The sequence below is a fragment of the Scardinius erythrophthalmus genome (genome assembly GCF_964197995.2).
Source record: "Scardinius erythrophthalmus genome assembly, chromosome: 5".
In the NCBI taxonomy this organism is placed as follows: Eukaryota; Metazoa; Chordata; class Actinopteri; order Cypriniformes; family Leuciscidae; genus Scardinius; species Scardinius erythrophthalmus.
The window spans coordinates 1,943,162-2,006,150 of NC_138225.1; the positions used below are offsets into that span (position 1 = coordinate 1,943,162).

General features: G+C 38.0%; 2 protein-coding genes across 8 annotated transcripts; both read right to left on the bottom strand.

The window, feature by feature from the left end:
• Positions 1-4,414: 4,414 nt before the first annotated feature.
• Positions 4,415-39,325, bottom strand: golga2 (golgin A2). 6 transcript variants are annotated; one of them, XM_081366571.1, is made up of 27 exons: positions 39,207-39,325; positions 35,432-35,551; positions 32,932-33,066; positions 32,623-32,672; positions 30,703-30,766; positions 30,140-30,199; positions 27,963-28,043; positions 27,053-27,091; positions 26,904-26,966; positions 25,744-25,837; positions 24,783-24,889; positions 24,644-24,702; positions 24,139-24,280; positions 20,081-20,170; positions 19,863-19,970; positions 19,049-19,136; positions 18,676-18,812; positions 17,660-17,878; positions 16,107-16,220; positions 13,037-13,261; positions 11,778-11,877; positions 11,613-11,701; positions 10,849-11,023; positions 9,478-9,645; positions 8,346-8,452; positions 8,092-8,260; positions 4,415-6,213 (listed from the first exon to the last, which is right to left on the bottom strand). In XM_081366571.1, exons 1-27 carry the CDS (start codon positions 39,252-39,254, stop codon positions 5,951-5,953), a joined length of 3,114 nt encoding a protein of 1,037 aa, XP_081222697.1. In that variant the 5' UTR covers positions 39,255-39,325; the 3' UTR covers positions 4,415-5,950. The 6 variants fall into 6 exon arrangements, with proteins under 6 accessions (XP_081222697.1, XP_081222696.1, XP_081222699.1 ...); XM_081366570.1 differs by having other exon boundaries at positions 32,623-32,675; XM_081366573.1 differs by lacking the exon at positions 32,932-33,066 and adding an exon at positions 34,163-34,246.
• Positions 39,326-49,889: 10,564 nt separating this feature from the next.
• On the bottom strand, positions 49,890-55,405 carry LOC308690491 (cytosolic phospholipase A2 gamma-like). Of its 2 annotated transcripts, none has more exons than XM_081364973.1 (15): positions 55,128-55,405; positions 54,920-54,945; positions 54,695-54,803; positions 54,459-54,601; positions 54,177-54,378; positions 53,745-53,847; positions 53,528-53,668; positions 52,756-52,821; positions 52,614-52,667; positions 52,342-52,470; positions 52,057-52,191; positions 51,682-51,759; positions 51,451-51,605; positions 50,327-50,492; positions 49,890-50,247 (listed from the first exon to the last, which is right to left on the bottom strand). In XM_081364973.1, exons 2-15 carry the CDS (start codon positions 54,943-54,945, stop codon positions 50,081-50,083), a joined length of 1,674 nt encoding a protein of 557 aa, XP_081221099.1. In that variant the 5' UTR covers positions 55,128-55,405; the 3' UTR covers positions 49,890-50,080. The 2 variants fall into 2 exon arrangements, with proteins under 2 accessions (XP_081221099.1, XP_081221100.1); XM_081364974.1 differs by having other exon boundaries at positions 49,912-50,247; positions 52,342-52,446; positions 55,128-55,353.
• Between the last annotated feature and the right edge of the window lie 7,584 nt (positions 55,406-62,989).

The following is a 62,989-nucleotide window of genomic DNA, read 5'->3' on the forward strand; positions in this document are numbered from 1 at the left end:
TGTTTGTTAAGAATGAAAGTTATATTGTAAACAGTACACTTGATAGTGATGAGGGAACGTGGGGTTTGTCTTCTCAGCGTGTGGACTCTGAGGACACTTTCTAGGGTTGATTTGTCTCAATTCTAACTGTGTTTTTCCCCTTTTCTGCTTCCATGGCTCAGCCGTTCAAACACGAGCAGCCCCGACGGTCCCCTTCGCTCCACGTGACCCTTAAAACACTCTTCTTTCCCGCTTTCTTCTTCTCGGTTTTCCCCCCACTTTGAGTAAAACAACCACAAACCCACCAGCAACACGAGCAAAAAGAACAAGACGAGATGTTTCCTGAATCCTCGGCTCATCGTCCGGTTGAGCGCTTGAGAAACGAGTTCATCTCTTTGGTTAAATCCTCTAGAAACTAGAGGCCTTCCCTGGAACAAATCCTTCAAATGACTTCCTCATAGTATTCAAAAGCCATTTATTCCTACACTGCAGAAAAAAGAAATCTGTATTTTTGTCTCATTTTCCAGTAAAAAAGATGTCTAAGCACTGGAAAACTAGAGTTTTTTTTTGCAGTGTAAACGTTGTTGTGATGATGTAAAGCTTTCAGGTACGAGGACGTGTGCTCACCCTTCGTGATCATGCACAGAAATCATTCGTTCGCTTAGTTAAATCTGAACTTTTAGTGGGGCTGGATTGAATTTGAGAGTGCAATATAATCGGTATCTACATGCATGTCATCAAAAACATAATAGTGCAGTTTAAGGGTGAACACACGCTTAAAACCTGTTTAATTTATTTCACAAAGAAGTCGGTGTCTCTATAATATTTCATGTCGGGAAGGTTTTCCACACACAGACTGTATGGAATTGAATACTATACTGTATACTGCATACTATTTTCAATAAACAGCATGTGAAAGTGCACTATTCAATGCTAAACAGTAGTAGGCAACAATGTTGTCAAGTAATTAGGAGCATTTGCATACTATTGCGCATACTATATAGTGCAGAAATACTAACTAGTATGATGTTCTGAACATATCCACATATGATTAAAGGTGCTGTAAAATGCACATGTCCTTCTCAAAGACATGTCAACATGTATCTACATGCATCTGGATTTAAAAAAAAATCATTATTTACATTTTATGGCATGAAAAACATTAAAAGCACCTTTTACTTTTTTTTTTTTCAGTGTGTGGACAAACTTTCCCAAAATATGTGCTGTGCATTGAAATTATGCACATTTATTTTCCTGTCTGTAATTTAGTGTTCATTATGAAAGCAAAAATGAAGTCAAATATCACTGCAGGTCTATGCATAGAAATCATTATAGTTTGTTTGGTTGAAAAAATGAGAAAATATGAACGCAACGTTCCACACCACCAGTGGACTGTATTTCGTGATTCTGTGGTTTGCTGTAATAATAATAATAATAATAATAATAATAATAATAATGATGATGAAGCCCCTGTTGCTAATAGTTGACGTTGTGTGGCATGACCAGACCGTCTGCGGTGTCAACTGTGCCGTTGTTTCTGTCTTCAACATTCACACCAAACCTTCCCCGAATCCACTCCGAGTCTTAGTTAAACCCACTTATGATGAGAAAAGCATTACTGTTATTTAAGAGTTCAAATGTGTGTCATGGGCATACTGTATTTTAAGTGTGTCGCGTATCTTTGTGGTGCATTTATGCAAATTGTGACTAGTGTAGTCCCACGTGTATGATTATTGAATATTAAATTATTATGGTTAAGTGATTTATTTAAATTAAGCTTATTATCATGTGAAAAGTGAGAGTCTAGAGGAATAAACCGGGCCTCTTTCTGTGTTTGGACAGAAAGGTGTAACTATACTGAGTGTGTAACGTGTGAATGAATGAATGAAAGTGTGTAACGTGTCCTCTGCTCACACCAGTTTGCCTGGCAGGGCTGTCGTTATTAAAGTTAAGTGTAACAAAACCTTGCTTTTGTGCTGTTTTTCTTGTCGTCAGACGGTCTAAACTCTTAAAAATAAAGAGAATTTGTTTTAGCATATTAATATGCCATGCAGTTTTTCTTATGTTTGTATTTCTCTGGGCGGCCATTTTGGCCACATAAGAAAAAAAAAAAACTTTGGTAAATCATAATTATGAAGTGTCAGTAGACAAAAAGTCATAATTATGAGATAAAAAGGCATAATGACGTGAAGTTGATAAAGAGATCTCAAAATGTGAGTCAATTTAGAGATAAAAAGTAAAAATTATGGCATGCCAATTTTGACTATTATTTACCAAAGCATGATTTTTTTTTTTCTTACACGACAGGCATATTTTCGACAGAGTGCAAATAATTTTCGAGGTTGTTAATCTATGATATTTGCGTCAGCCTGCATTATTTCAGTTTATTCTGTGTTTAACAGCAGAATTCACGGTGAAAAACTACATTAACCATGATGCAGTACAAAACATTCCACCAATCAGAGTCGAAAAAAGTAAAATTGGCCAAAAGATCTCATTAGCTCCGCCCACTCCCATGAATCACTGCGAAAGACGTAATCGAGACGATCTCCACAGTGGCTGAGAGGTGCAAAACAAATCACAATTATAAAAACAAAATAACAAATCCAAAAACAAATCAAAATGTTTTCTGACTTATTTTGTTTTTAGACTTGCCATTGTGTTTATAATTTGTTGTTTTGTTTACTCTCAGCCACCGTGGATCTCTACGCTCATAGACATTATAAATGTCTATGTCTACGCTCTTTAAATACTTAATGTGCATATATATATATATATACATATACAGGGTGAGCCATTTATATGGATACACCGTAATAACATGGGAATGGTTGGTGATATTAAAGTCCTGTTTGTGGCACATTAGTATATGTGAGGGGGCAAACTCCTCAAGATGGGTGGTGACCATGGTGGCCATTTAGAAGTCGGCCATCTTGGATACAACTTTTGTTTTTTCAATAGGAAGAGGGCCATGTGACACATCAAACTTATTGGTAATGTCACAAGAAAAACAATGGTGTGCTTGGTTTCAACGTAACTTTATTCGTTCATGAGTTATTTACAAGTTTCTGACCACTTATAAAATGTGTTCAATGTGCTGCCCATTGTGTTGGATTGTCAATGCAACCCTGTTCTCCCACTCTTCACACACTGAATGGCCCCCAAGGTCTCCCGATCTGACCCCCTTAGACTTTTATCTTTGGGGTCATCTGAAGGCAATTGTCTATGGTGTGAAGATACGAGATGTGCAGCACCTGAAACTACGGATACTGGATGCCTGTGCTGGCATTTCTCCTGCGGTGTTGCTATCAGTGTGTGAAGAGTGGGAGAACAGGGTTGCATTGACAATCCGACACAATGGGCAGCACATTGAACACATTTTATAAGTGGTCAGAAACTTGTAAATAACTCATGAACGAATAAAGTTACGTTGAAACCAAGCACACCATTGTTTTTCTTGTGACATTACCAATAAGTTTGATGTGTCACATGGCCCTCTTCCTATTGAAAAAACAAAAGTTGTATCCAAGATGGCCGACTTCTAAATGGCCACCATGGTCACCACCCATCTAGAGGAGTTTGCCCCCTCACATATACTAATGTGCCACAAACAGGACTTTAATATCACCAACCATTCCCATGTTATTACGGTGTATCCATATAAATGGCCCACCCTGTATATATATATACACACACACACATAAATATACATACATATATACATGCACACACACATATATACACATATATGCATATTTTTGCAATAAACTTTACATAAGGTTTTGTTTTTAATTGGATTGTGCTGTTTGCAATGCCTCATGGGATTGTAGTTTCCCTCACTAAAGCCGTTGTCTCAAACTTTTGTCTTTTCAAATACTTTTCTGCTTCATATCGAAGTCTGTAGTGCTGTGATTCACCTCAGCTGGTCAGCAGTGTAGTTTCTCAGCGAGATCATTAAAAGAAAGTTGAATAAAATCGTACATTATGCCATTATAAACACAAACGCTTGAAATCACAATCAAAAAAGCGTGAAATCATGTGACCCTGGATCACGTCACCAGTCACATGGGTTTATCTGTGGCAATAGCCAACAATACATTGTATGGGTCAAAATTATCCATTTTTCTTTTATACCAAAAATCATTAGGATATTAAGTAAAGATCATGATCCATGAAGATATTTTGTACATTTCCTACTGTAAATATATCAAACATGTATTTGTGTGAGTGAATGCAGCACAATCGCCAACATAAATGAACAACTTTAAAGGAGATTTTCTCAATGTTTCGATTTTTTTGCAGATTTACAATAGTTGTATTTCAGCCAAATATTGTTGTTATGAAGTTAAATTATGAAGCTAAAAACAAAACAAAAAGTGACTGGTTTTGTGGTCACATTTATGAGTCCCACATCATTAACTTCAGACGCTGAACAGGTTTTGTTTTGCTCGATCAGGTTTATTTAGGAGGAAAATCACCACATGAAACAACTCATTATTCCTTCATTGTGTTCCATCGGTCGTAATTAAAACAGATTAGTGTGTAATTCATCATTATCCCAAATAAATAGAATTCTCCTGTAGTTCGGCTGTCGTATGAAACCACACAAACGGCGCGTCCTTTTTCTTCCCACAAGACACCTCTCTTCTTCAGCAGGCAAACGCAAGCATCACATCCACTCTTCTCCCCCCCATGAATATACAGTATGATACACAGTTACATTATTTACACATCTGGTACATCAACAAGCTCTGCAAAATAATCTACTTGATCTGAAAATATCGGATTAAAGCCCACGCCCCCAAAATAATCACTGTAAAATATATTCATACACGCAGAACGCAGATATAAATGCATAAAGCTTGACGTCTACAGATGTGGCCAATAAAAGTGCTTTAAGGGTCAAATACCCCGGTACTTCAGACCAAACACAGTATTCAGATGTGAACTCTTATCAACATTCCAGGTACACGCTCACATTCGGTGAATATAGATATGCTAACACTTTCTATGAAGCATGTGTGTAAATATTCATTCTACTTAATAACGTGTGGAGTGTTTTTGTAAATACCTGTAAGCAGATTGTGATATGCATATACTTCTAAAGAGATTAATGCATTTAAAAACAGCCTTATGCGACGCATTCACTCTTTAAAGGTGTAGCCGTGAAAGAAACGGGTTAAACTGCATTGCAATTATGTACAAAAACACAAGAGAACGGCGTCATAGAAAGTGTTATCAAATCCATCTGACAAACACCCATAATGCTCTTGAAAGTGTGTGACTGTGGAGGATGTTGTTTAGAGATGAACCAGGAGGAATATTAATTTCATTTCTGTACAGCTCTCATAAACTCGCACTCACTCGACATCAACGAACGACTCTGAACTCTCAGCCGACGGCGTCATACGAGTTCGCCGCAAACAATCTCAGGAACATCTGGAACGCTGGTTCTGGGAAAAACACAAGGTGCTCGTGTGTTTGTGGGGAATAAAATATGATTACATCTTTCAACAAATCCCAATAATGGCCAAAGAGAAGCAAAAACAACTGTTTCCAACTCGAATGATCTTTCTAATACATTACCGTCTCAATGCTCTCTGCCCTACATGCTTTACAAGCGAACAAACACTTCACCTTATTCTTTCAGGAAACACTTCATCTTCTTAGTCCAGACCTGCTCTAATCATATCGTATAATGTTACATGTATGAGATTATTATGTAACGAGTGATATGACTCGTCACTGATTGGTCTATTGCACTTATGTTTGATAAAGTGAAGTAATCGCACGGATTGATCAGGGAGACACAAGAGCAGCAAGAACTGATATTCTTATGGATTAACTGGTTTACACACAAACCAAAAATGGAGAGTTTCAGAATCAAGATTTCTCTAGAAACCAGAGAAACGAAGAGTCCATGTCGCCGAACGTCCCGAAGCCGAGCAGGAAAACAGATTCAGACACGCTTTCAGACCACCAGGATCTTGACCTCGTCGTGTTCGTCGGGCCGGTAGAAGAACGGGATGCAGGGGTTTTCCCCCAGGAATGGAGCCGGCCTGGCCTGAGGATTCTGGATCTCCTGCAGGAGCTGCATGATCTGACGGGCCGTCCCGTCTTCTCTGGGTCTCAGGGACGGGTCCGCTGTGGATCCGGGTCTCTCTGAACTCTCGGGGTCTGTGCTGGACTGGGCCGATGAAGACACGTCCACCACCGTGCTCATGTCCAGAACCGCTGGGGGAACAGGGAGGAGTTTAGGATTAAACTGACACAGGACTCGGAAAATAAATAACATTGTTTAATCTGATTATGCAAAAACTGTCTCCCTCAGATCCACCGTCTCCTGCATTATTCAATTGACCGTTCGCAAAGACCCGCCCCCTCTAGTTACTGTTGCTATGTCCGACAAGCCACGCCTCTCTCACGCCACACCATGTTCTCACACAGTGAAACACACATCTCGGAGCAGAGAGGACACTGACAACACACTGATACACAGGACAGACCAGCTTACTTGTGATATGAAACAAAGTCTAAACTTTCAAATTTGGTAATTTTTTAAAGACATTTCAACAATAAATAGCGTTTTGTGGCTCTTTAATGTGTAATGTGCTGGTGAACCGATCATCTCTTCCTTCTAGTTCATTTATAGCATCAAATAAACATGAATGAACATCAGAAGGAATGTTGTTTAAACCGTGGAAAGACGTCAGTACACTCCGTTTCTCAAGTTCAAATCCTCCAGCGTTAATCTACTAACTCTCCTCACTGCTTTGTCGGACAACAATGGCGGATTATGATTGGTCAGATCGCCTGTCAATCAACCTCCCTGCGAAGGGTCAAATCAGTTCAATAATACTGTTGATGTAGCAAAAATCATCAATTATTAAACAAAGTAGCATCTGTGGAAGTGGAGGAAACAAGCTTCCATATGAGTCAGCTGTAAACACTTCAAGCACTACTTCTTTGGTTTTCAAGCACTACAATCAGCGATCTCACTTATCAAACGATATCTTTTCAAACTCTAAAAAAGAAAGAAAAATAACCTAATAAAACAAAATGGTACAAATAAAGTGCAGCAATGGGTAACTTTAACTACTGAAAGGACACTATGACAAAGATATCACTTTCTTTATTCAAACTGATTTTTTTCCCTCATGAATATATGACTGACCTGAATAATGAAAGCAGTATCATATACTTGGATATTTATGAGCAATATCTCGCTCATAGCCATGCGAAATGGCTCTATATCTATATCAAATGGGCTGCAGTTCATTTTGTGTGAAAAGATTGTTTTTATCAATAAAATGTATATTGTCTTTCAATAATTCAAGCACTTTTCAAGTACCTTTTCATAAAAATGTCTGTTTTCAAAGGTTTTCCACGAATTAAATTTCCAGTACTTTAAACACCTTGTACAAACCCCTGTATTCATTGCTTCATCAAACAGCTTCGTCATCTAGCTCAATTCAGTTCAAGTTTTGAAGATAAAGTTTCCACAATGAATCAAATCATCCGAACGAACTAAACCACAGATCCTGATGCTCGTGTGTGTGTGTGTGCCATAGACTGTAAAACAATATTAGAAGTAGTGTCTGTGAAGTCACTTGTAATGTTTCTGAAGAGCATTTTTAAAGCCCAAAGTGGGCGGAGCCGGCCGTCGCCATCTTGGTTGAGCGTCACTCCCGGATAAACGAAAATGTGCAAAAAGGTGTATTAGCTGAAGTGACGTGACGCTAACAGACAGCAGACAAACGGCTAGCAGTGACATCAGCGACAATCCACCTGTCACTCAAGTGGCCACGCCCTTAATTATGCAGAACTTTAAGGCTTAATATCATTTAAACAGATGAGTTGTAAAAAAATTCACCCCCCTCACAGTCGTCATGAAGGGCAAAATTAGCTTTATAGACCAAAACCAGTTTTTGTTTCAGGCTGTAAACATGTTTTTTTCTGCTGTAAAGTTGGGCATTTTAACATGGAGGTCTATGGGATTGAGTCTCTTCTGCAGCCGGTCTCTAGTGGCCAGTCGATGAACTGCAGTTTAAGTCTCTTCAAGAGAGAGAGACAGGAAGGTTGCCGCTTGGTTTGCACGAGTGTGACTGTTACCTGGACTGTCCACACTGTCGCTGTCCATGTTTTGGTCAGCAGGTCGAGGCTGGTCTCCTCCAGACGGCAGGAGGTCAGGGTTACTGACGGCGCTCATGTATCTGCTGTACCACTCGTTACGCTCCCCCACCAAACGCATGACCAGGTCCTGCAGCTCGGCTAACTTCACCTGAACAACACACACACACACGTACGTACACGTCAAACATCACGCCGCAGACCTCACACCATCATCACAGAGATGCTCCTCGTACCTTCATCTCCTCCTTGTCTTTGGCCAGCATGTTGATGTATTGCTCCTTTTCAAAGTGTCTTTGTTTCATGATGGCTCTCTGGTTCTGATACAGCGCGATGTATTCACCTACACACACAGAAAACACATTTTCTGTAAAGAGAAACTCCCTCCAATGCTGATAAACTCAAATGGTCAAACACAAACAGATATCACTAATATGCTGATATAAGCTGTTTTTCTTCTAGCACGCATTCGCAGAAATCTAATTTTCACATCACGATAATTGCTGAAGCTTTGTTGAATTATGATAAAAAGATATGAAACCTAAATAGCAATGTTTAAAAAAAAAAAAAAAACGAAAATTACTAAAAATTAAACAAGCATATTCAAAATATTAATAAAACTATACTCTAAAATACCAGTGAATATTATAAGTACTTGGTGTTGTTTGATAAACAAGCAGTTTGATAGCATTGATAGCAGACTAATGCAGTTATTAATACTGTTATTAATGAGAGAGAGAGAGAGAGAGAATAATAGTGAAACTAAGTTTATCTGCTTCAAGACAGCGCCGTTATTGCCTCGCTAGTGAGAAATGTCATGTAACTAAAGTTGTTAAAACTATTTTACAGATGAAATCATCAGAGAGGCGCTAATAACGTGTTTCTGTGTGAGTGTGTGTCTGTACTGTATGTGTGTGCGTTTGAGCTTGAGAAAGAGTGTGTGTGCTGTCTGTACATAATAAAACGTAATTTTGTGGCAAAAAACATGGAAATAATTTGTCTTTTTTTTATCCCATTGTTTACTATATTTATTTGTTATATTTCTTTGCTTGGCTGTGTCGCTGTGGGTTTTGGTTCTGTCGGCTGTAAGGACCTTTGAAATAACAGAAATCATTTGGCGAGGTAATATGGAACTGTAATGCGGTCAAAACCTGCTGAAACTACTTTAGTTGTGCGGTTATTGCAAAATAATTGCACACCTCAGAACGTTCATCAACCAATCAGAATCAAGCATTCAACAGCCACATACTATAAATGAAAAATGATGCATTTTTCAAGCAATTAAGAAACATTCTGCACTTTATGCATTTTGACACGCAGTGATACCGATCCGCTGACCGTGTGTGTGTGTGTGCAGCAGCGTCTCACCGATGGTGTCCGTTTCTCCGGACAGCTGAATGCAGCGGTGCTCCAGCTCCTCCAGTCGCTCCCTCAGGTCCACCTTCTCCTGCATGAGTTTGGTGAAACGCTCCTGGAGTTTGTCCATGGCAGCACGCAGAGCCTCGTGCACCTCCACTGGAACCCCGTCAGAGCCTCCTACACACACACACACACACACACACACACACACACACACACACACACACACACAGACACAGACACAATCAGCAGTGTAGCAAAGAGAGCAAAAGCTGTAGTAAATAGTCAAGTTGTTAAATAGTAAAATTCTAGAAAAATATGAAGCAGCACAACGGTTTTCAACACTGATAATAATCATAAATGTTTCTTGATCATCAGATCCTCATATTAGAGTGATTTCTGAAGGATCATGTGACACTGAAGACTGGAGTAATGATGCTGAACATTCAGCTTTGATCACAGGAATAAATTATTTTACTAATATATTCACATAGAAAACACTTTCTAAATTGTAATAATATTTCACATTTTTACTGTATTTTTTTTTTTATTTGAATTTTTACTTAAAACTAATATTCAAATTATATACAAATTTAAAAGGCATAATTTCAGGAATGTGGAAAAAAGATTTTGGCTTGTCTCCTGAGGCCATTATTATCAATATTATATTTTTTATTTTACATATAAAATATCAACGCACCGCAATTAAATTGTTTATTAAAAGCAATGACATAACATGAATGTCGGTAAAAAAAAGTGCATTATGTTTAAACTAACATTTATAAATCAAATATAATTTTGTAAATTGCATAAAAACTTGTGAATAAAACAGCTTCATGTATTTATGCATACTTTGATTCACACAGACGACTTTTTGCATTTAAAAACGGGAAAAAAGTGTCAACTTTTAAAAATGTTTTTTAAAAGTTGAATTTCTTTTAACTTTACACGACATTCTAAACATGCAGCTTTCTAGTGCGAGACGTGAGTGTATCGGTCAAAGATGTCCGTCTAGCGCATGTTTACATGAAAAACAATGGAAAAGCAGCGCAGAGAAATTGTGTTCTCTATTTCTGCAATGTTTCAAATAAAAAAAACAGCAGCACCAAATCTAGTGGATTCCACTATTAAGACAAACAAAAACATTAAAACACAACAAATTACTTTTAAATCATCATCACATCTCGTTAGGCCACTGATAAGGCTGCCCGACGCACACCTAAAATTAGATTGGACCGCTTTGCATTGAAATGCGGAATTTTATTTTTTAATTTTAATTTGACGGACCTAAAACCAAACGTGTGAATGAGTTTTCACAAAAGTGTGTAGACGTCTGAGGGATTTCAGCGCAGTGAATGTCTGCTCATGATGAAGCCACACCTGTCTCTTCACTTGTGTTCTGATGATGATGATGATGATGATTAAGATGCTCGTGGCTCATGGCCGTCATCTGTTGCCGGGCGGCGTGATGAAGCCTCCTCTCCTCCTCGAACCGACGGCTCATCTCATCCCTCTCATCCTCCAGACGGGACAGGGCGGAATGAATAAACTCCTCCTGAAATTATCAGAGGGAAAGAACAATTCACCACAGAGAGGAAATTAATATTTAATGAGGAGAACATGTTGGGTGGAGGTTGAGTTTTTGCATGAAAAGAAAGTTTTTATTTATTTATACATTTTAAAATAATATTGCCATTATTATTATTATTTATTAATACAATTTAATACAATACAATATATTAATATAATATAGAAAATAATATATATTTAACCCTTATTATAAAATATAAATTATAAAAATGATAAAATATAAGATAATTATAAAAATACTTATTTTTACACTACAAGTCACAAAGCTAATATTAAATTCCATTTATAATATTAAATTAAATGTATATTTAAGTCTTAAATTCTGCACTTTGAAATGCTCATGATTCTATAATTTGATATAACATAATAAAATATAATATATAATTATCTCCTGCTTTGAAGGTCTCAACAGATGAGAAAAGTCCTTTCAAAAGGTGAAATCAAACTATTTTTTCACAAAAAATTAACTGACTGAATAGTGCATTTTGACTGTAAATCTTCATATCCAGTGTCACAGAAGTCTATTCAATTGCTGCACATTTGAATAAACTCACCATGTCTTCTCTGGTCTCAAACTCTTCTGGAATGGCAATCTGGGATTTCTGGAAGCTCTCTGGGAGCGAGTGGCTTTCCAACCCATCACCTTCAAACATCAGTGGGGTAATCGTCAGTTAAGCCACTGTGGTAGAGCAGATGTTTCAGAGAAAGCTGGGACTCACCCTCGTCTCTGAGTGACGTGTTCATGACAGACCCGTTCAGGAGCTCCTGCACTTCAGTCTTCAGCTCCTCGTTGTCTCTGGCCAGCTGGTTTAGTTTCTCCTGCAGGGAACAGTAAAGCAGGATGGATATTATTATCCTCGAGCATTTAAAGGTGCACTGTGTAATATTTAGGAGGATCTGTTGACAGAAATGCAGTATCATATACATAACTATGTTTTCAGTGGTGTAAGTATACCTTACTTAATTAACCGTTATGTTTTTATTACCTTAGAATGAGCCATTTCTATCTACACACACACTTACATTGAAATGCGCTGACATGTTTCTACAGTGGCCCTAAAGGGACAAACGCGTTTCATCACTATGTTGTTCTTCATGCAGAAAAGCGAGCTAAAGTCAGCGAATAAAACACTGACACAATGATGAACAAGTAACAATAATATTCACAATAACATTGTTTTACTGAATAATAAAGTAAACCTAATTTCGACTTAATTTATCTTTGTAAAGAAACCTCATTGACTAACTGGCTACTCTCTGCAGTCTTAGACGACGACATCACTTCCCGTCGGCCACCGTAACTTCTGCTCTTCGCATCCTCACCACTAGATGTGGAACAATATATCGCAATACAAAAATGCAACAATATGTATTGTGGATAGTTCACCCAAGATAAAAATCACTACATAAAAAAATTAAATTCAAGTTTTCAGAGTTTTAGTGTCAGTACTACATTAAACTACTATATATAATGTAGAATATAATGTATAATAATAATATTATAATAATAAGAGTTCAGATGCAAAAGCCTCTAAGTGCCATCTGAAATTTTCTTCTAGAATGATCATTTTTATCAAGCTCGTTTATTTAAGTTCAGTAATTTCACTTAAATGGCAATGAAAACGACCTATTAATTGTCATTTAAGTGAAATTACTGAACTAAAATTACTGAATAAAAATTATCATTCTAAAAGAAAATTACAGATGGCACTTAGAGGCTTTTGCATCTGAACTCTTCATATGCTGTGATGTAGTTAATCTGTTTTTTTTTCCTTCTTTTTTTTGGCTAGTTGAAGTTCTCAATGGCGGGTAACTTAATTTAGTAGCCAAAATGGCCGGAGAGTGAAAAAGTTCAGTTCAAACCCTGGTCGCAGTAATATCGTGTTGTGATATGTATCGAATCGTGACATGAGGGTATCGTTCCACCACTAGTGGACGCTAACACAGTGATAGATGAAGTCGATCTGGTGGCGTTCACCTGTGCCTCCTGCAGCTGCATGTGACTCTGCTCCAGCTGCACTTTCCCCTGCACCTCGTCGTGCTGCAGTCGGTCCATCAGCTGCGCCTGCTGCAGGAACTGCTTGTGCAGATGCTCTCGCTCCGCCACCAGCGCCTGGTATCCGCTCGTGTACTGCTGAAGATGGCTCAGATACTGATCCCTCTGCTCCTGCACCGACGCCACCTCGTTCGACTTCTCCAGCAGCTGATGAGATGAAGCAATAATCAGGTTGTGCAAAATGACTAAAGCTGCGTGCAAATGCATATCCCTTTAAGGCAGCAGTTCCTTTAACCATAAAATATCTTCCCCTTGAGATTTTAAGTTAAAGTGTGGTGCAAATCCAGCTTCAGTGTAGTTTATGTGTCTATGTGGTGTTTTTAATCTGCTTTAAGACAAAGCATGTGTAAGTTCATAAGTCGACACCATTGCTGAGTATTTCCTCCTTAAAACTGCAGTGAACCAAAGACAGTCTCAAAAACACGCTTTGAAATCGCTGGTGTTTCTGACGTCACAAACTACCTTGTAACCAATCAGATCAGCGTGTGATCGTCAACCAGTGGATCTCTGAGCTGAGTGAGTGAGTGGAGGCGGGGCTCATTTGCATATTCATAGAACCGCGTATACTAAATGAGGCAAGGGTGTCGAGTTACATTCAAGATATTTTAAGGCATGAAAACTTTTATTAAATATTTCATATTTAAATATTTATTTCAAATATATTTATTATACATTTCAGTGATCAAAGATGAGTTTTAAGGGATACAATTATTGATTACAGGGGGACTTTAATATTTAATTTAAATTAATAATTTAAAAACATTTGCATGTTCACAGTTCTCTGATGTCAGTTAACAGATAAAATCTTTTATATCTTTTTATTAAGCATTTTACTTTGACTTTGTAGCTGGACTTTAAAGTGACTAACACTCCTTTATAGTGTCTCAATCCACATTACTTTCACACTGTTTAGGGAATCCTATCAAAGTGAACAACAACAAATTATTTTTATTATGTTTAACCCTAATTATAAAATAAAACAGAAATATATTACGGCTAGAAATTATAATTGTACTTTAAAATAATGTTATATAAGAAATATAATAATACTTAAATTTTTATACTACAAGTTACAAAGCTAATATTAAACTCCGTTTAGAATATTAAATTAAATGTATATTTAAGTCTTAAATTCTGCACTTTCAAACGCTCATGATTTTAACATTTCAAATCCTCAAGCTTCTATTTTGGAATATTACTGGTGAAATGCTACTTTTGTTGAAATTATGCAAATGTGTAAATAGAGTAAAACTCACACACATTGTGTGATTGATACTCTGGTACAAGACATTTAATAACATGTTTTTACTCCAAACTCACTTCATAACGTCAATCGAGTGTTTGAAAACATCATTCTGTAAGATAAAGTGGCTTCTTATCATAGAATAAGGCAGGCAAAATATTATTTCACAGTATTCTATACAGTAATAAAGGCTATATCCATTAGCATTGAAGGACCAGTATATGGAGTTTCTGCATTAGAGCGCCATCTGGCTTTCAGATGGAGCAGCATTTACTACTGATCACAGAGCCGTGCTGCACTGACAAGCAGCGCATTAAAATAAATAAATAAATAAATAATTTGCAGTCTTTGCCAAATCGCATGTGGTTTATTTTCAATTAATCGTGCATCCCTAATAGTGGCTCAAGCCATGTTTTATCTTCAATGTTTCAATTATTACCGTCAGGGAAATGTTTAGGGTTCCATTATATAAAAGCAACTGTTACAAAATAACTTTTGCACAGGTATCTATTAATATTTTAAGTAGTAAGAGGTTGGAATAACGTAATCAGCACGGCTCTCTTTTAAAGGGGTCATATAATGGTACATGCACTTTTACAAGTTGATTGCACTGAAATGTCTGTTGGCAGTGCCTGTACACAACCATCCTATCATGATAAAAATCCATCCAGTGGTTTTGTTTTAATCTCCTTATATGTTTGACCATCTCTGAAATCAAGCCGTTCGATATTGTGACGTCATAAGATCGTACGCCCCTCCCGCTATTGTGATTGACAGCCGTGTTTCAACACAAGACCCGCCCTGAGCGAGCTGTGACAGCCGTCGTCATAGTAGTCCGCCATTGTTGATATGCTGGAGTAGAATGGCGTCTAAGCGATTGTGATGTTCTGTTCTTAGATGTAATAAGGAACACAGCAGTCATTTGGATGTTCCTAAATCCGAGCCGTTGAAGAAGCAGTGGCTGAGTTTTGTTTTTGAAGCGATATGCCCAAAGGATTGACGCGGGGATTCCCTCACGGGGATTCCCCACGATCGTCTGTGCTTTCATGTTTGCGCGAATCATTTCACACCAGACAGCTTCACAAACGAGAAAAAACGGATCGGTACCAACGTGTTCCTGCTGAACCTCCAGAAGATGTGAGTGTAATGTTTTATTAACCTTTATATTAGTATTTATATTAATCTTTGCGAAATTTGCAAACCTTGCTGCAGGCTTCACGATGAATGCGTCTAAGGTTTACACTCAGGGTACATTACGGCATGTTTTCTATGTACGACGTTCTCAATATAATTCATAATCCCACGTTTATAACGAATAACACGTGGTTATTGTGTTAGATATGGTCAGAGAATGTCTAATACGGTGTACCCACAGAACAGAGGGGCGGGGTGAGCAAAGCTCATTATCATTTAAAGACACATGCACTCAAACGGCGTGCTGAAAACAGAGCTGTTTTTGACCAGGTAAAATTAGTGTTTTCTTACAATACTAATGAGAATTTTTAATTAAAGTATATTACAAACTTTTAATCTAGACCCTAAAGAATCATATTAGCTTGTACAAAAATGGCATTATATGACCCCTTTAAAGGTGATTTTTATGATGTTTCATAGTTGTGCATAGTTGGCTGCATGTGCACGGTTATTGTAAAAGGACAATAAAGTATAACTCTAACATCATGCAAGCCTGTTTATTTAAATTTTACATAGGATACATTTAATGATTATTGGCTCTAAATGGACACAAACCTGTTCTTTGGCATTGTGCAGATCTTCCTGTAGCTGACCCATCTTACGAGCGATCTCCTTCTTGATGTGGTTCTCGGACTGCAGAGCGCTCGTCAGCTCCATGTTCTCATTGGTCTGAAGGAGGAGAAAGGTCAGGGGTCACATTCGCATACGTCATCTTTCACTAGAGCTCACCAGTAGGGATGGGCCACGCTGAATTGACATACAGCATGTAAATGATATTATTTGTTGTATTTTCCTGTAAAATAATGTTGTTCATTTGGAATTATTCAGCCTTTATGAGCAAGCAGAGACTAATGTGCACGTGATTAATATTCATGAACCCGGAAGCTCATCAATCCTTAGTGCAGTTTGTATTGTTATTCTTATAATCATTTGTTAACAAACAAGTATTCATTGCGTCAATGAGCTCATTGTATCTGCATTAAATTACTACATTTTTTAAATAATACATTTTTTGCTAAATGTGATTTTGTATATGTACATTTCTGAAATACATAACTTAGACCATTACCTCTGATAACAGATCACTGTAAATTGTAATATGGACTTAGTATGAATATGAAATGATGTGTATTGTGAAAAGCGCTATACAAATAAAAGTAAACTGAATATTAATCATTAACAATAATAATCAGCATTATTGTTAGTTTTTTACATTTCAAAATTGTAATTGATTTGAATTATTATTGTGTGCTGTTTTTCAGTACAGTCGCACTATTTAAACATCTGCACTTTTACAGAAGAAACGTATTATCTGCAACTTTTCCATTTCTGCCAGGGCGGGGGTTTGGATTTTTACAGGTTTTTTTTATTCTTTTATGTAATTGGTATATTATAGAAGCCTATTTGATGATGAACAACAACAACAATTTGATGATGGGTACGTTTTACTTTAGATCAATGTTTGTGTTTCTGAGGCTCTGTAGAATGCTTGCAGCTGTCACTTGAAGCCAAAAACAGCAGTGAATGGTAATAAATTTATTATCATTGATACAGTTATCGCAATAAATACCAGAAATCTATATTGTGATATAGTTTTAAGTCCATATCGCCCATTAGGGCTGGGTATCGATTCAGATGTTCCTGATTCGATTCTCGATTCGACTCAATGAATATAGATTTAATACAAATCCTATATTTATAAAAAAGAACAGTGAACATAGGTTTACAAGGGTACACTTGGGTACATTAAAACAGAACCCAACTCTATATTTCAAATGCATACAATGAATAGACAGGATTTTGATGCAAGATGAAAAATTGATGCAGTAAAAAGGACAAGTCAGAACAGTCGCACGCCTTGATCAAACAGGATCAGGTTATTTTATGTTTAAGACTGAACAAACATAAAATCTCCCAGCATTAGCTGTAACGTGCAAGCCTATGAGCAGTCTAGGAAAACTAATACTGGCTTTTGGGTGATAGATAAATAAATATGGAAAAAAAATCGTTTTGTGGTCTTTGAGAATCTGTTTTGAATCGACCACATTTAAAACTTTCAATCGAAAAATCGTTGCGCATCTGAGCCCTATCGCCCAATCCCTACTCACCAGCTTGACAAACCCGTTCTGAAACTCGGCCAGCTGGTCTTTGAGGTCTCGGTTCTGAGCCAGGGCTCTGCTGATGGTGGCTTTATCGCTCTGGACGTCCTCCAGAATACGGAGTCGATCCTGAGCGTCTTCAGCGGCCCGTTCGGCCTGCCTCTCCAGTTCTTCCAGCCTCACCTCCTGTTCCTGCACCAGTCGGCTCAGCTGCTCGTTGTCCCGCACCTACAGGACACAAGAGAAAACATATGCAAATCATGTGTAAATAGAATAAAACACGCATATTGTGTGACTGATCCTCTGAAAACATCGGATAACAAGCTGCTCACGTGATTTGATAGCGATATCTCGATTATTATTTTTTTTAGGTTTTTAAGAATGCACAAAGAATAGTGACTCAAGCCAAGTTGTATCTACAATGTATCAATTATTAGGAAAACGTTTATGTAAGGAGTGTCTAAACACTTAAGGAGTGTCTGCTAGGACTGAATGATGTGACGATATATATGAATATCAAAAGCTATGTTTTCATCCAAAGTTGCGAATTTAACTTTAGTGCAAAATTGGAATATGACAAAAAACATTTGCAAATAAGAGAACTTTGTTCAAGAGAACAAAATATCACAATCTCTGTTGAGGCAAAGTCACGCAAGTTTTTTGTTGCGCATCAAGGGATATTCTCAGTAAATGTGTTTTCGTTGTAGCCTATACGCATGAAAAATGTATCTGCCTCAATTAAGTGCATTTTTTATGCACTTTTTTCAAAATTTATTTTTATTTTAGCATTTCCATCCAGCATTTTTTATATATATTTAGATATCCCAAAATGTGCATAAAAACCGGTGGGTGGAAACAGCTATTGTGAAGAATGATGGAGTCAAAAGGGTTTTGTGTAATGCATTTAAGAAATGTATTCATCTAAATATACTGCAGTAAGAATTGCATGATCTCGTATTTTCACATAAACACGAGTAGCGATTTGTGAACTTTGTAAGACAAACACAGTATATGCATGACATCACCTGTGCTTGGTACTGTAGACTGAGAGCGTCTCTCTCCTGCTGAAGGCTGCTGATGGTTTCCTGAAGGGCCAGTTCATTTTCTGAAGGGCCTGAGACCTGCGACACGGCCTGCAGCTCCTGCTCTCTGCTCATCAGAGCTGTGGACACAACACAAATCTGTCATGTTTCTATCTGACGAGAGTACGGCTACAAGTGGTATTTATGTAGTGTATGTTTTGGGCATTTGTTTAGTTTTTTGGCAACTGAGAGGAAAAAGTAAGTGATTTAGGGTGTGTTCACACTTGTAGTTCGGTTCTCTTGGTTCTTAATAACACATTTAGTATTGTGTTCAATGTGAATAGGGCGTAAAGAGTGTGGATCTCATGTCTTGTACCTGCAGCGTTCTCCAGTTCTATGATCTTCTCCTGCAGCTCGTGGATCTGAACAGCAGTGTTGTCCCTCTCCTCAGACATCAGACGTACCTACACACACACACAATACATCAACATTAGTGATGCACGATATATTGCCCACCATATCGGTATCGGCCGATATATGTTAATTTTTAATGTTATCATTATCGGCCCAATAAGAAAATTTGTCTGATATATTAAAGTCGATAAATAATAGATTTTTTCCTTCAGCTGAGACACCTCAGATGCGCACTGTTCAACATGCTTGAAATATGATTAAAATCAGTAAAAAAAGGGAAAATATAGTTAAGAGCATGTCTGTCATATCGGCCACATAAAATGATGAGAACATCATTATAATTGTGTGTTTGGGACATGGATTTTAATGTTGAGACTTTTTGTATTCAGGCTCCCAAAAATTATATAAAAATTTGGATTTATCGACCAATATATCGGTTATCGGCTTTCAAATATAAAGAATTATCGGTTATCGGTATCGGACAAAATGCTCATATCGGTGCATCCCTAAATCAACACACTCCGGGAGGGTATGAACATGTGTGTGTTAGGGCTGACATCGAAATAGCGACCCATCACAAAGTCTGCGATTTAATGAAATTAATATATGTGTGTTTCAGAGTGAATTTACTATCATGTCACTTATAACATGCATTTGGGAATGAAACGTGTGGCAGCCATTTCACCGGATTTGTAATGAGAAGCACTTATAGTTGTACTGTAAAATAAAACACACACACACACACACACACAACACACACACACGTATATGTTTACCTGAGACAGGAGCTGTTCTGTTTTGTCTTTCCACACTCGTCCCTCCTCCTGAATCTGTGCAGCGTACTGATCTCTCTCCACCTGAAGCTGAGCGACGGACTCCATCAGCTGCACACACACACACACACACACATAAACAAAGCACAGGGAATTCAGAATGACAGAGGAAAAACACTGGCACAAGCCATTCCCAAATAACAATCCCTTCACACACACACCTGAGCCGCGTGAGCCTCTAACTGGTGCTTCTCTTCCAGGATGAGCTGAACCTGCTGGTGTTCTGATGGAGGACCCGACTGACTGGAGAACTGGAGGATTTATGTTAACAGACAGGAATTACTCCATGAGATGTGGTTACATCATGCGCAAAGTAAGGGCTAGATGCATGCAAACTCTCTTTTGACGTTACTGTCCAGATCTACTAAGGACACGCAGTGAAAAATTAGCGATGAAAAGGCATGGTTATTTTTGTGGCTGATCTTTTTGCATATGCATCTATATGAGTTTTCCTTTCAGACATGACATTTATGGGAGGAGAGTATTAAGGTTTGCTGTAGTCACTTTACTGGTATTTGCACCATGATTAATTGCCCAAAGAAAAGTTGGGTAGAGCAATTCAAATTCTTATCGATTCCCAGTTCCGATTCCAATGAGGTAAACAAAGAATTAAGTCAAACCTTCAGATGTCAAACATATTTACTCTGTCTTTTTGCAAAACATTTTGTTTCAGCTAATTACCATGAACAAAAATCAGCAGCCGATAGACCACTAAAACTGGAAAACTTTTTATTAGTTATGGCTGTTCATTTACACGACAGCAGCATTTTAGGGTCCAGAAAACACCAACTTTTGAAAGCGGGTTACAAAACGCAAGTTTTTGATAACGATACAGTTATCGTCACTGTGTAAACTACAAAAACACGAATTTGTGAAAACGGTGACATCTTGTCCATGCATATTACGTGTTCAGCCTATAGGCGAGTAGGGCTTCTTTACCAAGTGACATCCCCAACTAACGGCCTGACAGCAGAATACAGCGATTTTAGTTGTTTTCGCAGACCTGCGTGAATGGGAATAGTTTTGACCATGTTGTCGTCAGTACACGAAACTTTTAAAAAACGCGAAGGAAAAACGTTTCCACTTTAGAACGGCATTGACATGTAACCTGAGAACCCTTAACATGTAACATGTAACCCTTAACCTGAGAACCTTTTGCCTATGGATTTAACAAAAAGTCCACAGCAAAAACAACTAGCCAATTTAAAACACTAGTAAAGACAAGTAAACAGTCAGTAATAAAATAAGAACAAATAAACAATCTATCTAGCAATAAATAGTGTTTAAATAAATTGTTTCAGGTAGGTACAGAAACTGAAATCAAATTTATGAAAAAATTTAAAATCAGGGTTCTTGCAGGTTTCAGCAAGTCAAATTTAAAACCTTTTTAAGACTTTTTAAGACCATAAAGATTGAAATTTAAGACCTACACGACGCATTACCAAATAAATATTCAAATCAAAGAATTCATTCTATTTCAATGAATTCAGTAATTGAAAAAGCATTAATTTAATTTACAGATGAATCACATTAGTAACCTTCCACACCCAACAACACGTGTCAGAGAAAAGAACAGAATCAGATATAATTTTTTTATAGAAAATTGCATATTATACTGTAAAAAACACATAATTAGTTGATTTTAGTTGATCATAACTAGAGATGAAATGGCATGAACATTTAATTCCATTATTATAGTGACAAAAATGATCACGGTTATCACAGAATCATGTTCAAAAAGTATTAATACTATACAATGAAATCAATTCACCAAGTTTTATGTCGAAAACCAGCAAATAACAAATAAATTTAGCAGTAATATGCACTTTTTGTTTACATAAACATTAAAATAATACCATTAAAAATGAAAATTTTTAAAGTGTCTTGCGTGTTATATACTAACATGTACAAGTTAAAATAAAGGTTTGACAAAAAAGGTTTTAGAAAAAGATAAACCTCACATATTTCAGACTTTAAATATTTTTTTATAAAAAGAATGAGTCAAAAAAGATAAATTACTGACATTTACAATGCACTTTAGCTTATCTTTTATTATTAATAGTAAAATTCGGTCCTATTTTCCCGTCTGGAGTCTGTCGTTGCTATGCAACCATGCCCTGCGTCTCCACAATGACAAAGAAGTTGTAGTAGCTAATGGATTTCCACCACCGAAAAACGCTTGCTACAAGATTTATTTACGGAGAAGAGAAAAACACCCGTAGTGTTTGGGTGCACCCCCATCCTTCCTGTTGACTGAGCTTTCAGACAGCGCCTGGAAAAAACGAGCGCGTCGCTTCAATTATGAGCACGTTTACCGCGCGCCTACATTTGAACGAACTTGAGCGTGCAAAAGACGCGATATGTGAACGGCCTCTTGGCGAGCGACCTCCAATCAGGCCGCGAGCGACGTGTTGGAGACCCCTGCACTAGAGGGTGGTAGGCTACGACTCGATACTTTTTTGCTACTTTGTAATAACTTTCTGCGGCCAGCATTTCTGGAAATAAACGAGGGTAAACCCTTTTTAAGACCTGACTAAATGAAATTTAAGACCGCAGATGAAAATCTGTCCGTTTTTAAGACGTTTTAAAGGGACACTTCACCCATTTGCATTAAGCTTTGCATTGTTAGAAACCCAGTCATACTATTGAATGGTCGTGCAACACTCTCTCATTTTCCCCTGAGATGGGAGAAATCTGTTATTTACCTCTTACACTTCCTCCTACAATGACGCAAAAATCGTCATTTTGCGTCATTGTAGGAGGAAGTGTAATAGGGGGGGATTTCTGTTGAGACTACAAGCACTAGTTCCTCATCTTTCCCAGGGGGCGGGACCCGCTCACGCTACAGACCTATTACAGATCAGTGGGTGGGACTTTACGCTCTGAAACTGAAAGCAATATCCTCCATCTTGTTTGAAGCTAAGCTAACAGGCGCTGTGGAGACAGATGTAAAGTTATGACCATAGCGGAGGAGAGTGCTCAATATGATATAGACTAGAGGAAGAGGATTTCGGAAGTCTGATGCTTGAATCAGGTGTTTGTGGCTACCTTTACAAGCCGCATTATAGCGAAGAGCAGCCGAGGCAGAAGACCTGCCTGCCGCGGACGAGGAGCCCGGACTGGCTCGGGTTAGGGCGGACTGATGGCGCCGGTGATCTCACTATGCAACTACGAACCGCTATGAACACAGAGATAGAGTCCGTCTGCGGCAAAGAATTTCAACGATGACAATTTCTCCTGGACGAAATCTCTGAATCAGACGAGGACACGGACGTTTGTGTTGAGAACTATCCTAGTTTCGCACTGCATATGTTCTGACTGAACATCCAGGTACCATGCAATAATTAACCTTTTCGAAAGAAATACAAACGAGGAGTAATGCACTATATGAGTTCGCCAACTAACTAGACATTTTGTGTGAATGTGAAATGAATTTCAAGCTCTGGTGGTAGCTAGACTTGTAGACGGAAGAGTGATTTCTCTTATAGGCAGATATGCGCTTTCTGGATTAGTGGGAGTGGCTTGCGGAGCTGTGCAATGTGGTGCATTGTGGGAGTTGTTGTCTTTCATACAAATGCGTCCTGAAGTTATTTTTTGTCTTTTCTCGTTCACAAAGGCACCAAATTCAAAATTTCTTTTACATTTCGACTACATATATGACCCACTTTAAATAAAAAGCAATGTTCAAATGGGTGAAATGCCCCTTTAAGGCCTTAAATTTAAAGTTCAGAATTTTAGACTTTTTAAGACCCCGCGGGAACCCTGTAAAATAACATTGCATGGTCTTCGCTTTATACATAAAATGGAGGAAAAGCCTTACCAAAAGTTATTCAGTCGAGATCAGCAAGTGATTTTTCACTGAGTTCTGTTCTTTTATTAAAACTAATGACAGATGTCAGCTGGTATATTAGGCTGCTGTCACTTTAGGAGCGAATGCACTGACCCATTATACTATTACACAAGTTTCCTTTCTCAACCGTTTACGTTCACTTAAGACATAACCGTTGTGAAAGAGATCTTGCATGCCGTTTTGTTTGCGCACACACATACAATGTGCGCACACAGAAAGCCAATTGAGTTCTCTTTAGTGTCTTCTTGCACTTGAATGAGCGGAATCGACATTTTTATTTTATATTAAGAGTCTGCAGAACTTTTTACTGGGATTGCAGTCTCATATGCCCTGTTCAGTAAATCTGGCCCGTGCACAGTGTTTTCTCACCTGCTGCAGCATGTCGTCGGCCATCTCCAGCCGCTTGCGAAGCTCATCCACCTCCTGTTTCAAGGCATTGTTCTCATTTACTCTCAGCTTGAGCTGCTCAGAAAGTTCTGAGCTCTGCTGCCGGGACTCCTCGCTCAAATTACTGACAGGCACACACAATATATTCATATAACATCTCATTTTCAGAACCAGTTTTACATGATATATTACTTCACCTGTTATACTTAAACTAAACAATGTGCAATAATCCACCATTTATACCTCCTTCACAAACACAACATTTTCTGATTATTTGCACTGACTGGTCTGGATCTTAAATGCACTTTAATTCAATTGTATTTATACAAACATATTTATTCTTATTGCTCTTTGCACTTCTGGTTAGATGCTTCTATTTCTCATTGGCTTTCTACTGTACTCTGCACAATGCCAATAAAGCCGGATGTAATCTAATAACATATTCATTCATATAACATCTGCTGCTAAATTAGGGGTAAAAACTTACTTAAACCTGAGGACCTCCAATCGTAGACTGTCTCTCTCCTTTTCAAGCTCTTTATTATGCTGTGGAAACAAGGGTTTTTTAAACCTAACCTTGTCTTTTAGTCATAGCTGATAATGAAGATGAATGGAGGATCTGCTACCTTCTCAAACTGCTTCTGTTGTGTCGAGACTGAAGATAATGTCCTCTCTAACTCAGACACTCGGTGTTTACTGGCCTGTAGCCGCGAGCTCAGATCTTCTGCCTCGCCTGCACACAAACACACACGTGCACAGATAAGTGTAAAGAAAAAAAAAAAGGTGGATCTCGCAAGAATATGTGCAGGTCATACATCAAAAGAAATACAGTAATACATTACATATTGCATAAAGAAAAAAAAAGTAAATTTTTAGGCCTAATATCACTGAACTCAGTGTTCAAGCTTATTCACCTCAAAAACGCTGAGGTCAATGAGGCCCATGATCAATCAGTTATTAAAATAAAAGAAAGAAATAAAGTAGACAAAAAGATTGAATCCAATATATGCCAATTTGAAGGCCAGTCATTTTTGACCTAGAACACCACAAGTGTAATCATATCACACAATTTTGCAAAATTTGGCAAGGCGTTTCACCCAGTGTGAGCAAAGTCAGTATGTTTTAATGTTTTACACATGAACTATGACCTAGATATGGTCTTTTAGATACGGGCGGCAGTGGCCCAGTGGTTCATGTAGGTTGTCTACAAACCGAAAGGTTGGTGGTTCAATCCCCGGTTCCACCTGACCAAGTGTCGAGGTGTCCATGAGCAAGACACCTAACCCCAGTATGAATGGGTGAATGTGAGGCTATATGTACAGCGCTTTGGTGGCCATAGGTCTGTGAAAGTGCTATATAAATGCAGTCCATTTACCATTTACCATTTTAAATAAGCATTGAAGCAAACACACACATTTTGTAGGTGCAAGTTAGTGAAAAACACTTAACAGTATCTAAAAGCATCTAACAGCACACTTGTTTAAAAGTTTAGGGGTGTTGCTGAAACATTGGTTAAAAATAAACTTAAGAGAGTGTGCAGTTATGAGAATGAATCTGACAGTGTGTTATTCACGCACACACACTCACCTGACTTCTGTCGTGCTGCCTGCTGTGTGTAAGACAGGGCCGTCTGTAGCTCTGATTTCTCCGACACCAGGATCCCGATGGTCTGAATGTGAACCTGAATGAGGACAAGCATCATTAAACACACACAAAACTTCACGTTTGTATAACAGCACTGACATTAACAGGGGTTTTCCTGCATTGAAAACATTTTGGTGGCAGTCAACTTTGATCATTTAAAGTGACAATATCTGTCATTCTGCAGAACCAGTACCTGCTAATCGCCAACTGTATTAAAGGAATAGTTCACCCAAAAATGAAAATCGTCATCACTTACAGTTTACAGTAGCCATTGACTTTTTTTTCCTACTATGGACATTAATGACTACCGTCAAATGTCTGGTTACCAACATTCTTTAAAATATCTTCTTTTGTGTTCAACAAAAGATAGAAACTCACATACAGGTTTGAGGCCGATTAAATGACGACAAAAAAAAGTTTAAAATGCTTGGTATAATGCCCTTTTCACAAGATGTAAAGTAAGTCTCTGATGTCCCCAGAGTGTGTGTGTGTGTGTGTGTGTGTGTGTGTGTGTGTGTGTGTGTGTGTGTGTGTGAAGTTTTAGCTCAAAATACCCCACAGATATTTTTATATAGCATGTTAAATTTGAACTTTTTGAGGGAGAGCAAAAGTGCACCGTTTTGTGTCTGTTCCTTTAAATGCAAATGAGCTGCTGCTCCCGGCACAGGGGGCGGAGCTTCAAGAGCTTGTGTCCTTTTACCTCACACACACATGCACTGAAAATTTATGTAGCTTATGTGTAGTTATCTTCTAGTCATTGATTAGCATATTCTGTCTTGATAATCTATAAATCGCGTTCCCGGGGGCGGGTTTATGTAAATTTTAGGTTTAGTGATGTGGTGTAGTCTCTACCAGACGTTTGTTGTAGTCCTTAAAAAGCGATTTATTTAAAAGCAAATATCTCCCTTTGCTTTGAACTTGAGCGTTGTAACTTTGCAGATGTTGTTTATGCTCAAACAGCAACATTACACACTAACTAAAGTTAGAAAAGTGAAATCATAATCAACCACCCCTTTAACTTGTGATGTTTTTCATATAAATATATGTGGGATGCGATCACTCAAAATCAGACATGCCTATAGTACTGTATAATATCTGTTCACCTGTAGCTGTTCACGCATCGCTCCCTGCTCCTTACTGAACTTCTGCTCAAACTCCTTCCGCTCCTGAGGAGAAGAGATGAAGCACATTAGAAGTCACACATTAACAAATGATAAATGATCAATACAATAACACCGCTAGCCACGCTTACCTTCTGCAGTTGATCAGAAAGCTCCTGAGACTGCTTCGTCTGAAGACACAGAACAAACATGGTCAACGTTTAAAAAAAGAAAATCATTAAACCGACAACATCATTCCTAAATGTTAAACAGGAACCTGAGAGTTACTACAGGTTAGTGCTTCATTAAAGACAATATGAATTAAAAATGTATCTTATTCCCTTAAAATGTGATAACTGCGCATCAAAACATTCTGAAGGCCATGAGGGAGGGGGAATATATACAGTATATAATATATATATATATATATATATATATATATATATATATATATATATATATATATTTTTTTTTTTTTTAACAATGAGCAATATATTTACAGTATTAATCTATCTTTGTTTACATTAGTTAATAAAAATACAGCTATTAATTGTTAGTTCATGTCAGCTCAGGTCCATTAAATATTAACAGATATAACTTTTGAATTTAATAATGTTTTAGTAAGTGTTTTAATTAATATGAACTAAGATTATCTTGTTTGTAAAAATCTTCACATGTACAATCCAATCAAACACTTAAAAGAATAAAAAAAAAAAAATGATGAAAAAAAAAAAAACTAAGAAATATAGATTTATGTATTAATTGCAACCATTTAATTAAAGCAATAAGGCACTCAAGACTGCTATGAGTATATTCACAATATAGCATGACCTCTGACATGAGCATAAAAACAGATGTTTACTAGAAAATGCACTTGTGTCTGAATAAACACTAATCATACGTGCATTTAATCAGATGTGAGAAGATCACAAAGAATGCAATCTTGAATATATCATTTTTAATTGCATATTAAAATACAATGTTGCAAGCTGTGTGTGTCTCATTGTACTCCCGTGTGAATGTCTGCTCCGGGATCATAGGACGTCATGCACACACACTTACCAGTGTTTCGAGTTTGGAGGTGAGCTGGGTGTTTGTTAGTGCGCTGGAGTCCAGAGCAGCGGACAGCTCTTGGTTGCGAGTCTGACGTGGCAGAGAGAGAGAGAGAGAGAGAGAGAGAGAGAGAGAGAGAGAGAGAGAGAGAGAGAGAGAGAGAGAGAGAGAGAGAGAGAGAGAGAGAGAGAGAGAGGAGAGAGGGAGAGGGAGAGGGAGAGGGAGAGGGAGAGGGAGAGGGAGAGGGAGAGGGAGAGGGAGAGGGAGAGGGAGAGGGAGAGGGAGAGGGAGAGGGAGAGGGAGAGGGAGAGGGAGAGGGAGAGGGAGAGAGAGAGGGAGAGGGAGAGGGAGAGGGAGAGGGAGAGGGAGAGAGAGAGAGAGAGAGAGAGAGAGAGAGAGAGAGAGAGAGAGAGAGAGAGAGGGAGAGGGAGAGGGAGAGGGAGAGGGAGAGGGAGAGGGAGAGGGAGAGGGAGAGGGAGAGAGGGAGAGGGAGAGGGAGAGGGAGAGGGAGAGGGAGAGGGAGAGGGAGAGGGAGAGAGAGAGAGAGAGAGAGAGAGAGAGAGAGAGAGAGAGAGAGAACAAACAGGAGGTGATACAGTGTAACACAAAGAATCTGTTATACGTGTAACTGAACACTAGGTGAAGGCGGATAAACAGGCTTTCGTTCGTATTCTAGCAGGGCGACATTTAACATTTTACTCAAAAGTGAGCTCTTAAAGTAGAAAGAAATGTGTTCTCTCTATTCAAATTAACACTTTATTCATCAAGGATGCATTAAAATGATCAAAAGTGACATTAATAATATCACAAAAGATTTCTATTTCAAACAAATGCTGTTCTTTTGAACTTTCTATTCATCCAGAAAAATATGAACTATTTTTAACATTGATAATAATGAGAAATATTTCTTGATCATCAAATCATCATATTAGAATGATTTCTGAAGGATCATGTGACACTGAAGACTGGAGTAATGATGCTGAAAATACAGCTTTGATCACAGGCATAAATTACACTTTACTGTATATTCACATAGAAAATAGATATTTTAGACTGCAATATTATTTAACATTTTACTGTACTTTTGATCAAATAAATGCAGCCTGGGTGAGCAGAAGAGACTTTCTTCAAACTTTTGAGTGAGACTGCAACTAATAAGCAGAGCCTCTTTCTGTCGAGCCCGTGTTTGCGAAGCTGGAACAGGATGTTTGCTCAGTGTGTAGCAGGAGATCATGTGAGCGCCGGATTAAATGCCAGCACTGCAATAACGCACATTCTGAGAGATACACAACTAATTACACCAATTAAAGACGTCAGTAGTGCACAGCAGAGAGAAGAGAAAACGCTTTCAGATCTTTTTAATTCTTTATTTTTACCAAAAATGTTTGAAGTCCCCCTGTGGTGCAAATCCAGCTTTTAATGTTGTTTATGTGTCTATGTGGTGTTTTTAATGTGCTTTAAGACAAACCATGTGTAAATTCATAAGTCGACAGCATTGCTGAGTATTTCCTCCTTAAAACTGCAGTGAACCAAAGACAGTCTCAAAAACACGCTTTGAAATCGCTGGTGTTTCTGACGTCACAAACTACCTTGTAACCAATCAGATCAACGTGTGATCGTCAACCAGTGGATCTCTGAGCTGAGTGAGTGGAGGCGGGCTCATTTGCATATTCATAGACCCGTGCATACTAAATGAGGCAAGGGTGTCAAGTTACATTCAAGCTGTTATAGGCATGAAGAAATGTTTTTTCAAGGAAAAATCATTTAAATATGTAATTTTGGTGATCAAAGAAGAGTCTTAAAGGATAAAATTATTGACTACAGTGGGACTTTAAATTGTTCTTGATAAACCATGAAGGAATCAATCTGGGATATAACTGTGAAAATTATATTAAGTGACTGACGCACTTAAATAGACCATCAAATCAACCAATACTGTAAACCCCTACAGACTTCAAGCTATTTCCATCATAAGAACTTCAATAAGATTATCCTGCTTGAGCGAGATTAGTGACCATATGGGGTGTTAATTATAAACCTCTACTCCAAACTAAACTACCTTACAGTACAGCAATACAGTTCAGCACATATAATAAAATAAAAAAAGGTGTTTATGTTGAAGATAAAAAAGCAGAATTAATGTGAATTAAAAAAAAGGTGAATTAATAGTAAAACATATCGAATACCTCCAGTTCCTTCTCGTTGACTGCCGGTGGATCGCTGTCTCCATTGATGTACGTTGATGACTGCATTTCACCCAAGATGGAAATAAAAAAACAATTAGCATTTACACAAAACAAAACAAATGAATCGGACGTCTTGAATCATTTGATTAATTCATCCTGAAATGGTTGATATTTGGGTTTAAGAATTTAAACAGCTTCTATCATGCAACATGATATATTTATTCCTTTATTTTTTTAACTCGCTCAATGCACGAAAATTAAAAAATATTGTTGGTTCATTTGGGAGGAACCATTGGAGTTTAGTTCCTAAAAGTTAAGATCAAATCAAATATAAATATTATGCATAAAAATATAAATTAAAAATATGAAAAATACATAATTTACTATCTTGGCCTCATTGCAAATGATTCATCTGTGCATGTTAATCAAAAAAAAAAAAATTAATACTTCAGAAATGACTTTTCTGCTGATGTAACCAAGCAGGGCAGGAAAAATAACATCGCCCAATGACATCATAGCATCATAATCCACCCAAACACAGACATTAAATCAAGCAGACTCACGTCAGACAGAAGTCCATTGAGCTGCTGGGAAAGCTGTCTCAGGCTCTCTGTGGACGACAGCGGCCTGCAAACACACACACACACACACACACACACACACACACACACACACGAGTTCAACATTACACAATTTAGAGTTACAATGAACTAAACATGTATTACAAACATACAGAATCAACAGTGTATGAACTGACAGAATAAAGCAGCAAGCTACATGTTCCATGCAAATCTGAGGTTTTGTATTTGGTTGGAGTCTACTTCTATTTCTGTAAGTGTGTGTTTGTTATATATATATATATATATATATATATATATATATATATATATATATATATATATATAGATAGAGAGAGATAGATAGATAGAGAGAGAGAGAGAGAGAGAGGGGGGAGAGGCACGGGCGTGATCGAAAAGTCGCAAACTGTTTACTTATATTTGTGTGTGTGTGTGTGTGTGTGTGTGTGTGTGTGTGTGTGTGTGTGTGTGTGTGTGCGGCGCGGGCGCGATCGAACAGTGGAAACATAAAAACATACTCCGTCATTTTGTTTATACAGGACATCATTCAAACTGCAAAGTGTTTAAGTTACTGTTACTGTTAATTAAAATTAAGGAAAACAAATATATTAATCTTAATTGTAGCAAATTAATTTTCAATTCATTCAGGTACAATTACCAAACATATTTCAAGGTCTTTTTGTCTTTTTATTAATTTAATTTAATTTAATTAATAAACTAATTATATAAAACTATTGTCAGTGCACTACAAATAAACTGGTTCTATGCCTTTACTTTATTAATAAAACTTATTTAAAAAATACAAGGCTTAAGTAATTTATTTTCCTTTGGTGGTACAGCCTGAGACATGCACAAGCCTTCTGCATTTCTGTTTTGCTTTTCCCTCCATCGTACCGAACTCGTACCGAACCGTGATCTCTGAACCGAGGTATGAACCGAACCGTGACTTCTGTGTACCGTTCCACCCCTAATATATATATATATGAATAGTTCATTGCCTTTGACCAGGGTTATTATAGTTAACTGAAACTAAAGCATTAAAAAAAACCTACGTAGATACAATAAAAACATAAAGAAACGTATTTGAGTTCAGCTAGTTAAATTTTGTTATTTTCATTTAGTTTAACTTGTTATAATAAATAAGTAAAACTGAAATAAAAATGAATAAAAACTATTCAGACATTTTTCTTTAAAAAACAAAAACAAAATTAACTATTAATTACAACAAACAATAACATGAAATAACAAAAATGTATGTAAACAATGTAGTACATGTAATTAAACATTATGTAATACAACAAAAATGTATGTAGATATAACAACAACATTTTATTTAAAATTAAAATAAAAAATATACAAAAAATATATAATGATAGTAAAATAATACTGCCTTCAACACTTTGAATCCAGGGTTATTAAAGTTAACTAAAACTATTAAAAAAAATTTTGTTACTTATTATTACTACTAAATAAATAAAATATAAAAAACACTATTTCAGCCAGTTGTCCAGAAAACATTCATCATTTTAATTTAACTTGATGTACTAAAATAACAAAAATTGTAAAATTAGTCAAAACTATCGGCATATTTAAAAAAACAAATACTAAAATTAAAAACTAATTCAAATAGTTATTAAAAACTAAAATAACACGTGTGAATCAAAGCTTGTTCTCCGTGTTGTGATTCGTCTCAGAGCTGGTTGATTTGATTCAAGGCTTAAAACTATTTACTAAAGATTTTTTTTAAATGCATCTTTAGAAAATGAATGTGAAAATATCTCCAGAAACTGAGCGGTCACAGTTGCGCTCTATAAAATATCAAACTTTCTGATTGGCTGTGATTGTGTCGTGCTGCGTTTTCATGGTATAATGCCCATATTGTTCAGAAATAATGATCAAATTCACCTTTTCTCTTCCAGAGGATGTTCGTCGCCATTTGCATCAGCTGTGTAATTCTGCTGGAAAAACATACGAATGAAAAACAAACTTGAGAGGCAAAACAGGATGTGACAACACAAGAAAACACCTGACAAAGAAATACATTAAATTAAATGACATGCATAGATCAGATTAAAAACATGAGCAAACAACATCTGAACAGTTAAAAGACAAACGGACAATGGTGATCTGACAACATCGACGGCATCAAACACCCAGTGATGGTTTTGAAACGCAGCTCAGGTGACTGACATTAAGACACACACACACACACACCTGCAGGGCAGCGTTATCAGCGACACACTCAGTGTTAATAGCCGAAGCGGGGTTAGAGACGGGCGAGTCTCGGTCAGGATCAGCACTGGCCTCTTCCAGCTCCTGTGAGACCCGGTTCACCACATCCACACGATCCTGACGCAACACAGCGACAAAGACACATTAAACTCAGCTGGTGCACACACACGCTCACATTCGCACACACACATACACACTCACAAACAGAGTCATACACACAGTCTCTCACACACACAGTCTCTCTCACACACACACACACACACACACACACACACACACACACACACACACACACACACACACAGAGTCACTCACTCACTCACTCACTCACACATACTTTATTAAAAGTGAATGTTTCCAGGCATTACTCAATTCAATTATATTCACAAACATTCAATCCCTGCAGGCACTAATGCTGCTGATTATGACAGAGCATGAAACATGGATTTTGCATGTCAAAGTTGCATTAAAGTAATAAACATAAAAACAGCATGTGATGATCGCGGAGTAAAACATATAAAACATTTATTTCTTTATAATAGCGTGCACTGATGAATCGTTCAAGAACATGAATCAAGAAAGACTCTGATTTCATGTTGACTATAAAAACCGCAGCAGATGATGCAAAAATCAACGTTTCCAGTGATGATCTCACAGCATGCGAGGGAACACAGATGACCGAACTCAAAGAGGAAGGAGGAAAGACAACGGGAGGAGAGGAAGGATGGCGTGAGTGTGTGTGTGTGTGTGTGTGTGTGAGTGAGTGAGTGAGTGAGTGAGTGAGTGAGTGAGTGAGTGAGTGAGTGAGTGAGTGAGTGAGTGAGTGTCTTGAGTGTCTATCTGAGTGTGTGTGTGTGTGTGTGTGTGTGTGTGTGTGTGTGAGTGAGTGAGTGAGTGAGTGAGTGAGTGTCTTGAGTGTCTTGAGTGTCTATCTGAGTGTGTGTGTGTGTGTGTGTGTGTGTGTGTGTGCGAGTGAGTGAGTGAGTGAGTGAGTGAGTGAGTGAGTGAGTGAGTGAGTGAGTGAGTGAGTGAGTGAGTGAGTGAGTGAGTGAGTGAGTGACTGTCTGAGTGTGTGTGTGTGAGTGAGTGAGTGAGTGAGTGAGTGAGTGTCTTGAGTGTCTGTCTGAGTGTGTGTGTGTGAGTGAGTGAGTGAGTGAGTGAGTGAGTGTCTTGAGTGTCTGTCTGAGTGTGTGTGTGAGTGAGTGTAGCTCACCTGACTGTTGTTGACACATGGAGGCTGAGACACTCCATTAGTCAGACTAAGATCAGACACCATAACTTTGAGAATATTCTCAATCTACAGGGGAAGGAGAGGCAGACGATAAAGGAGAAGGAGTGAGAGAGGAGGAAGTAGTAGTAGTAAGAAAGTGATAAAGGAAGCAGGAAACACTAGATGAAGGGTTAGTAGAGCCTGAGCCAGATTAACCAGCCATTATATGCAAAACAGACCTTTCGGTTAGAGTCTTTCTGAATATTGTGAACAATCTTATTATTTTTGTTTTTTTATATATTAATTATAATATGTTGCTAATTGAATATATTAAAATAATCATTTAAATTCTCTATAATGAAAAATGTTATATTTAACTTTCATATAATTATTATATTTAATATATTTAATTAAATGAACCGAAGTACAGCAAAATATAAAGATATAAAAATATATACAATTTGTTGTACTGATTTGAATTATTTGAATACAATTTTTTTACATGCCGTTCAATATTTTTATTTATTTATTTATATTTCACTGCACTGCTTTTAAATGAAGTAATTATGTTAGTTTTAGCTCAGTTTTAGTTATTTATTTTCAGTTAGATAGTCATTTTAATGCTTTTCAAAATATTAATAATAATAACTTTTTTTTAAAGCTGTATATATTTATATATAAAGACTATATATATATATATATATATATATATATATATATATATATATATATATATATATAGATAGATAGATAGATAGATACTATATATATATATATATATATATATTTTTTTTTTTTTTTTAAAATCAGATTTATTTTAATTAACAAAGTGTTAATAGCTGTAGTTAACAGTAATAACCCTAGATCAGACTCTCTGTAATTAATCTCTGAATAATGACTGTTTACTATTGTCATTGAATTGAACTCTTACTTTCATGTTTTATCGCTGTAAAACTGCTTCGAACACAATCTGTCCTGTATAAAGCTCTATATAAATAAAGGTGACTAGCCTTGTAATTACTGGCTGTTCTGTAAAAACAGTAGGACTAAGCTAAAACAGTCCCTCAAAATGGTGGAAAAGAGGAAATATAAATCATCATATTCAAAAAAGACAAAAACTGATTAGATCCTGAAACGAGGATTAACTCCTGCTGTGGGAAAGTGCCACTAACTGATCCGTCAAAAAACAACCAAATCCCAGCAAAGCAGACACAGTCGACCCTCAATCCCCTCCGCACTGGTTTCACGCGGCGTGATCGATTACTGACTCACATTGTCTGGAGAGCGTCTGCCAGCAGGTCCATCCGTCTGATCGCCTCCTTTCACTTTCCTCTTCTTCTTTGGTCCAGCACTTCCTGTGGACGGGATCGTCTTCTGTTGAAACTCCTTCAGCTGCAGAACCAAAGAGCAGGAGCGTTAAAGGGATAGTTCACCCAAAAATGAAGATTAGCCCATGATTTACTCACCCTGAAGCCATCTTAGCTGTATATAAATATAAATATAAATATAAATATATATATATATATATATATATATATATATATATATATATATATATATATATATATATATATATATATTGTAGTTAACAGTAATAACCCTAGATCAGACTCTCTGTAATTAAAGGAGAAGTTCACTTTTAAAAAAACTTTTGCTGATAATTTACTCACCCCCATGTCATCCAAGATGTCCATGTCTTTCTATCTTCAGTCGAAAAGAAATTAAGGTTTTTGATAAAAACATTCCAGGATTTCCCCCCATATTATGGAGTCCAATGGGACCCAAATGGTTCAAGGTCCAAATGACAGTTTCAGTGCAGCTTCAAAGGGCTTTAAACGATACCAGACGATGAATAAGGGTCTTATCTAGCGAAACGATCGGCCATTTAAAAAATAAATTAAAAAGTTTAAGTTTTATAAGCACAAATGTTCGCCTTGCTCTGTTCTGTGATGCGCGTTCGTGACGTCACGTAATACGCAATTACGTTGAAAAGGTCACGCTTGACGTGTTTACAAATGTGCGGGAGGAGGACCATATACACATTTTCAAATGTATTTGTGTCAGTTTATCGTTTAAAATGCCCATTTCGTGTGCGTATCCTGGGTGTTTTAATATTAAAAAGCCAAAAAGAACATTTTCTTCAGGACAGAAATTTTTCAAGCGTGACCTTTTCAACGTAATTGCGTATTACGTGACGTCACGAACGCGCATCACAGAACAGAGCAAGGCAAACATTTGTGCTTATAAAACTTAAACTTTTTAATTTATTTTTTAAATGGCCGATCGTTTCGCTAGATAAGACCCTTATTCATCGTCTGGTATCGTTTAAAGCCCTTTGAAGCTGCACTGAAACTGTCGTTTGGACCTTGAACCGTTTGGGTCCCATTGGACTCCATAATATGGGGGGAAATCCTGGAATGTTTTCATCAAAAACCTTAATTTCTTTTCGACTGAAGAAAGAAAGACATGGACATCTTGGATGACATGGGGGTGAGTAAATTATCAGCAAAAGTTTTTTTTAAAAGTGAACTTCTCCTTTAATCTCTGAATAATGACTGTTTACTATTGTCACTGAATTGAACTCTTATTTTCATGTTTTATTACTGTAAAGCTGCTTCGAACACAATCTGTCCTGTATAAAGCTCTATATAAATAAAGGTGTCTAACCTTGTAATTACCGGCTGTTCAGTAAAAACAGTAGGACTAAGCTAAAACAGTCCCTCAAAATAGTGAAGAGGAAATATAATTAATCATATGCAAAAACACCCTGAAGCCATCCTAGGTGTATATGACATTCTTCTTTCAGACAGAGTTATATTAAAAAATGTCCTGGCTCTTCCAAGCTTTATAATGCGAGTCAATGGGTATTTGATTTTAGAAGTCGAAATGGCTGTGGGGGGGTTAATAAAGGCCTTTTGAAGTGAAGCGATGCGTTTGTGTAAGAAAAATATCCATATTTAAAACTTAATCGACTTGAAAAAGTAGCTACAGTTTCAGTCATAAATGTGTGCAGATATAGGACAGGAATAATTCACTTTTCACAACAAAAGACTGTAAAGCTTCCTAAAAGTGGAGGGTTATTATCGTTAATTAAAACTAAAATGATTCAGATAAAACTGAAATAAAGTAAAATATAAATATTAGCTGAAAGTTGAAGCACTAAAATTATTAACTGGAGTGGGAATAAATATGAACTAAAATAAAAAATAAATGAAACCTAAATTGCAATATTTAAAGAAAAAAATGAAAAAAGCACACAATGAAATTACAAAAAAACGTATTTAAAATATAAAAATAAAAGCGAATTCAAAATATTAATAAAACACTAATAAAACTGATCAACTGTTTGCTCCATTAGCACAAGCACTAAAACACTGCTAATTAAAGTTAGTGAGCAAAAACGAGAAGATAAGTGAAAAGATGATGCTGCATTTGTTTGATATTGTTTTATATAATGCAATGACAATCAGACATTACACTATAAAAATGATTAAATAATTGGGGAGTGAAAATACTTTTCTAGTCTTTCTACTTTAATTTGACGTGTTACATGCCATTTCTTTGTAATTAATAGTGAAATTTACTAGCAATTCTGTTGTGAAAAGTATTTCTACACAAGGAATTGTGTTGATCGTGATTATGACTGATACTCTTTGGCTGCCGTTGAACTAAACCAAGCCTCAATGCACCAGTGCCACTGATTGGCAGAAACTACTCCAGTCAATAATCTGTCCTAGTTCTGCCACAGTTTAAGCACACTGGCTTAACTCATTCATCAAGACTAAATCAAGATAACTAAATCAAGTTCCACAGCACCAGTGACGCGACAGATACGGTCAGATACGACAAAAAACAAACTGCACATTCTGTTCATGAAGACGCTCCCATCCGATCCAGCGATATGGAGATTGAGAACGAACACAGTCTCTCGTCTAGTAGGTCAGATTTGTGATTCAGCTGTCATGGGACACATGGGGCTAAATTATGAAGCTCTCATATGACAGCCACAACTTAAATTCCAAAGTTGATTTTTTCAAGACATGTTGTTGATGTTCCAGGCCAGACAGCAGCTGTTCCTCTGGCCTGCTTAGTTGAGGTGTATATGACACTTAATATTCAGTAATACTATCAATTTGACTGCACTGACACTATTAGATGAGAACAACATTTGAGCTGAATAATGTCAGTTTAGAGAGAATTGGAACTTGTCTCATATACGATGAAGTTTGCATTATTGGTTCTCTTTTATTTATTACTGTGAAGCTGCTTTGAAAGGATATGTACTGTAGAAAGTGCTATAGAAAAAAAGCTGGTCTGACCTAGTGTACACATGAGCTGCCTATCTAGACAGCACTTTTGGGCATCATCAAGTGCACTCAACATGCATCATTGCACAAAAACACTAAAAATCATAGATTTGATCTGTCATTTAATCAATTAAACCTCAAACAGCAACCAAAAAGTGCACTATAAGGGGATTAAACCTATTAGTTAAGCACTTTTAATGTTTACAAAGATTATCAACCAGCTGTTTCAATTGGACCTGTCATTTTAACTAGCAGTTAGCAAGTAAGCTAACACTAATAAGGTGGTTAAACGAGCCTAAAGTCATGGACTTCACACAAAAAAACATTCAATTATTGTCCACTAATTCACATTGTTGATGTTGGCGTTAGTTTCAGAATTATAAACAACAACAAAACACAGAGGCTAACAACATTAGCTTGCCAAGTTACACTGACATTCACATACAGGCACTTTTAGAACATTTCTGACTTGTTAAAATCGTTCTAAACGCGTGTAGAGAGACAAACTCTACTGAGTTAATATTCAGGCTTTATCTCAGCTGAATCCCCGAGCTTTCCTGACAGCCGCGCCCGCCCGAGAGTGCTTGATTCCCGGACGCGGGCCCGGGGAGAGGCCGGTAGACGTGGAATGTCAACATGACAGATGGAACACACACGCTCGGAATCGATTCAATTACAATCGACAGTTGTCTTTTGTTTACAAAGAGAGTGAAAGACTACGTTAAATCACATAAATGTACCTTTTTCTTGGCTGCAGCGAGTTTAATTTGCCTGTTCTGGTCCGCCATCCTCTCGCGCAGCTCAGCGAACGCCAACGGCACCACGTCATCAGATGATCCGTGCGCGTGTGTGTGTGCGCATGCGTGAGAGAGGAGGAATCCTGTGGACAGATTATTACTTTCGCATTTTAGTCAGTTGCTGATGCCAAGTTACATGACAAAAATGCTATGTTACAAATTTAAGGTTTATCACATTGATTTGAATAGAATAATATTGTAGGCCAACCATATTGATAAACAATTACAAAGATAAAGAAAACATATTCCATTCTTGACCTAACTTGTTAACTTAAAATCTAAGGGCTTACTTCAAGTAAATATATTAGGTATAGTTTGTTTTTGTTTTGTTTTTTTTTTTGGGGGGGGGGGGGGGGGGTAGTTTTTAATTATTCAAAATTATATATTTTTTATGTATTTCCAGAAATAGTATAATAGACCTACTACATAGTCAAATGACTAACTGAGTGATAATTCAAATAATAATAATGAATGTGTTCGACAGGAGATGATTAGATATGATAAAGTGAATAAAGTGAAATGATTTATGTAAATCCAGTGATCAAATGCTGCGTGGCTCAGTTTTTCCGTGATAGTCACATGACCAGTGGCCGGTCTGCGTTCAGACATTCTCTGGTTCAGCCCTAAAAAAATTGCACAAAAAATAAAACATCTAAAAACAAATAATTTGTTATTCGTATGTTGCACAAAAGCAACAAGATTAACTAAAACTAAATAAAAACGATTTACAGGCAAGAACGAGTTTCGATTTATAACATTTTTACAGCGTTGAGCAATGTAGCCAATCACAGACATGTGTGTTGATTTCTTGAACGCGCAATGGCCAATGAGAAGCATTTAAGATAGAATCCACTCACCGCTCAAAACTGAGTTTTTGTTCAGTGCTGAATTCTGCATGCTGGCAAATCCTCTGATTAGAACAAACGAAGTGTTGACATTATGAAAGATTTATTGTGCAGTCAGCTTCATTGATAATAACGGAGCTTTGTGAGATCGCGATGAAATGAGATGTCAACTTTTTAGGAATTATTACGGGAGCGCAATTTGCGCTATTTCTGTCACGCCAAACCATGCACGAAGTATCCAATTCTTGCTTTTATGTTAAATTAACAGTGGTTCGTGAATGTTTATGCTTTATTAACAAATAATTTTCGCCATCATTAGAGGTGTTTTATTTACCTTACTTATGAGCATCACCAAGCCACAGCATGAACTGAACTGACTTGAGCTGAATAACTATTGGCTTGTTAGAGCTGCTTTACAGCAGAATCTGAATTTGTTTCTATTGTGAAGCTGCTTTGAAATAATCTGTATTGTGTAAAGCGCTTTAGAAATAAAGTTGACTTGACTTGCATATTCAGTAAATATTTACAAAATAAAAAGAAATGTAAGTGTAATGTAGGAAATATAAGCTGACTATGCCACCTCCTTATTTAAGGCAGGAGAAGCCATCTAGAGGTCACAATACTGATTATGGACAACAAATGTAGTTTGTAAAAAGACAACAATTTTATTGTTCCAATAAAACCATCAAATGTTAAAAACGTGTCGATAATAACATTCACAGAAGTTGGAATTAGCTCTCCTCAAGACTGCAAGAGGGTCGGGCCTGCCCTTGTGGACCTCCTGTAAGAGACAGAAGAAGACAGAAGAAACCCCACAGCATACATTTCAAATAAGTACACTGAAAAAAATGAGTCGTTGGATCAAAGTAAAAAAATTACTTCAACTTGTTACAAGTAATCGGTTTACTTTATCTCAACTTAAAAAAATTAATTTACTCAAATCACATTTCCATAGTCAACTTAAAGTAAAAATACTCTTTCAACCAAAGAGATTTGTTTAATTAGCATCAAATTAAAAATTATTATTTGGATTAACTTAAAAAAACTTTTATATATTAAATATCAAAATAAATACAAAACAAAGTTACAAACATTAAATATCACCACATTTTTGTCTGAAAAAAATAAGCCTTTTACACTCTGGAATCAAACATTTAACTGTTTATTTAGTGCAATCTTCCAACAAACTCACAGAAACCAGAATTTCCACTTGTTAAAACATGTGATGCAGAATTCATTTGATTTACAAAAGTCAATACTGAAACCGTTTTAGTGCATGACTTAATAAATAAATAAATAAATAAATACATTCAATAATAAAACTGTCAACAATGTAATTTTGTACAACAACAAAAAAAAAACATCCATCAATAAATGTATACATCAATTCCATTTGCTATAGTAAAATTGTCACTTGACATTTCAGATTAACTTGCATTAAATTTAGGAATGTAACAGAAAACATTGAAAAGCCCTTAATATGGCATTGATAAATCATCCAATGTAATATCAATTTATTGAAAAAAAAAAAAAAAAACACTGAAACAAATCAACATTGAAAGCTCCTTAAAAGACATGACATGCAGGAACATTTAAAGGGTTAGTTCACCTAATTAAAATATTTTCAATGAGATCTGAGAGCTGTCTCACTCCTTCATAGGTTGCTATGTAATTTCATTCTACCGGCCAAGACAAGTTAGTAAAGACATTGTTAAAATAGTCCAAGTGACTACAGTGGATCAAACTTAAAGGGATAGTTCACCCAAAAATGATATTTAAGCCATGATTTACTCACCCTCAAGCCGTTCGAGATGCATATGTCAATCTTTTTTCAGACGAAAACATTTTCAGTTATTTTAGAAAATGTCTTAGATCTTTCAGTGGTTATAATGTGAGGCAATGGGGTCCAGCTGATTCAGGTCCGAAAATGTACATGCATCCTTCACAAAAATAATCCATCCGGCACCAGGGGGATAAACGAAGGCCTTCTGAGGGTAATCCGTGCGGTTTAGGCGTAAAAATATACATATTTAAAACTTTATAAACAAAAATAACTGGCTTCCGGTGGCGGTCGGCGCGCGTTCATGGAGATGGATGCTGGCGTATGACGTAGAACGAACGTGACAGCGCAGTCAGAGAGCAGAGCAATCAAAACTCTGTTCGTTCTACGTTCTCGATAGCGCCACCTACACTATTGCCCCGGCTGTACATTTCAAGTACAGGTATGAAAGTCGGTACATACATGTAATGACCCAATACCTAAAAAAAAGTCTCTTGGAGTGTAGCCCTAAACACAACAGGAAGTCGGCCATTTTGAACTTCCTCGACGCCACAAAACAAGAATTTGTTGTAACTTCAGAATTCCCATGTTTGAATTCACATGTTTGATAAGAGTCCTGTCCTGAACAAATCTACATGACAATATTCAGTTATAGTAATAGCTCCACCTGCTGGTAGCAGAAAGTGTGGCAAATACAAATTACTTTGACATAGTCCTCCTACATTTACATACTGCCCACCGTGCTCTGTTTTCCTAAAGCCTCCGGGTGGCGGTGGCAAGGGTGCGAGGGCCCTTTTCATCGCTGCTTGCAGCTTTAATACATACTGTACTTAGTTCATCCAAAAATCAAAATTCTGTCAGTAATTACTCACCCTCATGTTGTTCCAGCCCCGTAAGACTTTCGTCCATCTTCGAAACACAAATTAAGATATTTTTGATGAAATCTGAGAGCTGGCTTCCTTCATAGGCTGCTAGGTAATCAATATCTGCCATCCCAGAAAAATGAATAAAGACATCGTTAAAATCATAGATATCATTTAATAAAGGCTAGATGTCTTATGGCGGAGGCTTGCTATTGTCTGACGCTGGTCATGTTTGTGATGCGTGTGATGCCGGCCAATAGACCTTATGTAGCCCCGCCCCTTTTCAGCGCTGCGCTCGTTGTCTTTTGACTTCCGGTCCGTATTTTCACAACGATTTTGCGTGTTTATCGGCTCGTTTTAAAATCTTCCCGGTCGACTGACATTTGTCAAGTCATCTGCTTTAAACATTACAGTCCTCATGATAACTTTCGTTAACTTTACATTAAAGGGTAACTAAACCCCTGGTCAGAGCCTGACTCCACCCACTGGCAATATTTGAAAAATGCTGGAAAAGTGGGCAGAGCCCAGCGGAGGGGGGGCGTGCATCTGAGAAGAGCCTCTCTGTAGGCAAGGGCCTGGTTAGCTGGTACCTTCTGATGTCAGAGGGTACCACAACTTCCAGTAGGAAAATTCAACTGCAGTAGCCACCGTTCAACCTAAAGAGGGCAGCACTCAGACGTTTTTACAACATATATTGTAGAATTAAAACACTTTAAACCCAAATGTCAAAAAAATTACTTGAATCAATGAACAGCATTAATAAAGCCCCAGTCTAACAGATCATTAACTAAAAAAAAGTTGTTTTAGGGTTTAGTTACCCTTTAAGTAAATCCACTTCAAAAGCTAATTACTCCTGGACAGCAGTGCCATAGAAATATACAGAGCGACTGTAAAACGGAAGTTAAAAGACAATATTCTAAAGATGGCGGCACACTCGTTTCTCTGGCGTATAAGGTCTATAGTGAGCCTACGCTCTGTCGATATAGGCTAAAATCTGAAGTATTTGATCGTTAGTTTAACATGTTCACCGACAACCGCTTAATGACCGTTGCGGTCACATTTTACCTCCTACCTTTTTACCTTTACCACCTAGTTCTGGCAGTGTCAGAAGGTGTGAATTCTACGACGACCGTCAAATTGTCTTCATTTTTCAAGACAAACCATGACCAAAATTAACGTTTTTGGAGGGATAACGCCAACATTTCAATCCCTCGTGTAATGCAGCTCACATCACCGAACCTGTTATTGATTGATGATGTAAAACTCCGGTTCTCGCGTCTGTTTTTAACATGTCTTGACTGCCATACAGTCTGACATTAATGACAACTGAGATCTTGTGACATGGCTCACAGTTATGAAGTTTTTATCCTGGCTTAAGGCTACGTTCAGACTGTCAGTCCAAATACGTTTTTTGTGTTCAAATCGCATTTCTGGAAATCAGTTTCAGTCTGACTGCTCTGATCAGATTGATAGTGGTTTATGTGACTTTCTCACCCCATGTAAAACGTAAACGTCAGACGTTCTTATTGGAAACATGCTGAAAGTCACTGCAGAAGTAAGGTTGTGTTGTTGCAAAGTCCCAGCAGAAAACAACAATATAACGGAGACATGTTTTAAAACCGGCGGAGACAGGAAGCTACGGCACACAGCCTCCTACATTTCTGCCGCTGCCTCAGAAAACACAATAGTCCTGCAATCCGCCTGCACATCGTCCTGTTTAAAATAAGAAAATCTGTATTGTAAACCCCTCCATGCGGTTGTTGTTGTTGTTTTTTGGCGTATACCTACCCACGCAACTTCATTTCCATAGAAACCAATGCAGATATTCCGGAAAACTAAAGAGTGGCATGGACACACAAATCAGATCTGAACAATTGCGATACACAACGTGGGCGTCAATAATTTTAGATTAGATTCCAATTAGATACACAAGAGAGACATAGGCTACAAATGTCTTATCTCTTATCATTGGCAGTGTTGCCAGATTGGGACGGTGATTTCCAGCCAAAAAGCAGCTCACCAAAACCCGCCCACTCCAAGAAAACCCCGCCCAAAATTTTACTACCAAAATAATTGGATATCATTTTAATTGCCATGTCATTCAAGGTTGATAAGCAACATTTTACCCAGAGTGCAGTCTGGATGGTGTAAAAGTTGCAGATGTCTGGTTGGGCCACATGACCATGGACAGGAGTCGCCCCATATTCAATTTCAATTCAAGTCATTCAACTGTGCTCTCAGAGTTAGTTATATTTATTAAGAGCCATCGAGTCATCTCCCAAATGTGTAATCCACATTTTTAGAGTTGCTCACTATCTCACTCTTTACTGTAGACACAACTTAAGTGTATCACTTGAATATACAGCTACAAGTTATTACACTAAATCGCGTCTGCCTGCTGATCGCTGATTGGCTAAAAGTGGGTGCTAGTCTGCGATGTCAACACCAACACCAGCTGACTCTGCATGGGCATGTGTTTAGTAATGTCATGATGACTGATTTTATGGACTACACACACACTTTAGTTCTCTTACGAGAGGTCTCTCGTACTGCGTAAGGTATCTTACGCTAGGGGAAAACCTCTTTTCCATGAGATATTGAAGCCAAAAAATTATCCTTATAATTTTGTACTATTGCAAAACGCGTTGCAGCAGCACGCGGCCATGGGTGAGACAGCTCGCGCGCCCATTGGCTGCTCTGCGGCAACTGCATCAGCCTATCGAGCGAGGCCTGAGGTGACGTCAGGCCAATGAGGGCGCTTTGCGTCCTCTGCGTCACGTCCCGCCGAAACGGGCGTGGCTTAGCCCTATAAAGGAAGGCTTGGGAGGCTGATTCTCTGATTTTTCATCTCTTCAGCGAAGCTCACGCATCGTTGGATCACGAGAGAAGCCGCGCGCCGTCTGAAGAAGCCTCTCAGCGGGACAAGCCACTTCCTGAAGCCGCTGGCCAACGCCGCCTTCTACTGCCGCTCCCGCTGCGCTATCCGGCGCCTATATCCTTTACAAAAATCTGTTCTTTGTGTGTGTGTGTGTGTGTGCTCGCTCTGCGACACACACTCTAAAAGAGCTCGTGCCGAGCCCCACTCAGCGAGGGAGACCGCCATGTCATCTGCGTCTCCTGCCTGGGTGAAGATCATGCAGCGCTCTCGCTCGCCGACGGCGGCTGCCCTCACTGCGAGCTACTGCCTATGGTGACTCTGAGGACTCGCCTGGCAGTTTTCTCCGAGCCTGCACCTCCCGCTGTGTTGCCACGCCGTAAAGAGCGTTTAAAAAAACGTTTTAAAAAGTTTTTTAAAACATTTAATTTTTAAAAAAATTATTTATAGACTTTTTACCTTCAATAGTTCGGAATGAGCTGATCAACAAACGGACAGGGAACTACGTCATCACGTTGAAAAGTCACGCCAGCGCCGGCAGAAGTACCATTGTCACCGCTAGGGCCGAGGACAACCACCACTCCGGAGGAGCTACTACAAGAACACCAAGAGTCAGACAACAACGTGATATAAAAGCGGGGTTCTTTTTATTAGATATAAAAACACTTTAAAGGAATGTCACTGCCACAGAACTCTTTGTAAAGGCCACTCGTCTAAGCAGGGCTTCGGTGGAGGAAGACTCCAATCAGACACCAGTTGGTCTCTTACTTGCTCGGAGCAATACAGGGGGGGAGAGAAGGGATGAGGGACGAAATGCCTTCTAAACAACAGCGGGGGCTGGGTAGCTCTGCTCCCGGATCACGATAGAAGGAGGGAAGAAGGGTCGGGAGAAAGATTGGTCCAAAGGCCAGGACCTGTAGATGGTGGGAGACAAACCAACGTAAGTGGTAAGCCGGACACAGGGGGACCACGGGTAAAGGTCAGCGGACGGGGGGGTTTCTCTTCTCACAGGACAGCATCAGATCACTGAGTGTCACCTCTCTTTCACAGGACGACGGGGATGGGGGGGGGGGAGGTCCAGGACCTTCTTCAGTGGAGAGCAGGGAGTAGTAAGTAGTGGGCAAGGCACAGGAGGCCACGGGTAAGGATCAGCAGATGGTGGGGTTTCTCTTCTCGCAGGACAGCATCAGATCACTGAGTGTCACCTCTCTTTCACAGGGCAACGGGGATGGAACAGCGAACCAGGACCTTTTCGGTGGGGAGCAGAGAGTAGCAGGTGGCAGGCAGAGCACAAGGGGCTATAGGTGGGTGGAAGCGGACGATGGGCTTTCTCTTTTCACAGGACCACGGTGACTTGCAGTGGCGGGTAACAGTTTCTCTGTATTCACAAAGCAGCAGCGGTGAGCGCAGAATCCAACAGTTACAACTGAGTCTTCTTACCACAGAACGGTGATGGCAGGCAGCAGTGGCAGTTAGCAGTCTCTCTTTGTTCACATTAATTCGTAGCTCCCCACCGGGCTGGACAGTCTCCGACCGAGCTTTAGAGTGTTGGTAACATCAAGCTTTCAAATACTCGTGCATGTGTCAAACCATCTTCACACGTGCTCACTTCAATCGTCAGACACTGCAATACACACCACTTAAAAGTGAAAAGGATACCTTCACCTCAACTCGTCGGGCCGGCAGATCCACTATGATGGCAAGTTCAAAGGAGACATCGAGTTCGATCAACAATCCGCAACTCAAAGCACACTCGTGCCTTCAAACTGTCGCCTCTGCCTCTCGTCTTCTTGTACCTCGATTTTGATCAGGTCCGCTTTGTTTGTCTACACCTCTCCTCTTCGACTGCCGCTTCTCTCTTCTCAAACCGCCGCACTTACTGCACTTTTTGACCGCCCCACACAATGAACACTCAACGCTGTACGCCGAACGTTGAAATAGCCACTTCATGATTCACTGCAGCTGTCGCTCATCAACACGGGCGGCCATGACAGGTCACCGGAACCGGCCTGATGTCCCGCCGGAACTGTTTCCCCATGGGAACTCGTTCCATTTCTTATGGTTCCCATTTGTCACTCCGTGACAATCCCACTGTTTACAATGCAACCGTACGTCGGAGGATAGTTCAAATAGTATTGTTTGCTATTATATATATAGTAATAGTATTCAGTGAATATGAATATAATAACATTCTGATGAATATGAATAGTAGTTCAAATAGAATTGCTGGCGCCGGCGAGACCTTTCAATGTGATGACGTAGTTCCCTGACCGTTTGTTGATCAGCTCAATCCGAACTATTGAAGGTAAAAAGTCTATAATTTTTTTATTTTTTTTTTAAATGACCTATCGTTTCGCTAGATAACCTCTTCTTCAGCTGTGATCGCGTACAGCCCGTTTAAACACTTCAAAGACTTTTAAAACTGCATTGATTTGGACTTAAAAACGATGGTAACCAATGAAGTCCATTGTTAGAAGAAAAATCCAGAAATGTTTTCCTCAAAAAACATAATTTCTCTCCCACTGAGGAAAGAAAGACATTGATATCTTGGATGGCATTGGGGTGAGTAAATTATTAGGAACTTTTCATTTTGGGGTGAACTAATCCTTTAAAAATGACAATGCTGCAGTCAGAGAGCTAGCCAGAGCTTCCCTCTTATTGGACCTCAGGAAGAGAAAGGTCCCTTTGGCCACAGGCAACTGAGACAGCTTCCTAGGCTTCAGGAGGAAAAGCAATGGTAAACTGGACACACAAGCCGCAGGTTTCAGAGTTCGTTCAGACTGGCCGGACCTAAACAACCTGTGCAACAGACTACACCAGAGGTATCTGACGCAGTGGCCACAGACCCATCACACACTACAGAGCACAACAGCAAGAAGATCCTTACTGAACATCGAACAGATGGACACAAAACAACACTGGACTGGACTAAGAATGCAGGGAAAGTTGGCATGTCTTGACTTTGCTGACCACTCTACCTCTCATCTCATTCCATGTAGGCTACAGAAATGCTGCAATAAGGGAGGATATTCTTTGCTTCACTGTCAAGGCCAGACTACAGGGGCCGGTTTCACAAAGATAGACTTTGACTATGGTTTAGATATAGTAGATAGTCAGACATCTAAATCCGACCGTTGCACAAAGCACGGAAAACTCTGAAGTAGGACTACACTGCAATGCATTCTGGGTAAAATAAGACACTTTTCAAAACAAAAAAACATGGCGGATCGATTAAATACGCATTCAAACGCTCAGTGCAGTTTACCCCAGTGGAAAACATGTATTTGTTGGAGGAGTATAACAGTTACAAGGACATTTTACTTGGGAAATTTAGCGGAGAATGTAGTAACAAGAAGAAATGTTTAAATTAGGAGCCATTTTCCCTTTTCTTTCGGCTGTTTGTAATGTAACCGATTGTTACTGCTGGTTGCCAAGGTAACAGACTCTTAGACCTAAGTTAGCCTGGGTTAGGTGTCTAATTGTTTTGGTCTAAATTAAGTCAGTCTTTATTTTTGTGAAACAGTCTATCTTACATTAGACTAGTCTATGAGCAAATTTTAGACTTGTCTAACACTATAGACCGGTCTAAAATAGCTTTGTGAAACCGGCCCCTGGTGCTACCAACTAGATACAACCTAGCATTATGGTACCCTGAAAATCACTATCCACACTGTATAATGCATTCTAACTCTGATCACCTTGAATCAGTTGCTCATATTGTAAATGGGTTATACACAGCACGCCATGACCGTATTGTTGATCTCATTGCCAGTTCTGTTCAAGACATATTTCCAAAAAATATGCCCATGTATAAACACTCACGAATAACACCAGACTGATTCAACAGCGCTGAGGAGGAGTTTCGTAACATCCCTAACACCCCTGATGTTATGCTCGTGGATATAGATTGAAAGGAGGTGCTAGTCCTTGAAATAGGTTGTGGCGGCAAAACTCTGCTCCATATCAGCTGTGTGGCATAAGCAATGCTTTATGTACCCTTGAATGTCAAAGCTGTGTCATCTCTGAGAATATTTTAATCCTTTCTGTGAGAAATTTGATTGGCGGATTCAAATATAGAAATCAAATGCGTGTTTGTGTGTGAGAGGCCACACCAAATACTGAATGTCCAAAATACTAGAAAAAAGGTAAAGTATAAAGGGTTATGAGATTGTACACTTGAACTCTGGATTGTCCAATCAGCATCCAGGACCATAACTATCAGTTTCATAATAATTAGCATTTGTGCCGTTTGATATCAAATGACCAGGACAAAACCTTATTTTAAGTCAACGATTTATTGGAACAGAAGCAAAGTAATACAATATTTTATCAACAACCAACAACCATAGTTGTAATTCAGTCGGTGTTATGGTATTAAAGAGATCAGCTGCATTAAATCAAACAGTGAGAACTTTGCCGCCTAGTTTCAGAGCGCTGCACACCACTGATATTTATCATACATTATTTGTGCTTTTATTTACGGCCAGACGAATCTCTTCCAGCAGATTGTCTTTGTTGTTTGTGATGTTTTTTCCAGCGACCTCCATAAGATCAGTGATCATCTCAGCGCTGTAAGAACCTTGAAAGGTCTTATATTTTTTCCTCCATTCCTCAATTTTATCTGAAGAAACATTAACACACTTAAATCAGAACACAGTTGATATTTCAGTTTTATTCAGGACATTAAGACTTTAACTTGCCTCCACAGTTGACCTCATTAAAGAGAGGGATGTGTATCACGGTTGGAGTGTTTTGGCCTTTGAACACATAGAATTCCTTCGGTTTCTCGGAGTGTCCATTGGGAACGTTGATTTCAGGGAAAGGGATGTTTAGTTTCTTGGACATCTCAGCAGCTTTCGTCACTGTCTGTGGTTGAAATCACATTGTTTGATTAAAAGGGTTGGACAGACTGTTTTAAATAAATATGGTTAGATAAACCCATGCACTTATTTTTACATTTTAGGTTAGTGTGACCATGGTCACTATGAATGTCATGAGAGGGGAAAGCAGCATTTTTACAAGATGTAATATCAGGTGTCTAATGTTGACGAAGTCTCAGGTGTCCCTAGAATGTGTGTGAAGTTTCAGCTCAAAATACCCCATAGATAATTTATTTTACCATGTTGTAAATGCTGATTTTTAAGTGGAAGGAAAACATGCTGTTTTTGTACATGTATCTTTAAATGTAAATGAGCTGCTGGTCCGCCCCGCCCCCCTTTTCTAGAAGAGGGCGGAGCCTTTACAGCTTGTGAAAAAAAAAAAAAAAAGTCTGTTTGGTTTTGATTATATCTCTATTTCAGTCAGTTCTCACGAGCATTAAACCACATTCTCTTTCATGTCTCATTGCACTTAAACTGTCAAATACACACAAGATCATGTCAAAAACAGTTCACAAACACAGCTGGTTATATCAGTGAATGTAAACAGGGAAAGAAACTGCATGTGTATATTAGATCTGTGTATTAAAGTGAAAGCAGTGTAATATACATCACCTACTGCGATATATGCTGTTAATATGAATAAAATAAAATCCCTCACTGCTCTCAACTAAATTACTTTAGTAGCTTTAATAAGAATGTTTCTTACTTGAATACTGCTGTAAATGCTCTGGTGAGGAAATAAACATGGCGGACTATGTACAGCTCACTGAGGGGTGGGGCCTATGTTAATAGGGCGGAGTCAGTCACCCATCATAGGCGGGGCCTACACATGTGACGTCACATTGCATAGAAACTGCAAACACCTTAATCTGAGACACTGCTTAAAATGATTTCTAACGGATTTTTCCCCTTTAACATGAGTGAATTCTCGGTGCGTATAATACCTCGAAAGGATCACCTCCACTGAAATCCAGTGAAATGATGAGGTCGATGTCCCTCTCTTCTCTCAGCACTGAGAAGTAGGAGGAGTTGATAAACAGTCCAGCGTCTTCATAGTCTCTCGTCTCACTTTCCAGAAGAGCGGAGGGCACTGCTTTATCTGAGAGATCACAGCATTATTATATTATTCACAATGAATTTCCAGTTAGCATCTGTCTATGAGTTTCTGTTCTCACCTTTCATGTTGTGAAGAAAGTCATATTTCCTGCCCCAGATCCACTGGTCCATGCAATCAAAAATACTCGCCCAAAGATCTGTAAAACATACAGTGGTTCTTATATTTAGTAAATATTCTTTTTAAATTCTGTGTACGTTTTTAGTTGACTATATGGTTCTTTGGAGAAAGTTTTTGACGTTTCATTATAGTTAAAGCTTTAAAGTACATCATTGGATGTCTAAAGGTTCTTCTGTGGTTCTTTGTTGAAGCTAACTGGAAGATTTATGGAATTCAACATTTCGGTTTATGCATTAATCTGGCAAAAAATTTATATAAATAATATATATATATATACACACACAAATCAACACATTGTAAAGAAAGTTCAACCTACCAAAAGGCCAGTTATGACTCAATCCTTTAAACACATCCACAGAGTATTGTTTCATATGCTGTTCTGCAGCTTCTTTATCAGAGGGATTCAGGTTTTTCTTTGGAAAACTCAGCTGATGTTTGCCTCCAGTGAGCTCTGGGAAAAGATGGGAACATGATTGAGTTTTTTTTAAATCTGATGCAGGTTTGTGTATCTTGTGTTAGTTTAGTTTGTTTTACCATTTAAATGTTGCTGAAAAGCCATTACTTTTTTTTTAAAAAATATCACACTTTTATAAAATCTTACCATTCAGCGCTGTTCTGATGGATTTATCATGAGCTGACGGATCTTTGCCATTCAAAACCGAGAGATACAGGTCCACGAGATCAATGAGCACCTGGTGACTTTTGTCTATGGGAGGGGAGTTTGTATTTTCTGAAGAAACACACAAACAAACATGATCAGTGCAAAATGTCTTGAATGGAAGTGCTTTCCATCCCCATCCCACTTTTATTTTTCAGCATTAAATGCTCAATGAAATGCATTGGACAAAAAAAAAAAAAAAAAAAAAGCTTTACCTTTCCCCATTTCCTCAACCATCTTTTCGGTTGGTGGTACATGATTTAAGAACTCTGTGAAAAAAAAAAAAAAAAAATTAAGTTTAATTGATGACTGTCAGCTTTAAACCGAACTAAATATTCAGAACAAATGAAGTTGCACCTTTTATTTTTTCCAAGAGTAACTTCTTTTCCTCATCTACATTAGCTAAAGCGCTGCCACACAGAGCTGCAGAAAACACAACACAAGTTTAAAAGTGTTTACAATAAATGTATATTGAAAAAAAAAAAAAAAAAAAAGTGTAATACAACCACTAGCTGGATTACCCATGATCTCCACTAGAGGACCCCTGCTTTCCCATCATGAACTTCCAATTCCCATAACCCATTGCTGAGACTTATTGTTTGATCATCACTTCCACCTGTGTCTCATTATCTGGTTAAACTCTGCCTAGAAGCCCTGCATTTTCACTCATTGCAAACTCTTACGCGTTACACTGTCATTTCTGGTTTTTCGTCTCATGGTTTTGAACTTCTGATGTCTCCCTGGATTTTCCTGTGTCTTGGACTCTGTTTTTATCTGGATCATTTACCCTGTGGTTTTGATCCTCACCTGTTATTTGGTTTATGATTGTGGATTAGCCTCAAAGCTGCATTAGGGTCTTCACCCAACTCTTGAAGCAGTATTTAATACTGAAGAATATATTGTCATTAACGGTTTATTAATTGTTAAGCAAAATTATATTTCCTTTAAATCACTATGCAATGATAAAGGCTTAGTTTTGACAGACCTGATCTCCAGATCAGTCCCAGATACTATTGATCAATTTGACACGTCTCTTATTAAGGTCAACGTATAAAGGAGAATCCGAAGAATGCAAGAAATACAGAATTAGATTTATGAATAAACTCTCCTTTAAAACGGAGTCTGTTACCTTGCAGGTACAGCATGTCAATCTCAGGCTGGTTCTTGATCTTACGGCCATTTTCAAACTTGCTGCCAAAGTTGGATGTTTCCACAAACGCTCCAATGAGGGAATAACCGGCTTCATATGGAGTGATCTCAAACCAGGGGTCTGCAGACAGAAACACATCCATATAACAGCTGAAACAAACACATTAACTCTGTCTGTCTTTCTCACACACACACACCTGCATCTTTGTGCAGTTTGCTGTGCTTGTCGATCGCTGTGTAGATGGGAAACGGGTCTTTACTCTTCTGGTCCCACTGATCTGAGAGTGTGCGTTCGTCTATCTGAAGTAAAAAAAATATATATATATAATTCAGCAGCTGTTATTTATCATGTTGGTGTTGGAGAGACCTGGGACAATTTGTGCAGTCACAAACAAACTCAAGTGAAAAAAAAAAAAACTTCAGATTTTCAATATGGTCTCATACGTCAGACCACACTGCATGTAGATTTGCAGTAATTTGTAATCAGAAGAATGTTACAGTATTGTTTCCCCTGTGCTTCAGGTTCCTTGGCCATTATAAACACTAAAAATAGCACTTTTTAAGACTGAATGTGAGCAGCTCTTTAAGATCATACATCATTGAGTGTTGTATTATGAATGGTTACAGACCTCTTTCACAATTGTCATGACGAACATCACTGCCCAGACGTCAGTCAAGGTGAATAGGTCTTTCTCCTTGTAATATTTCATCAGTTTGGCATTAGCATCTGTCCAGCTGACTCTAGGACCACTGAGTCTCTGGACGATCTTGTCTTTCACAGGCTCTAGTTTGGTGGACCAGTCTGGCTCCTGATATAAGGAGGCCATGCACCTTCAGAGGAACAACATATGCTCTCATTTATGACGTTCAACATGTGCGTGTGCGTGTGCGTGTGTGCGCATGTACGTTACCAGGTGGATCCAGAGACTCCGCTCAGATAAAGCATACAATCCAGAAGACCTGTTTTCTGGAGTTGATCCAGGGATCCCAGCAAACCCACCATGGCTCTTTCTCCTCCTCCAGATCCCAGTAATGCAATGTTTGGCACCTCATGCTGAAATACAGTTTAAATGACCAAACAATTGATGTTCATCAGCTAAAACACCATTTATAAATATCCAAGCAAATAAACAGAGTATAATATTACCTCACTGCAGTTTATCTGAAGTTTCTTCAGGCTTTGCAGAACATCATTTCTCCTTCTGGCTACAAACTCCTTCTCTTTCTCATTGAGAGAGTGTTCGATTCTCACTTCACTGCAGCGACAGACAGACCAGTACTGAATTTTATTATACAGCCGTTTTAGAAAAGTTAATCAGATTTATCCAGGATAGAGATAGAGACAAAGTCATAGGAGCCTGAACAGAATTACCTTTCCTGGGGTTTAGATGGTCCCATCTAAAAAAAACAGTCAAACATTAAAGTTCAAATCTATCATTCCAAAAGATTGGAAAAATCCATCAAAATCTACTTTACAATTCTTTTGACAAAAACTAGTCATAACTCAAATATCAATTATTAAGCAACAGTTTTTTGTTGTTGTTGTGGTTTACTTTTTAAAAAACACATAGTCTACTCACGGTTCTTGTATTGTAGGCAATAGCAAAATCCTGAAACTTCACCAATATCAGCACAGCAGCCGTCGACTCTCAGATCAGACTGAAGAGGCTCTTTTATAGGACTCTGAAACTGAAGTCTAATCTAGATCATCGTGGGAGGTGGAGTTGATGAACCTGAGGACTGTTTCATATAAAAGATGCAAAGAAAAGCGGGGATTAAACTACAACACCTGACTTGAATGAACCTAACAAATAATCGGAGCTAAAGCGGTTTCATTAAAGGTAATTGAAGTTCACGCAATCCCACTAATTTGAACCAGGTTTATCTAGTCTAGATAATTGCGCGTGCACGCTTTTCTTAAGCAGCCCAGAGGTTTATGGATCAAATCGATTCACCACAGTAAACAGCATTTATGGTGATGCGTTGTTCTTGAACACACTGTTCTGATGACGCAAGAGTTGCAGCTATGGCAGCTGAGAAGGCCATTCTTTTTGTTCTTTGTGAATTTAATAATTTGTGAATAATTTTCGGAGCCTGATGAAGTCGGTATAAATATGTGTTTAATACTACAAAATATGCCCGATGTTACAGTTACTGCACTTGCCGCCCAGAACATCCCAATCGAGTGAAGGGATTTCTGAAACTGTAATGGAAGCACACATCTTACCTAATTCAGACTATAACACATCTATTTAGCCTCACATACTGACTTTATTTGTAGTTCATACTGTTTTAATACCCTGTATTTTCTTTCTCATTTTTAGGAAAAGCACTTAATTACCATTGTTTATTTCTATACCAAATGTCATACACTTGCAATGAAGCTAAAAATATAAACAATTACATCATTATGCTGATATCCTATATTTTTACAATAAAACTTACGACAAACATGTCTTCTAATATCCTCAGTTGTTGCATATACCGAGCTGCATATCGAACACATTTGTAAATTACTTTCCTTGTGCACGCCGTTTCCAGGAAACATGACGTTCAACCCGGAAACCGTAGCAAAACGTTGCGCACCGTTTTGAACTTGAACGTGCCCCTGTTAGTCTGCCTTTAAAATGTCCACATCCACTCCAGTTATTATCCTAAATTAGATGCACCTGTTTGAGGTCGTTAGCTGCATAAAGACACCTGTCCACCCCATACAATCAGTAAGAATCCAACTACTAACATGGCCAAGACCAAAGAGCTGTCCAAAGACACTAGAGACAAAATTGTACACCTCCACAAGGCTGGAAAGGGCTACAGGGAAATTGCCAAGCAGCTTGGTGAAAAAAGGTCCACTGTTGGAGCAATCATTAGAAAATGGAAGAAGCTAAACATGACTGTCAATCTCCCTCAGACTGGGGCTCCATGCAAGATCTCACCTCGTGGGGTCTCAATGATCCTAAGAAAGGTGAGAAATCAGCCCAGAACTACATGGGAGGAGCTGGTCAATGACCTGAAAAGAGCTGTGACCACCGTTTCCAAGGTTACTGTTGGTAATACACTAAAGCCGCTTTCCGATCAAGTATAGGAACTTAGTTCTAGGAACTGTCCACTTCTAAACAGTTCTAAGAACTACTCTCCCCCAAACTCGGTTTTGCTGTTTGCGTTCGCACTGGGAACTGGTAGGAGGGGTAAGGGAGTGACGCAAGCACAGTGACTTTTTTTTGACGGCACGACGGACCTTTATTTTGGCGGCACTGAGACCGCCAGAGCAAACAATGCTCGCATTCTCTGTGTTTATTAGTTAGCAATCTAACAGTACTGTTTAATATCTTATTAGATAGAACTGTTATAGAAAGTAGACAGTATATGAAAAAAGGTTATTAGCCTATGCCGTGTGGTTGATGTCCAGTGTTGCTAGCTGGGCAGATAAACATAATCATGTTTGGCTTAGTCCCCTCAAAGTTGCGTTGGATTTTCTCTTCAGCATAAAGGTTTAGATGCCCATCTATCACTGTTTTCCATGTTTGTATAGTTAGTTTATGGAGTAAATATATAGGCTATAATCTGTGTGTTTACATTCTAGCTGTTTTAAAAATGGCGGGTGCTGGTGTTCCGCGTGCGTTCGGTCAATCAGCGCACACTAACGTCACGGATAGTTTCTATAGTGCTGGTTTAGACCCTACTCTGAAGTAGGACCCAAATTAGTTCCTACAAATGGAGTTCCTAGAACTAAAATCGTTCCTAGTTCCTGCGGTGCGAACACGCCGACATCCGGGTACTTTAGCCAATAGTTCTAGGAACTGTAAAAAGGTTCCTCCGGTCGGAAAGTGGCTTAAGACATCATGGTTTGAAATCATACATGGAACGAAAGGTTCTCCTGCTTAAACCAGCACATGTCAAGGCCCGTCTTAAGTTTGCCAATGACCATTTGGATGATCCAGAGGAGTCATGGAGAAAGTCATGTGGTCAGATGAGACCAAAATAGAACTTTTTGGTCATAATTCCACTAAACGTGTTTGGAGGAAGAAGAATGATGAGTACCATCCCAAGAACACCATCCCTACTGTGAAGCATGGGGGTGGTAGCATCATGCTTTGGGGGTGTTTTTCTGCACATGGGACAGGGCGACTGCACTGTATTAAGGAGAGGATGACCGGGGCCATGTATTGCGAGATTTTGGGGAACAACCTCCTTCCCTCAGTTAGAGCATTGAAGATGGGTCGAGGCTGGGTCTTCCAACATGACAATGACCTGAAGCACACAGCCAGGATAACCAAGGAGTGGCTCTGTAAGAAGCATATCAAGGTTCTGGCGTGGCCTAGCCAGTCTCCAGACCTAAACCCAATAGAGAATCTTTAGAGGGAGCTCAAACTCCGTGTTTCTCAGCGACAGCCCAGAAACCTGACTGATCTAGAGAAGATCTGTGTGGAGGAGTGGGCCAAAATCCCTCCTGCAGTGTGTGCAAACCTGGTGAAAAACTACAGGAAACGTTTGACCTCTGTAATTGCAAACAGAGGCTACTGTACCAAATATTAACATTGATTTCCTCAGGTGTTCAAATACTTATTTGCAGCTGTATCATACAAATAAATAGTTAAAAAATCATACATTGTGATTGCTGGATTTTTTTTTTTAGATTATGTCTCTCACAGTGGACATGCACCTACGATGACAATTTCAGACCCCTCCATGATTTCTAAGTGGGAGAACTTGCAAAATAGCAGGGTGTTCAAATACTTATTTTCCTCACTGTATATCTAGCTTACTCCATCTGTAAATGTTAGAAAGTCGTGCAAATATTTCCATTTTGGTGCTAAACTTCACGTTGAACGAGAGCTATAGCTCGCATGCGCGCCAAATAACCGAAAATTTTAAAACCGAATAATACTTCCAAAATTGACATAAATTGGGGTCCCCTGTCAGAAACCACGTCAAATTAGAGGCCATAAGTGCGAAAGACGTGATCAACGAGAGGATAATTTAGGCAAGGGAATAAAATCGGCCGACTTTGAGAACCGGTCCAATGCAGTCCAGACGACCAGATCTCATGAAAGTGCATATCTAGCACGAATGATATTTCACTTATCATTTGAGGGTGATTCTCCAACTAGGAGCACTTTTGGCACTGTGAGTTTATGGAAAATTCACTCTTAAAACAATCTTAAAACAATCTTCCTAGCTCCATTCATTTGTCTTCTAACACAATATAACAGTGGGCAGTTTTACAATTCCATGGATTAGTTTTTTTTTTTTTTTTTTAACAGTTTTTCTGAAGAGCGCTTTCAAAGATGTAATTTCCACCACTTTTCAATTTATGTATTTTATTACAATATAATATTGTAAAACTGTTATATAAGATTATGTAGGCTATCTGTCAACAACATCAGTACCTAATCATGTAACAAAATAAATCTTAATACTTCATGAACTTAATGCATTTTTATTTAAAGTTGCTAAATGCCACGAGTTGGGATTTTTGCCTACAGCATGCACCCTCATGTCAGGCTTAGCTACTTTTGGACTTATGTTGTTTACTCGTAAACAAATACATTTTCATATTTGTTGTACATAATTCAACTGAACTACAGCCAAGGTGGAAATGACTGAATAAAAATACTCTGTATAAAAGCTTGAGTTACCTTGATTTATTTTCTTGTGCTGAAGAGCAGGAGCCTGAAGTTTCATCTTCAACTAATATGTCCTTGTCACTATTATTTCCAAGTAAATAAAATATTTAAGGTGGATCTATTTAAAGTGATTTTGTTGATGAAGGTGGAAATGACGGAAAACCTGGGGACAGACTTATTTCATTCCAAAAATAGATTAAAAATTATGATATACATATGGAATTTCGATGGTATGATATTTTATTTGTCCTTAAGACAAACATGTTAAAAAATATTTTTAAATCGATCCTTTAATATAATTTTCTAACATTTAAAGAGGGCCAGTCTGGGTTGGGGACAAGCATAAAACTGCAAAATCTGCTAATAAACCGCCATGAAAAAGCATTTTTTTTTAAAAAAAGGGGCAAGATTTGGTGGTTACTAGGATGTTGGAGCATTGAACTTCATAATGACAGTTTATTTCGGCACTTGTTTGTTTATTCATTTACAAAAAAAGGCCAAGGACACAAAAGTGCCTGTAGTTGGAGAATCACCCTTATACGCCAAAAAGAGTTTTTGCGTACATATGATACGCAGTTTTCGCGTACTTTACTTTAAGGCGTGTAATACGCACGCACTCCTCACCCCTAATCCTACCGAAGGGGTTTACAGTGCGTATCATTTGAACGCAAAAACAATTTTTGGCGTATAAATGATACGACAAGACATATCATTCGTGCTATAGATACGCACTTTCATGAGATCGTGTTGCCTGCACTCTTAGAAGAAAAGGACGGTTCTATATAGAACCTTAAAAGGTTCTATCAGGCGCTACGTATTTGGAACCCCTAAAAGGTTCTATATAGAACCATTTTTAAGGGTTCAATCAAAAGAACCCTTTAGGGTTCTTTGTAACCAGGAAAAAGGTTCTATATGGAACCTTTTAGGGGTTCATTCATTATCATTTGTTTTGTTCTTTCCGGATTAAATATTTCATATTATTGACAAACATCAAGACCCTAAAATGTAAAAATGTAATTCACATAAAAAAAAGTCACCCATGAATACTGAAAAAAAGCACACCCAAAGTGCATAGAACTAGTAATTTATTTATATTAACAAAAATAATTACTATTACTGAAAGAATGCTACTGTAATTTCAAGTATTCAAGGCTTTAAATGTACAAATCAACATTAAAACATCAACCATTTAAAAAATCTCATAAATAATGAAAATAGAGTTTCACCTACATCTACATATTACAAAATAAGTCCATAAAATGTACAAAATTACATTAATCTATCACTAATAAATAATGAAAATATACAGATTCATCTAAATTCCCATCAGTGTTAGAACAACATCAAGTTCCTCAAAACTAAAAATCCCATATTAATATAACTCACAATGGAAATATACAGATATAGAAGTACTTCAAATCTACAAATTCATATTAATATCACTCATAAAGAATTGTAATAACAGATTCAAATTCAGATCAGCATTTCAGAATAACATCAATCGCCTCATATTTACAACTTTAAATTAGCACTATTCATGACATATCAAAGTATTAAGATAATTGATTATACATTTTGAGCACTGGGACAGACAGTTTTTTTTTTTGTGGCTGCTGGAGAGTTTAAACAGGTAGTGCTTAACAAAATTCATCGTGTGAGTGATGTGCTTGGGGTATTCCACACTGAATACGAAATAAGTAGCAAAGAGGCACTCCATTGCCTCCATCACATCCATTTCTGCGCTTACAATGTTGACACCCTCCATACTGATGCTGGCTCTTTTTGCATGGAGGGGGTTTGAAGCTTCATGAAAAACTACAGTCGGAGTTGGCTTTACTGATTCCTGCAAGTTGGAAAAACATATAAATTATTTGTGAAATAACTTATATAAAATAACTTATAAGAAAATTCCATCAAAAATGATCATTTAGTCAACCCCATTTTGCCCAAAATTTGCATGACTTTTCTATGTAATATTTCTTTCTTCTGCTGAACACAAGGGAAGATATTTTGAAGAATGTCAGTAACCAAACAGTTAACTGGAACCATTGACTTCCATAGTATTTTTTTTTCCTACTATGGAAGTCAATGCTTCCAGTTAACTGTTTGGTTACTGACATTCTTCAAAATATCTTCCCTTGTGTTCAGCAGAAGAAAGAAATTCATACAGGTTTGAAACAACTTGAGGTTGAGTAAAGGATGACATAATTTTCATTTTAAAGTGAACTAGGCCTAGAAGCTGTGTGTGCTTTAGAAACAGCCATACCCTGGCCTGCTTCCAGTTCCTTAGACACCACTTGACTTGAATATAAAATAATAATTCATAAAGTTTGAAAAGGTTGAAGTGAATCACAATAGTGTTCACACTGGGCTGTTTACAATTATCTAGCATCATAAAAGCATTCTGAGCCGAAGTGCGAGACTGCGAGTACATTTAACCACTATCAGTAAACAAGAGAGAATGATAAACTTTACTGAAGAAGCAGCAGCACTGGCCTGATCGTTCAGATAGCTGATTATAGTTTTAGGGGGGCTGAGACGAAAAATATGGGGATTGAAGCCTCTTATACTGTCTAAACACAATTTAACAGTTTGCAACAAGCACAACAAAACTTACCGATGAAACGTAAGGCAACTTGTGACACTGTCGCGGTTCAGGCTCTTTCGTGTTTTAGTGTAAATCCGCTGTAGAAACATTGACAACTTCATTACTAATGGGTTTAAAGCTTATAACAAGTACATTACTTAAAAAATCGTATTTATCTGACTTACCACAACAATATTTCCGTCAGACCATCAATTTAAATCAGCAGACGGGGAATAGGATCAGTCTCATCTCGACCGTTGGAATTCAAAAACGTGCACTGCGCTCGCGAGACCGCGCTGCGTGAATATGCTCGCGCAAATGCAAACAAATTGTTTACTTTGTAAAATTAATGAAAATAATGAGTTTATTACTTCTTTTTGTTTATGTTTGCTGTTCAACAGATACAAAATTTAAATCCATAATGCAAAATTGTTTAGCTGCAGTACAATAATTTCTTGTTATGATGATAATGATGATGATGACGATAAGGTCAATATAGGGGTGTGCGATATAGCTAAATCATCTGCGATAATATCGTATTTTTTGTTTTAACGATGTGCGCTTTAACATTATCAAGTATATTTCAAAAACTAAACAAATCGTGTCTACAGAGTGCACGCATCTAGGCTAATGTAAAGTTACTTGATGAAGTCTAGTTATACTAGTGCGCGTGTGCATTTTGAGTGCGTTCTTTCACTGCATTATTCAGTGTATACAAATGCATTTATGAATGTGAATGATCACAAAATTCAAGATATGGGGGTTAGAAAATATATATATTTATATCATTTTATGTAGTTAATCAATATCACACGAAGAGTGCCATTTCAGTTTTTCTCCTCCAAAAATCAGCATGATTAAAATGTGGTATTAAGTTACTACAACAGTTTAATAAACAATAATTTAATTACAACTACAAAATGTTGCAGAATAATGTAATATATAATAGCCTAAAGAACCTTTGTGCCAAAAGGGTTCTTTCTTGTCATTATAGAACCTTTTTAGCATAAAAGGTTCTTTGGAGTTGAGTAAAGAACCCGATGGTTCTATATAGAACCCCAATGAACCCTTTTTTCTAAGAGTGTGGAATGTTGGCGGTGCAAGTCCTTCCACACCGAGTCCGAAATTCACGTCCAAAATTTTCGCACGTTAACAAATAAATACGACCTCACGCTGTCAATCACGTTTACACCCTCCGAAACTTTCCTCCGTCATTAAAAAATAAAAA

Bases quoted from the DNA above. Each gene is read 5' to 3' on its own strand.
- golga2 (XM_081366570.1), bottom strand. From the start codon at position 39,254: ATGGCGGACCAGAACAGGCAAATTAAACTCGCTGCAGCCAAGAAAAAG. The intron at 30,200-30,702 runs GTGAGTCTGCTT...GGTGAAATGCAG, and splicing joins TCAATGGACTTCTGTCTGAC to TCATCAACGTACATCAATGG. The intron at 18,813-19,048 runs GTACAAGACATG...TTGTGTCCACAG, and splicing joins AGAACTGGAGAACGCTGCAG to CTCTGATGAGCAGAGAGCAG.
- LOC308690491 (XM_081364973.1), bottom strand. From the start codon at position 54,945: ATGGGACCATCTAAACCCCAGGAAAG. The intron at 54,379-54,458 runs GTAACGTACATG...GTTCCTCTGAAG, and splicing joins GGAGTCTCTGGATCCACCTG to GTGCATGGCCTCCTTATATC. The intron at 50,493-51,450 runs GTATTATACGCA...TTTCAACCACAG, and splicing joins GTGGAGGTGATCCTTTCGAG to ACAGTGACGAAAGCTGCTGA.